The sequence below is a fragment of the Coffea arabica genome, chromosome 8e (genome assembly GCF_036785885.1).
Source record: "Coffea arabica cultivar ET-39 chromosome 8e, Coffea Arabica ET-39 HiFi, whole genome shotgun sequence".
NCBI lineage: Eukaryota > Viridiplantae > Streptophyta > Magnoliopsida > Gentianales > Rubiaceae > Coffea > Coffea arabica.
This window is the reverse complement of record NC_092324.1, coordinates 5,252,814-5,324,902: the sequence shown is the minus strand read 5'-3', so window position 1 is coordinate 5,324,902 and position 72,089 is coordinate 5,252,814. Positions and strand designations below refer to the sequence as shown.

At 33.8% G+C, this 72,089-nt stretch overlaps 4 protein-coding genes and 3 pseudogenes across 11 annotated transcripts in view; 3 read left to right on the top strand and 4 right to left on the bottom strand.

Moving 5' to 3' along the window:
• Positions 1-15,538: 15,538 nt before the first annotated feature.
• On the top strand, positions 15,539-17,243 carry LOC113703278 (isoflavone reductase homolog; annotated as a pseudogene).
• A 525-nt stretch (positions 17,244-17,768) lies between these two features.
• LOC113703268 (isoflavone reductase homolog) lies at positions 17,769-22,218 on the top strand (annotated as a pseudogene).
• A 7,067-nt stretch (positions 22,219-29,285) lies between these two features.
• Positions 29,286-32,390, bottom strand: LOC113703452 (myb family transcription factor PHL11). Its single transcript, XM_027224820.2, has 6 exons — positions 32,032-32,390; positions 30,646-30,722; positions 30,500-30,563; positions 30,135-30,204; positions 29,885-29,954; positions 29,286-29,779 (listed from the first exon to the last, which is right to left on the bottom strand). The coding sequence occupies exons 1-6, from the start codon at positions 32,237-32,239 to the stop codon at positions 29,414-29,416; spliced, it is 855 nt and encodes a 284-aa protein (XP_027080621.1). The 5' UTR covers positions 32,240-32,390; the 3' UTR covers positions 29,286-29,413.
• An 11,165-nt stretch (positions 32,391-43,555) lies between these two features.
• Positions 43,556-44,443, bottom strand: LOC113704435 (tRNA-splicing endonuclease subunit Sen2-2-like; annotated as a pseudogene).
• A 3,156-nt stretch (positions 44,444-47,599) lies between these two features.
• On the bottom strand, positions 47,600-53,850 carry LOC113702889 (uncharacterized). Of its 8 annotated transcripts, none has more exons than XM_027224045.2 (10): positions 53,453-53,849; positions 52,477-52,542; positions 51,489-51,669; positions 50,745-50,941; positions 50,513-50,563; positions 49,891-49,982; positions 49,758-49,783; positions 48,792-48,892; positions 48,392-48,496; positions 47,600-48,304 (listed from the first exon to the last, which is right to left on the bottom strand). In XM_027224045.2, exons 1-10 carry the CDS (start codon positions 53,756-53,758, stop codon positions 48,155-48,157), a joined length of 1,275 nt encoding a protein of 424 aa, XP_027079846.1. In that variant the 5' UTR covers positions 53,759-53,849; the 3' UTR covers positions 47,600-48,154. The 8 variants fall into 8 exon arrangements, with proteins under 8 accessions (XP_027079846.1, XP_027079848.1, XP_027079847.1 ...); XM_027224047.2 differs by having other exon boundaries at positions 48,792-48,889; XM_027224046.2 differs by having other exon boundaries at positions 49,761-49,783; positions 53,453-53,848.
• A 15,162-nt stretch (positions 53,851-69,012) lies between these two features.
• LOC140012625 (uncharacterized) lies at positions 69,013-69,719 on the top strand. The gene is made up of 2 exons (XM_072060898.1): positions 69,013-69,045; positions 69,150-69,719. Exons 1-2 carry the CDS (start codon positions 69,013-69,015, stop codon positions 69,717-69,719), a joined length of 603 nt encoding a protein of 200 aa, XP_071916999.1.
• Positions 69,720-71,784: 2,065 nt separating this feature from the next.
• Positions 71,785-72,089, bottom strand: part of LOC113704434 (putative DNA (cytosine-5)-methyltransferase CMT1) — a 14,717-nt gene continuing 14,412 nt past the window's right edge. The window contains exon 21 of the mRNA XM_027226338.2: positions 71,785-72,089. This exon is cut by the window's right edge and continues 128 nt beyond it. Coding sequence (XP_027082139.1) covers positions 72,049-72,089 — 41 coding nt within the window. The 3' untranslated portion in view covers positions 71,785-72,048.

The following is a 72,089-nucleotide window of genomic DNA, read 5'->3' as shown; positions in this document are numbered from 1 at the left end:
TTAAGAGAGCTGCAGAAATTCGAGAATTGGTACAGATTAACAACGAGCAGAGCAATGTCTATCAGAAGCTATACTATACAAAATGCCATCATTTCTCAGGCAACTATTTGCTGTTATTTTGATATATTCTCCACCAAGCAATCCAAAAGACCTTTGGGACAAATTTTACCACTCATTATCAGAAAACATAGCAAATCAGTCATTCCTATCAGAGGAACAAACAAGAGCAGAAGTCATTCATCTTATTGATGAATATTTACAAATAATGGGAAAGAGTATAGCAGATTTTGGCTTCTCACAATTAATTCTAACAATGCCTTTCACTGCTATCACAAACGAAATTGAAGCAGAATATACAATTTCCATTTCTCGAGAAAATTTAGTAGCTCCATCTATGCTCAAAGAGATGCATTTGATAGAATAATGGAAAAAGTCAATGCCAATCTTCCAGTTGCATTCTTCATTAATGGAACTGGTGGTACTAGAAAATCCTTTTTATATAAGGCTTTGCTTGCAACTGTTAGATCAAGGGAAGATATTGCCCGGGCAATAGCAACATCTGGAGCTATAGCATCAATACTTCCTGGAGGTCGAACTGCCTATTCTCGCTTTAAGATACCTCTTCAGCAAGAAATTAACAGTACTTGTAACATCTCCAAACAAAGTGCCATCAGTCAATTAGTTCAAGTTGCAATGCTAATAATTTGGGATGAAGCAGCAATGGCCAAAAAATCTGCCATTATATTTGCTCAACTCTGACTCCATCTTTGGTGGAAAAGTAATTGTGTTTGGTGGAGACTTTTAACAAACTTTGCCGATGGTCAGAAAAGGTCAACGAGAAGATTATATCTCTGCATCCCTTGTCAATTCTTACCTATGGCCTCATCTGGAAAAGAACAGACTAACTGAAAATATGAGAGCACAGTCGGATCTCTCATTTTCTGATTTTTTGCTGAAAATAGAAAATGGAACAGAGCCAACTATTCTAGATAACAAAATCAGACTTCAATCTTCAATGCTTATACCTTTTATTGATGATACAACCTCATTAGACCTTCTAATAAATGCTGCCTATCCATCCTTGTCTGACTTTTAACTAGCAGTTCTGTAATTACTAACAGAGCCATTTTGAGTACAACAAATGATACTATTCAAGAGGTCAATCAAATTTTGATTCAAAGATTCCCAGGCAAGAAATCAAATACATCAATTTTGATCAAGCTGATCATGGAGATTTCCTAAATTCCATTTAGCCTCTTGAATTGCCCCCACATAAACTAATTTTGAAACCAATGCCCAATTATACTTCTCAGAAATCTTAACCATGCACAAGGTTTATGCACTGGAACACATCTCATTTGTTTAAATTTTGATAAGAATGTAATACATGCTGAGATTTCAGTTGGTATTTATACAGGTAAACATGTTTTCATTCCTCACATTCTATTGCATAGTTCAAATGTGACGCTCCCACTTTTTCCAAGGGCGAACCCGATGGTATCGACGGGACACCTGCCTAACTCGCGCCAGAACTCAAAACACAAAGCAGATAAAATTATATAAACCAAAAGTGTACTATTCACAATATATTCAATCCCAAAAGAGTATTTACATCCTCAAAAGGAGTTATCCAGACTACTACATTATCTTATACTAATAACCAAAATAAAAAGTAGACCCAAAGAGGGGTCCTTATACAGGTCACTAAAGCAAGAAAAAACATCTTAGTTCTCTGGCTATTATAAACTAAGCCTAACTATACTAGTGATAGTGCCAAAAGTTCCCCGCGTTGACCCCTGCTAAGGAAAACAAAGGGAAAGGGGTAAGCTATATGCTTAGTAAGTAAACAGGGGTAAAAACATAAATTTCACAGTAATACGAACAATTACGTCACAAAGATGTCAAATCGAAAATATAAAAGTGACAACACAAGTTAAGGATACAGGTTGGCTCCAAAACCACGTCATGTGCCATGTGTGACCTCCTGTCGACATTCTGTCGACCACAAATAAGGGTCCGTAGAACTCCACTTACTCCCACCGTACACCTTATCACCCATACTGGTCAGTCACCTCACAAACTGGCTTGACCAAACGAAATTGAGCTTGTTTCACAAGCTCGGTTCACAAACTTGGTTCACATACTCGGTGAACCGGATTCACAAACTTGGTGACCTCAAACTAGGTTGGACTGACTTCGACCAAACTCCGGCCAGCTCGAATAGTCCGTCTAGGTCTTGAGATCGGGCCCACAACTTCATATTTCACAAATTTCACAAAAGTCACCCCGAGCTACAAGCTCAAGGGGTTCAGCACCAAAATAATTCATATATACACAGCTCATAAAGAAGCACAAGTATAAATTAGGGTTTAGATCGAGTGTGATCAAGTACACTCTCGCCTAAGTACCCTCTCATCCACACCAAAGCACATAAACAAGTTATACACAAAAACGGCCTGAATACTTACACACAGAACAAGGATAGCAAAAGTACGAAAATCGCAACGCGAATGATAACTAGTAGGCCCCACTGGCTCCGTCTAACTCACCACCGTCTGAAATAGAAGAGTGTACCACATTATTCCACAAACGGCTACTAGAATGTATAAATAAAACAAAATGGCAAAATTGGCACATGCATGCACGGAAACGGCTTGCGGAAACGGAAACGGAAACGGGCATAGTTGCTATTCCATTCTGTTTTGATCAGATTTCAGGCTACAGGTATCGGATCGAAGTGTATGAGGTACCGTTGTGAAACTAAGAAGAAGGGCTACAACTTTTATGAAGACACCTCAAGCCAGATCTCAATGGAACTAGGACAAAATTGCACAAAACAGTTCCAGCCGTTTCATTTCAGATTACCAAACAGGCCCTGCTTGAACGACCATAACTCATGACTCAGAGGTCGGAATCAAGAAATTACAAAGGCATTGGAAAGATTATTGATAAAGCTATAACTTTTGTGTTGTGACCAAAAACTGAATCGGTACAGACCATAGGGAAAAATGGGTCGAAAGTTTCTGTCAGAACTGTCCAACTTTAAAGGTAGTTTTGACACATGATCTTGTTTTGGGTATAACTAGAGCTACGGAACTCGGATTTGGACGCACTTTATACTTTTTTGAAGGGAAATCAAATATCTACAAGTCTTATGAAGACCTCAACACCCAGTTCACATGTTATCGAAGTGAACTGAGCACGGTCAGAAACGAAAGCAAGAGACATAACACAACTCGGAATTTAGAACAGATGCAAGGGTTTTGGCCATAACTCAGGCTACACAGATCCGTTTAACCTGAAATTTTGCAGGAACAATAAGGAATTAAGAAACTACAACTTTCATGTTTTGGGTAAACCTAGAATCAGTACGTAACATCAAGAAAAATGGAGCTCAAGTTCAGGTTCTAGGCTGCCCTGTTTGGGGGTTTGAACGGTTCCGCACATCGCAAACGCATGGTTCGTTTTCATGGTTCTCATGCAAGTTTTCTAACCAATTTCATACCAAATATACACACGTATACTAACTTCTAAATGGCCTACAAATGGGCCGAAACTTTCCCTCTAAGTCACCATAAAATTACCAAACACTAACCAAAACCCCTAACCTCACTTCATTTGCACCAACGAAATTATTCTAACAATCTACTAACCAAACTCTAACCAACTAAACTCTAGCCAAGCTAAACTAACCCAATGGAGTCTAGGGTTTCATGGTCCAAACCAGATTTGGCTAGGAAGCAACCATATAAAGGAAATAATCATACCAAAGATTCCATTTGCAAGCCAAATAAGTAACCAAATCAACTAAAGAAAGTATAAAGTAAAAGCCCTAATTCCTCATAGCCTTAACTGAAATTTCAGCAACATGATCATCAAAGTAAACCATGAAAGTACTCTAAAATCACCATATATTCACCATATAAACCATAAAAGAGCACAACCATAACAAAAGCATCACTTTTCATAGTTTCAAAGCTTAATCACCAAGAGGTAACTTTCAAATCAAATGATCTACCTTCAATCAAGCCTTGTTGATGATTAAACCACAACAATCAAGTAGCAAAGATGTTGTCTTAAACTCCAAGATCAAGATGGGAGCTAGAAGAAGTTGAACTTGGAAGAACTTTTCCTTTCTCTCTTGCTCTTGCTCTCGGCCCTCCCTCTCTCTCTCTCTTTGGTTTTATTTTGTTTTGCTTCTTATGATTATCTTGCACATCCTATGATATATAAGTTTAGTCAAAGCCTTAGAAGATATTTTCCAACACCACCAATCACATAAAAGCTCCCAATTTGCTCCTTAGCCCTTACACCTTTAATTTCTCTTTCTTACACTATTGCCCAAACATATATAGAAAGCTTTCAATTAACTCCATAGGACATAAACTTAATCTAGTCCAAACTAATTAATCTTACTTAATTTCTCTACTAATCACCCTACTAACTTAATCATCTACACTTAATCATACTTTCTCCATAATAAAAACAATTAAACAACAACCTTTATAACATTGGCAAAATTAGGGTTTTAAACCCAACTTAAACTTTCTAATCTATTGGAACACTAGAGGGTTTATTAGTCTGAGGTTTTCTAACTTTTTTAAACTTACTTTACCTATATAAAATAAATCGAATCCTATACTTACTTGTACCAAAACACACTCTAGAATACCAAACATGAATTACAACTCAAATTTGTGATTAATACAAAAACTAGGATTTTATAAATAATCCAATTTAGGGTTTCTAATAATTTAGTACAAAATAGAACACAATGCTATTAATGTCACATAATTTCTAAATTAAGAACTATCCGGGGTCTCACAACCTCCCCCTCTTAGAACAATTTCGTTCTCGAAATTAATACCTTTGTTTGCGAACAGAGAGGAATACGTCTCCATCTAAACTTCACATACCACTGGTACGTTTTCTACCTTCAACTGATCCACTGGAGCATTCATTACATCACTCAATGCCCCCCGTGCACCCTTGAGAGCTAACTCAATAAGGTCCACCTACAATTTTCGTTCTCCTATCATACCTCACCTCCCTCGTACACCACACTAACAATTACACTCTTATTGGTAATAGGGGTTGGTATTTCTAGATCATACGATAATTTTTTCTAGAAAGCGTACCGTCGATAACTGCCGCAGGGTCAGTCACTTCTTGATGACCCATTGAATATACTCCGGTCGGTGCTTTGGGTCGATTCCCCGCTACATTGGTCGGTTTAACTGTGGTCCTTTCTGTCGATGGCTTATATCCTTCTTTCTGCATCTTAGGGCATTGAGCAATCAGATGTTTCGTTCTGCCACATTTAAAATATTTTCGTACCGAACTATTTTTTCAACAATTCTCATCAGTGTGATTGCCCTCACAGAAACCACAGGTCGGCTTAGTTCCTGTTGTTGACCCTCTATGTTGGGCACTTCTCTGGAACCTTTGCCCTACCTGACATTTTTTCACATTATCTCGTGGACCACCCATTCCTCGGCCTATCTTAGAGGGTGGCTCGCTTCTCGAGTTTTGTCCGGTCGCAACGTTGCTTGAGTTAGGTTGCTTTCTTTTTTGGTCATGGAAGGCTTTTACCTGTCCCTTAGCAGTCTCAATTTTCTGAGCCTTTTCTAGTGCTTGGCTAAATGTGTTTAACTGAGCGGCTGCTAGTGCCTCCTGAATCTCCACATTTAAGTCTTGAACGAAACGACGGATTTATTTTTGCTCCGTTAGCACCAACTCCGGAGCAAAGTGGGAGAATTTTGTAAACTGGGTTTCATACTCTGCCACATTAGATGCCCCTTGACTCAGGCGGATAAAATCATCTTCCCATTTCTCTTGCACAATGGGCGGCAGATATTTTTCATTAAATTTTGGTGTAAAATTAACCCATGTCCAGGGGGTCTGTTCTCGCTCCCACTTGACTTTAATCACATTCCACCAAATTCGAGCAACCCCCTCAAACTGAAAAACAGCAAAAGATATCTATCGTTCCTCCGAATACCCAAGTACGGCAAATATATCCATCATACGGTCCATCCAACCCTCTGCTAGGTCAGGATTAAGTCCACCTATAAATTTTGGAGGTGCAAATTTTTGAAATCGTTTTAAGGCACGGTCCACCCCCTCATGATTGCCTGGATTATTTCCAGAGTTTCCTGTAGTATTCCCATGGCCCTGACCCTGTTGGTCAACCATACGTTCTAACAGGTCAGCCATCCGCTGGATAGCTGTAGCTACTTGATCTGGCTCATGTTCATTTTCCCTTACAGAGCTTCGTCCTTGCCCTCTATCTCTACCCCAACCACCGGAGTCCATTTAGATTCAAAGTCTATAAATCCCAATAAAATGTACACTTATTATTCAAAATGTGAACAAGGTAGAGAATACCAAATGAAAATGCACATATACAAGAGTCACACAAAAGATGAACCCAAAAAGATTGTTTTCAACTCTATACATATATGTACACAAAAGGTTATATACAGAAAGTGTACACAAAAGTCACATATATATTTACAAAGTCATACCAAAAGAGATACAAATCACCCGATCTCCAGTCGGTACAAAATTCAGTATACACATGAGCACTCCGACTCCAAAATCTAGTCAGTCAACCAAATAACAAAAGAAACTAGCCATGCCAGTTCTAACAAAAGTAATCCGCCAGATAGTCAAAAGAAAGTACAAATGCGACCCTAAACGCCTCCCCTAGGGGCCCAATCCCCAACAGAGCCCAAGGTGTCAACCTCATCCATCGGCTCTGGACCGATAGCTCGTGGCGATGCCTCTGCGGCCATATCCAATAGGACTTCACAGTCCAACATAATTCCCCGGACCCGCTCCCTCAGCTGCCCCTTCATGGCGAAGAGGTGCTGGTGTGTGTCATGGAGCTGTCGACGAAAAGCATCCGTCTGCTCCTCCTCATCCGTAAAGCCCTACTCCAGCTCCCGGATGCTCAAAGCCTGTCCGTGGGCCACCCCTCTGGCCTCCTCGAGCTGTCGAAGTAAACGATCGTTCGCCTTCCCCAGGCAAAGTCGCTCGTCGTCCACTGCCAGGACGATCTCATCAGGATAACCATATGTATGTCGGCACTCACATGGCCGATTCATTCGGCCAAAAGGTGAGTATAGAGTATATGGGCCCCCAGGCTTCCTCTGGTATCTAAGTACACGCCGGCGTAACACCTGGTTCACTGGAACCCCAGCACTCGGAGGTCTCGGTTCTGGTCTCACTCCACTAGGCTCCCCGGCCTCCATACCTACAAAACATTAAGTCTTCAGTTCACCGGCATTTCAGTTTAAATTATACCATTCATCTTAAATAGAAATATGTAATGCCTATCACGTATATCCCACTTGCCCAATTCCTCTAACCTAGGCTCTCTGATACCACCTGTGACGCCCCCATTTCTCCCAAGGGCGAACCCGAGGGTATCGGCCGGACGCCTGCCTAGCTCGCGCCAGGACTCAAAACACAAAGCAGATAAAACTATATAAACCAAAAGTGTACTATTCACAATATATTCAATTCCGAAAGAGTATTTAAATCCTCAAAAGGATTTATCCAAACTACTACATTATCTTATGCTAATAACCAAAATATAAAGTAGAACCAAAGAGGGGTCCTTATACAGGTCACTAAAGCAAGAAAAAATATCTTAGTTCTCCGGCTATTACATACCAAGCCTAACTATACTAGTGATAGTGCCAAAAGCTCCCCGTGTCGGCCCCTGCTAAGGAAAACAAAGGGAAAGGGGTAAGTTAGATGCTTAGTGAGTAAACAGGGGTAAAAACGTAAATTTCACAGTAATAAGAACAATTATATCACAAAGATGTCAAATCGAAAATATAAAAGTGACAACACAAGTTAAAGATACAGGTTGGCTCCAAAGCCACGTCATGTGCCATGTGTGACCTCCTGTCGACACTTCGTCGACCACAAACAAGGGTCCGTAGAACTCCACTTACTCCCACCGTACACCTTATCATCCACACTGGCCAGTCACATCACAAAATGGCTCGAGCAAACGAAATTGAGCTTGGTTCACAAGCTCGGTTCACAAACTTGGTTCACATACTCGGTGAACCGGATTCACAAACTTGGTGACCTCAGACTAGGTTGGACTGACTTCGACCAAGCCCCGGCCGACTCGAATAGTCCGTCTAGGTCTTGAGATCGGGCCCACAACTTCATCATATTTCACAAATTTCACAAAAGTCACCCCGAGCTACAAGCTCAAGGGGTTCAGCACCAAAATAATTCATATATACACAGATCATAAAGAAACACAAGTACAAATTAGGGTTTAGGTCGAGAGTGATCAAGTACACCCTCGCCTAAGTACCCTCTCATCTACACCAAAGCACATAAGCAAGTTATACACAAAAACGGCCTGAATACTTACACACAGAACAAGGATAGTAAAAGCACGAAAATCGCATCGCGAATGATAGCTAGTAGGCCCCACTGGCTCCGTCTAACTCACCACCGTCTGAAATAGAAGAGTGTACCACATTATTCCACAAACGGCTACTAGAATGCATAAATCAAACAAAACGGCAAAATTGGCACATGCATGCAGGAAACGGCTTGCGGAAACGGAAACAGAAACGGGCATAATTGTTGCCCCAGTCTGTTTTGATCAGATTTTAGGTTACAGGTATCAGATCGAAGTGTATGAGGTACCGTTGCGAAGCGAAGAAAAAGGGCTACAACTTTTATGAAGACACCTCAAGCCAGATCTCAATGGAACTAGGACAAAATTGCACAAAACAGTTCCAGCCGTTTCATTTCAGATTACCAAACAGGCCCTGCTTGAACGACCATAACTCATGACTCAGAGGTTGGAATCAAGAAATTCTAAAGGCATTGGAAATATTATTGATAAGGCTATAACTTTTGTGTTGTGACCAAAAACTGAATCAGTACAGAGCATAGGGAAAAATGGGTCCAAAGTTCCTGTCAGAACTGTCCAACTTCAAAGGCAGTTCTGACACCCGATCTTGTTTTGGGTATAACTAGAGCTACGGAACTCGGATTTGGACGCACTTTATATTGTTTTGAAGCTGAAACAAAGATCTACAAGTATTATGAAGATCTCAACACCCAGTTCACACGTTATCGAGGTGAACAGAGCACGGTCAGAAGCGAAAGCAAGAGACATAACACAACTCGGAATTTAGAACAGAAGCAAGGGTTTTGGCCATAACTCAGGCTACACAGATTCGTTTGACCTGAAATTTTGCAGGAACAACAAGGACTTAAGAAGCTACAACTTTCATGTTTTGGGTAAACCTAGAATCAGTACGTAACATCAAGAAAAATGGAGCTCAAGTTCAGGTTCTGGGCTGCCCTGTTTGGGGGTTTGAACGGTTCCGCACATCGCAAACGCATGGTTCGTTTTCATGGTTCTCATGCAAGTTTTCTAACCAATTTCATACCAAATATACACACGTATACTAACTTCTAAATGGCCTACAAATGGGCCAAAACTTTCCCTCTAAGTCACCATAAAATTACCAAACACTAACCAAAACCCCTAACCTCACTTCATTTGCACCAACGAAATTATTCTAACAATCTACTAACCAAACTCTAACCAACTAAACTCTAGCCAAGCTAAACTAACCCAATGGAGTCTAGGGTTTCATGGTCCAAACCAGATTTGGCTAGGAAGCAACCATATAAAGGAAATAATCATACCAAAGATTCCATTTGCAAGCCAAATAAGTAACCAAATCAACTAAAGAAAGTATAAAGTAAAAGCCCTAATTCCTCATAGCCTTAACTGAAATTTCAGCAACATGATCATCAAAGTAAACCATGAAAGTACTCTAAAATCACCATATATTCACCATATAAACCATAAAAGAGCACAACCATAACAAAAGCATCACTTTTCATGGTTTCAAAGCTTAATCACCAAGAGGTAACTTTCAAATCAAATGATCTACCTTCAATCAAGCCTTGTTGATGATTAAACCACAACAATCAAGTAGCAAAGATGTTGTCTTAAACTCCAAGATCAAGATGGGAGCTAGAAGAAGTTGAACTTGGAAGAACTTTTCCTTTCTCTCTTGCTCTTGCTCTCGGCCCTCCCTCTCTCTCTCTCTTTGGTTTTATTTTGTTTTGCTTCTTATGATTATCTTGCACATCCTATGATATATAAGCTTAGTCAAAGCCTTAGAAGATATTTTTCAACACCACCAATCACATAAAAGCTCCCAATTTGCTCCTTAGCCCTTACACCTTTAATTTCTCTTTCTTACACTATTACCCAAACATATATAGAAAGCTTTCAATTAACTCCATAGGACATAAACTTAATCTAGTCCAAACTAATTAATCTTACTTAATTTCTCTACTAATCACCCTACTAACTTAATCATCTACACTTAATCATACTTTCTCCATAATAAAAACAATTAAATAACAACCTTTATAACATTGGCAAAATTATGGTTTTAAACCTAACTTAAACTTTCTAATATATTGGAACACTAGAGGGTTTACTAGTCTGAGGTTTTCTAACTTTTTTAAACTTACTTAACCTATATAAAATTAAATCGAATCCTATACTTACTTGTACCAAAACACACTCTAGAATACCAAACATGAATTACAACTCAAATTTGTGAGTAATACAAAAACTAGGATTTTATAAATAATCCAATTTAGGGTTTCTAATAATTTAGTTCAAAATAGAACACAATGCTATTAATATCACATAATTTCGAAATTAAGGACTATCCCGGGGTCTCACATCAAATGATGAATCTTACCCATTGCCCTTCAAGGGAACTCAATTTCCAATTTCATTATGCTTTGCTATGACAATCAACAAGTCACAGGGACAAACACTTGATTTTGTTGGAATATACTTAAAGGAACCTGTCTTTTCACATAGACAATTATATGTTGCATTGTCAAGAGCAAAAACCTCAGCAAATGTACTGTCCATTCTACATATACCAATTATACTCAAAATATTGTTTATCATGAACTCCTAGCTGCTGCAGCTGATACTTGAGTAATAATTATATTCATAGTTACATTATAGAATTTTGTGTATACCTCTTATCTGCTTCTATAACTTAATCTTATAGTCAATATCTATAAACCTTTTTATCCTATACTGCAAATATGGATCATAGATGCATGTCCATTAGTGATCTAACAGAAAAATCTCAAGATTGGACGATCAAGATCACTGTGATTGAAAAATCAAATATATTTCCTGCAAAAGACCAAGGCTCTTTGTTCCAACGCTTTATGTTTGCAAATGAAAAAGTAAAACACTTGTACTATTTCTTACAAACTGCTTATATTTTTTACCATACACTTATGTTTACAAACTGCTTATGGTTTTTTACCATCTAACTGTTATACAGCATTTCTGATATCTATTATCTTTCCTTCTTCTTATTAACTATTTCATATATGTAACTCACTACTCTTTTTTTCAGAATGAAACAATTCAGGCAATTGCATTCAATAAGGATATGAGCCATGCAGATAGCAAACTTCAACTGTATCATGCATATTATATTGGCAATGCCAGTATATCGCTCATAATAGATGCAAGAAATCAAGTTGGATCCCTGCCATATCAGCTCATAGTAAAAAGGCCACCTTCATTAAAGTAGCAACCAATGCAAAAGAAATTTAATTTGAAGATCATTTCCCAATTACTTCATCATTTTGGTAGCTTGATAGATACAAAAACAGTGATGTTGACAGATTTAGTACTACTTCGCTTCCTCAATTTACAATTACATATAAATAGACCATATATTTTCGCATTAACTATCTTACACAAATTATACTGCACTTGCTCAACATTCCACTACGGATATCCTCTGCACTGTTATACAAGGATTCCCAGAAGCAGTCATACCAACTGCTAAAGCACCTCGAACAATTTAGAGATTTGTTGCTGTAAACCTAGAGTATGACTTCTATTTAAATTTTTCCCAATCTTATACTCATCTAACCAGATATCATATATTAAAAATGCATATATTTCTATAAATATCCATGTATATTTACGTTCATTAAGATTGTCATATATATTGTTCGTGCAAATCCAGACCGCTATTCGTCTATATTGAAGGAATTCAGTTGATGAACATGATTCATACATACCCAATCATACTGATTATCAGGCCAAAGATCACAGCATATCATGGTAAATCCTCTATAACACAAACAAACATATATTTTTCTTACCAAATGCTCGTATGTATACATCGACTCAATAGATTTTTTTTTTTTTTAACTTTTCACTTGCTTATTTACCTAGATTATTGAAGCAATTGATATCACTACAAGACCAAATACTACAATAATTCTTGATCCCCCACTTCAACAGGCAGCTACAATGAAAATCTGGTATGAATAATTGCAGCACCCTCTATAACTAACATTTATCTAACCATAAGAAAAATATCTATATGAGTCAATATTCTAACTCTCAACCTATATTACAGGATCAATGAGAACAGATCATATATCCACAAAGTCATCAATGAAAAATTATATGAAAAAGACAAACAACAACTAGTTGCGCCACTCCAAACTCAGATATGGCCAATCTCACAGATCATTTCTTCCACGCCGTAGGTACATCTCATTGCCAGTCAAGTTCCGCTTTAATGCCTCATCTACATTGTTCCTATAACTTCACAATATCCTTCATCCATCATTACATTTATTCCTCTCAGATTCATTACACCTCCAGTATATCAGGATTTCATATAATACATATTTGTATTCTCTTTTTACATTCTCAAATATTTTACTTGCCCTTTGGAAACTTATCCATTATGATTTTAAACTCTTACTACAACAGATCAAACATTTCTGGATCAAAGGAACTCCATTAATAGTCAATCTGAATCAACGCTTTTTCTCTCCTACTTGTCCTGCATGCAACAAGTCTACCGGTGCTTTGATGGATGTTGAATTTGATTATAACTTTTGTGACTCCAAGAACAAAATTTCAAGACCCAAGTAAGTATTCAATTTGATAGATCTACACAGCAATTACAATTTTTTTACCAAATAAAAATTTTAAACTTTCCTTTGCTAATATTTCACGATCACAGCAGAGGACAAGCATGTAGAAACATTGCTTGGATTCACTAGTTCAAAAATCTGTGAAAGATACCTCAAGGTACTGAATTCAACTTACCTTCATAAAAAGCCAATATATAATACATGCTTATTCACAACATTTTAACATTCATTATAAATATATATCACAGAAAGATCCAATTCCTATTCAGCACATCAATGAAGAATTACAGTATTAGACACTTCTTTGTGAAATCAGATCATATTGGCCACCTCAGAGACAATATATGCCACTCTACTTTTTAACAGCATTCATCCCACAAGAATCACCACGTGAAGCACTGTCTCATAAAGTCATTCAGAGCATGCCATCGACATTGCTAACAAGACCAGCATCTCCACTGAGTAATACGCCTCAAGAACTATTTTAGACACTAACAGCACTGAAGCGCCTGCCTCTTCAACCTCAACCACTAAGAAAACAACTCCACCCCATTCAAAGTTGCCAGAAATCTCATCATCCATCAAGCGCAATCTTGAGCCAGATTTCTCTCAAGCCACAAAGCATCAAAAACTAAACTAACAGTTTACATTGCGGTTGGATCTAACACGAAAAATTGCACTTTTTGTTTAACAACCAAGGCAGCTCTCTAGAATTTTGTTCTATAAAAATTGCAACTAACTTCTGTATTAAGCTACAATCTCTAATTAGGATGTATATATAAAAAACACATGCTTTTTGCTTTCCTATTCATAATCTATTTCCTACATAAACATCTTCTTCATAAATAAACATTCAGTTAACACTCTTACACTATATACAACAAATACCAATTTCACATTGCTCTACATTTACAAATACTATCTAATATTTACTTAATCTATATTTACTACTATAATATTCAACAAATAATAACCCTCTGTTTATCATTCCTTCTACTTTATTTTATATTCCTCATCACTCAACAACACCATAATATGGGTACCCAGCGATAGCCGCAGGGTCCAATGCCTAGTAAATAATAAGGTGCAGCCACTAATTCATGGGGAAGGGGGGGTTAAAGGGCATATATTTGTGTAGACCTGATTTTAGGTCCTACTAGTAGATTTTATTGCCATTAAGTAATCAAATAATCATTGTGATATTGGATGACATTGGCTGTTTAGGGTAGACCAATGTTGTATGATGTTAAACCTAATAATCAATGTTACTTGAAAAGTTGTATCTTGAAAGGAGGAGTTCAACAAGAAGTCAAACAAGCCCAATTAAGGTTTTTTCTTTAAACCGTCTATGTGAGTATGAATATAAGGAAAATGTCCACAAATAGCAAATGGTTGTTGTAAATTACAACATACAAGAGAAAAGGGAGGGTATAAAAAGGAGGAAGAAGTACGTACTACTTATTAGGAATGCACAGGACTGCAATGCCACTACAAGAAAAGGGGGATAGGAACGATTGCTACGGTGATCATCACTTAAACTTTAAAAGTCGTAATTGATCAAAAAAATAACAATATTTAGATTACATCATATATATCATTTTCAATGTTATGTGTGACATTCATAAAATTTTATTCTACATTTATATCGTGTTAAAATAATTTACTTTATGAATGAATGAACTTACATTCAGTTGAATTGAGTAAAACCATTCATAAACGGTTCACTTGTCAACTGTTTTCATGCTTGTGGAGCGTGTTTCAGTCAAGGCCATAACGAAGATGCTTTCCATCTATTTCCCATTTTATATAAAATTATAGGAGGTTGTGGCAATATTCTAAAAACTTAAGAGGGTTATCTAATATGATATAAAAGTATTGCGAAATTATTAGTAATTTACCCTTTATTAAATGATCACGTGAATGTGCTATCCCCTCAAGTAACGAAAAAGCCAACAAGCATCCCATGGCTGATTATTTCATCGTATGGATGTTCCACCCCTTGCCTGTTGGTCAAACAATAAATAATGGGATAATTTTAAATACCTCTCCTAAGATTTCTAATAAGTTTGCTCATCTTCTCTTGACTTTCAAAAATTTAACATACCTCCCCTATTTGGCATTTTTGTGCACCGTATCAGCCCAAAGCAGAAAAAGATACAATAAAACAACAATTCAAAGAGAGAAAGACTATAATTTTGTACCAAGAAAGCCCTTTTGTATCTAGCAACAATTTGTTTTAACAAATTTTTAATTGAATTGAAAGTTGGAGACCAAAAGCAAAAGTTTGAGATTTTTCAAGTTTCAGATTCTAATTTCATTTTAGGGAAAGAAATGATGTTATTGGTGCATTTTCAGAAACCATCCCTTTGGGTCTCAGATATCTATATAAAGTCTTTCGTTTCTTAAACTCCTCAAAGCCATCGCATGTAGGGTCTCAATTAATCTCCATATAAAGTCTTGCGGATCTTAAACTCCTCAAAGCCGGGGGGGGGGGGGGGGGGGAAGGAAGAAAAAACTAGAGGAAATGGCAAAGAGTAAGATTCTTGTAGTTGGGGGCACAGGCTACATAGGTAAGTGGATTGTTAAGGCCAGCTTAGCTCAGGGGCATACAACCTATGTCCTCCAACGCCGAGAAATTGGCCTGGACATTGACAAAGTGCAGATGTTATTGTCCTTTAAGGAGAAAGGAGTCCACCTCGTGGAGGCTTCATTTTCTGACCATCAAAGCCTTGTGGATGCTGTAAAGTTTGTGGATGTGTTTGTCTGCGCTATGTCTGGATCGTTTTACCGAAGTCATAACATTTTGTTGCAGCTTAAGCTTGTTGAGGCTATCAAAGGAGCTAGTAATATCAAGGTACGACCAATCTAAACACTGAATTCTTGAAAGTTAAATACTACTATTTTTAACTACTATTGTATTGTAATCCCACTAAACTACTTGTTTATTTTCTTTCCTTGTCCCTAAAAATTTTAGACACGTCCATCCCGTATTTTGTAGAAGAAATTTCTAAACTCTCAACATAATAGGAAATTAATTAAAACTTTTGCATGTCTCTCCAAATCACAGTATGTTGATGATAACTATTAATATAAAAGGAAAATTTCCCTCCGTCCCATTAATACTTGTCATCCTTAGTTAAGGACAAAATTTTGCATAGTATATTGAGATTTGGTACTCAAGAATTATTCTTAGAATTTGATATTCTAAGGAAGAAAATAAATCCAAAATATGTTAAAAAATTAAGCTCTAAAAGTCATCCTGTTAACCAGAGGTAAGAGTAGTAATTTAGAATTCTTTATAGCCAGATTTTGATAGTTTTACTCCTACAGTAATATGTCCATCAGAATAGTAATGCTTTACTTTATTCTCTTATTTTTGCCGCGTTTCTTGCCATCACAGTTCGGCATGGATCCTGCTAGAATGGGAGACGCCCTTGAACCAGGAAGGGTAACATTTGATGAGGAGATGCTTGCAAGAAAGACAATTGAAGAAGCTAAAATCCCTTTTACCTATATCTGTGGTAGCTATTTCGCTGGTTACTTTGTGGACAACTTATCTCATATCATATGGGTACACTAGTTCCTCCAAGAGAAAAAGTCAACGTGTATGTGAATGGCAACATCAAAGGTGCCTACCAAATTTTACTCTGTTGTGAAATTTCTGTGTCTCTATGATTAATCATGGAATTCTTTGAAATTATAATCCACATGAAATCCTCATAAGTTTGGTTGTTGAATTTTGTGAAAAACCGGCGTTGCAGTGGCTTATACGGCTGAAGATGACATAGCTATTTACATGATAAAGACGGTAGATGATCCAAGAACACTGATCTTTATCTCCGAGCACCCGATAATATTCTCACTCCAAAGCAATTGATTGGAAAGTGGGAAAAGCTTATAGGAAGAGAACTAGAAAAATGTAGCATTTCTCCACAAGACTTGCTAGCTTCTGTGAAAGGGTGAAAATGAGCTCCTCGTTTAAGTTTTTCTTTTGACTTCTTTCTTGGTTACATTTCAAGTTTTCTTTGATTAATTTTCAAGTTTTGGATTTGTGTTATAGAGGCATGGATTATGCTGCCCAAGTTGTAGTTTGCCACGTCTATCACCTGTTCACTGAGGGCTGTTTGACAAAGTTTGAAGCTGGAAAAGATGGGCAAGAAGCTTCAGAGCTTTAACCAGAAGTTGCATACACCAGCATGGATTCATACTTGAAACGTTATGTTTAGATATGTTATTCCAAAATTTGTCTCTTGGGGTATGAAGTAGAATTCAATAAAACTCTGTGCTTCAAAAAGAGGATTCTGTCATAATCTTTGATGTATTTGGAACCATGCAGAAGATCATTACATTATGGGCCAGTCTAACGAATGCCTACTAGGCACTTGTTAAGACATAATTTAAATGTTAAATTTTTTGAAAGATAAAATTAAGTAGAAAAGTATATAAATGTAAGGAAAGATAATAATTATTAGTATATGATTATACATGATAGGTTAGATAGAATTTAGACGCGTCAACAAGTATGCATTGAGCATTCGTCAACAAGTATGCATTGAGCATTCGTCAACAAGTATGCATTGAGCATTCGTCAAACCGATGTAATTTATTAACACGTCATCTGGAGGTGTTAACTAATGTAATTTGTTACATTACATCAGCTGACAAGCACATGAGACTATGTACGTAAGACTCTTAAGTTTGTATAAACTCCTCGAAGCCAAAACTAGCTAGAGCCCAGAAGTGGAGAACCAATGGCTAAGAGTAGGATTCTTGTGGTGGGGGGCACAGGGTAGGTAGGCAAGGGGATAGTTAAGGCCAGCTTAGCTCAGGGACATGCAACCTATGTCCTCCAACGACCAGAGGTTGCCTGGGACATTGACAAAATTCAGATGTTATTGTCATTTAAGAAGCAAGGAGCCCAGCTCGTGGAGGCTTCTTTTTGTGACCATCAAAGCCTTGTGGATGCTGTAAAGCTTGACGAATCGTCAGCTCCATGTCTGGGTCGTTTCACAGAACTCATCTTATTTTAATGCAGCTTAAGCTTGTCGAGGCCATCAAAGAAGATGTCAACGAACTCATTAATTTGTTTGATTGTCGACCAGAAAAAAAAAAAAAAAAAAAGCACTCATTATTTGACATTTTTTTCCTTTCTTTTTCATTTGGCTTGTTAATCGGTTGGACAGTTGCAAACTTTTATGCTATTGTTAAGATGAATATCGAGAAAAAACCAAGTAAAGCATCTGAGAGTTTACAAATATCAGCATTATCATACAATCGATTTATGTAATTAGCAATCAATAATTATAAGTTGTCTATTCTCTGTCAATAAGGTATTGATTTAATGATTAAGATTGAAATCCCTTGAATTTAAATGTCTTGGATTTAAATCTTCATTCCTTTTACTTGCTTCCTAAATCTCACTCTTCCTCTACTAAAAATTGAAAAAAAAATTCTTTTTAGAAAAATGACTATGAATTCCACGTGCACATTAATTTCTTAGAGCTTGCTTTCTGTATATTGAAAGCAAAAACAGTATTTGGTATGCTACGCGCTCTTTGAGTTGTTCTATTCACTTTTGAATTTGTGTTCTAGTTTAATTTTTTAAATTGAAAACCTAAATTAAGAAATAGTTCTTCATGTGCTCTTGAAAACAAATTTTTGGAATCATTTAAAGCCACAAGAACAAGCCCTTAACTTAGTTTATAATTAATTGGGCAATTAGGTGAAGCACATGCACATAATTACTCTTCAAAATACAAGCATATGTTTAATGTGCATGACCTGACCTATCAAACTCATCCAAATTTTGCAAGCGTTTCTTGCCACCTGAGTACGGAGTGGATCCTAAGCATATGGGGGACGGCCTCTGAACCTGGAAAAGTAACATTTGATGAGAAGATGATTGTTAGGAGGGCAATTGAAGAAGCTGAAATCCCTCATACCTATGTTTGTGGTTGTGGCTTTGCTGGTTATTTTGTTGGCAACTTGTCTCAATTTGGTCCCCTACTTCCTCCTAAGAAAAAGGTGCAAATATTTGGGGATGGAAACATAAAAGGTTGAGTTTTTCTTTTTTTTTTCTTTTTAATGTTTGTCAATAATTGGATGTGACCATATTCTGTGACCATTTTTAATAAAGGCTAAATTTTCAAACTGCATATGTTTTTTGTGGGTTGTAAGTATATATCTTGATTCACACTTTTAGACTAACTAGTAATAGTTCACGTATTTTGTACGTGATTATATTAATCTAAATATAATATCTCTTAGATACTTTTTTGTGTGAAATTTGATTGTTTACCTGATAATAGAATATTTTATATTTTCAATTTTTTATCCAATTATTGTTATAAAGACTATCTAAATACAAACCCTTTGATCTATTAATTTTTTTAATTTATTTTGAGCTTTCTTTCTTTTGAATTTATTTTGAGCTTTTTTGGTAAATTATGGATTTAGCTTTGACAAACAATTCTTAATACGGTTATGTTTCCCCAAAGTTGTTGTATACTCACAATATTTTGCCATTAAATCATAATATTATTTTTTTAATGTTGTGCAAAAGATGTTATTAAATAGGAAATACATGTATACATATCAAGTGTGAACCTAGTAAACAGAATTCATAATTATCAACAAAATAAAGACTTAAACAATAAAAACAATTTATGGAGGAGTATTAAGTAAATAAATTGGCTTGTTAGATTTTAATATTCTAATTATTTTCAAAACAATAAAAACAATTTATGGAGGAGTATTAAGTAAATAAATTGGCTGGTTAGATTTTGTTATTCTAATTATTTTCACCACACTCACACCTTTCTCTACCTCTTGGAAAGCTCGTTTACCAACTAGAATCTAGATGTGCCTTTTCTAACTTAAAAATAAAATGCATGGTTAAGTTTTTGATGAAATCAATAAATTTTAACAAATGAAAAAAATTTGTATCAACATTTTGAATGTTATTTTCCATAACATTTTAAATGTTATTTTTTCCTTGCTAAGACAAACAAAATGCAATTGCACAATTAGAATGAATTAATTATTTTTAGAAAAATATATCAACTTTGCTATTATCCAACTTCACATGAACATTTAATTGTTCTAATTTATATTTTTGCAATTATACTTTTCAATTTTGTGTGAATTTGAATTGAGTAATGTGAGATGCATTTTTGAATTTGGATTATTTACATTTTTTTCTAAGTGTTGTTGAGGTTAGGAAAGAATAAAAATGATTCATATTGCTTAATTGTCTTAGGTTGGCTATTTAGTTGTCAATTGACATTCAATTGATCGAAATAGTTGGTTTCTTTTATTTTTGCTTTTCTTTCAGTATTTCTTCATACTGATAAAAGCACATAATTATACATTTGTCTCGTGATATTCATATCAAGACTCTCCAAATGAATGTAGACTCTCTTCTTCTTATATAATACTCTTTATTCTAAGAGCATCTTTTTTGGATAATAATTTTTTTTACAATCTTAAAATTATGGGTAATTTAATTGGTCACACTATTTCGAGTGAGTAATTGCTTTGGGTAAAAAAGTTTGACGCGTATAAGAATTGGATGTGTAGTGTATGGATCATTAAATAGTTTTAATAGAGAGTTTTTCATTTTAATTACCACATTATTGAGATTTAATAATTTGGAATATTTCATATTTTTAATTAATGCCATGATTAAAATGCAATAACTCTAATTGAAAGATAGGGGATAATATGGGCACAACATAAACTAAGATCAGAAATTGATTACAATTTACAATGCCAAATCTCATCATACTTTTAATATAGTAATAGTAATAGATTTGTTTGAAGCTCAAGGTTGCAATTCCTTTCATGGATGAAGATGATATAGCAACTTATACTATTAAGAAAGTGGATGATCCCCGATCATTGAACAAGACAGTGTATCTTCGAGCACCAGAAAATATGCTTTCTCACATGGAGTCGATTGAAAAGTGGGAAATCGTTTAGGTAGGAAGCTGGAGAAATTCAGCATCGCAGCAGAAGACTTCCCAGCTCACCTGAAAGGTAAGTTAATGGAGTCACAATATGTGAGAGACCATGTTTTACATGTTGTTTCAGTTCCGGAAAGATTTTAGATCATGTTACACGGTGAAAATGGTAGGGAGAAGGTGATCCTGCACATTTTACCACATTTTACCTTTAGCAAAACGTATGTGACTTTTCTAGGACTTTATTAAATATCGCATCAAAAGAGTCAGATTAGTTCGAATTCAGACCATTCTATCCTAAAAAAAGGGCCAAACCTCAGTAACGCTAGATCAAGATGAATTTCGGCCTAACTACATATCCCAACCTAAAAATGAGTTGAGCCTAAATTTCATACATATATATATATATGTGTATGTATATGTATATATGTGTTGAATTCTATAAAGAAAAGAAAAGAAAAGGACAAAAAGAAGTGAGTTTGGGCTGCTAAACCCAAAGTAACATGTATGAGCCCTGTTTCGACTAAGCCGGATTGGTACAATTTTATTCTTTTTTTTTTTTTGTCAAAATGGTACAATTTTGTTCATTTGAGCTGATATAACGCCATTTTACAACATTTAACATGCTTGAACCTACATTTCAAACTCATTACGTTTACCAAGCAAATAAATATGTAAATTCCCAAAAAAAAAAAAAGGTTGGGTGTTTATGTATAGCATACATTTGCAGCTCTCGTAGGATCTTAATTACAAGTTTACTCGAGATGAATCTTAGAAGTCTATATTTTGGTGTAATCAAGTCGAAAAATGGTGTACCAAAAATCTAAATATAGTATAACTGAGTTGAAAATTAGTGTAACAAAATATAAAATTATCAATTTAGCATCAAATAGAGCAAAATAGAACTTGTGAGGCCTCGGATCCCTAGCCTACCACTCTTTTCCAAATAACAAGATGGAGTTTGCAGCCATGCAGCCTGATTTCAAGTTCTTATAACTGACTAGTAACATTTCAATATCTTTGGTCTACAGATATGGACTATGCTCTCCAAGTTGGATTAACACATTGCTAGCAGGTTTTCTACGAGGTATCGATCTTTGGTAAACTTTGAAATAGTGGAAAATGGTGAAGAGGTACGGAAGCTGTATCCAGAAGTTTTTTTTTTCTTTTTTTTTTTTTTGAGGAATATCCAGAAGTACAATACACCCGCATGGAAGCTTACCCCAAACGTTATATCTAGACAAATTTCTGTTGGGAAAACCTTTTGGTTTGCAAATTTGTGTGCAAAATAAACTTCCATGTTAGTGCTCATCCATCGGTTTTTAATGTTGATAGGTTGTAACTTGTTAGGTATTGATTTTGTAATTTGATCCGTGGTTTTGTGGATAACTTTATATAATATTATTGAGTTGCAATATAATCCCATGATTGTGGTTAGTTGTAATCTTATAAAAAAATAATTGTATGTTCTTTGGAACTAATCTACGTGAAAACACAAGTTAAATTCTTCAGTTGGTTTGTGCAGAGAAACTACACTTGCTTTAAAAAAGTATAATCTTCAGTTTAATAAATTTTTAAGTGTCTCCAAAGAAAGTTAAGGAATCAATTGATATTAAGGTAAGTTTAAGGGAGTTAAATATGGTGAACAAAAAAAATAAGTAATGTTTCTTGTCAAAAGTCAAAATGGTTAATTTTTTTTTTTTTTTCTCAAAACGGCAACATTTCATTCATGAAACTAAAACAGATTACAATTGTTGGAGCAACTGCCCCTATTATCCGCCTGAACCAACTCAAGCAACCATGCTGGGAAGTCTGACTTCCATTCAGCAGTTTCTTTCAGATTTATAGCAAACTTTGCTAAAGAATGACTAACAGAGTTGCTTTCCCTTCTAGTGAAGGAAAAGCAACATTCATAAAAACTAAGCTTCAGACTGTTTATATCTGAGAGCACAGCAGCAATTTCTACATCATCCCCCCCCCCCCCATTTGTAACTCTATCAATAACATTCTTGCAATCAGACTCAAATTCTACCCTCCGCCACCCTTGTTGTTTAGCCACCAGCATTGCTGATCTTAAAGCCAGTGCTTCCTCCATCTTTGGAGTTGAACAGCTCATGCCTGGTACTGCCCAAGCTCCAACCAATTCCTTCTGCCACGTCCTTGCCACCAATCCCCAACCTGCTCTCTCCTTGTTTTGATGCACTGCTGCATCAGAATTGATCTTCACCCATGCCTTCTTTGGTTCTTTCCAAGTACTCAGCTCTTCCCTCCCTAACTTTGCAGTTCTGCTTGAGTTTCCTTCCACCATTTGCCCCTCCTGATACTCCCTCCATTCCCCAATAGCTTTCTGAACCACAGCCAAAGGATCCCTGCCTTTTGCTTCAAACTGTCTCGCATTCCTTGACTTCCAAATCTGCCACAGCAAGTTTATTGTCACAGCAATCCGTTCCCTTCCCTGCTCCCTACTCACTGCATCCCTCAGCTCCTCCCACCAATGCCAGAATTTATCCCTGTAACTCTCCAGACCCTCCCAACTTACAGGAGCCACTTCCCAGATAGCCTTGGCATGACTGCAAAAGAAAAACAAGTGTTCAATAGTCTCTGAGTATTCCCCACAGCAATTGCACAGATGATCCCCTTTAGCACACCTTGCCTTTACCACTGCATTCACTGGCAGGATGCTTTGTAGACATTTCCAGATGAAATGCTTCAACTTCTGTTTCAACTTCAACCCCCACAGAAAACTCCAACCCTGAGCTGAGCTTTCCCTTCTGCAACTGGATTCAGCATTCCTCCTGACATCAGTCACCCTCTTTTTATTGCATCTTGCCAACTGATATCCTGACTTAACAGTATACTCCCCCGTGTTAGACTTACTCCAATATATCCTGTCTTTCATGTTACATACACTCAGGGGTATCCTCAATATTTCCTTTCCCTCACTCTCACCAAAAACCTGTCTAATTAAATCCCTATTCCACTTGCCATCATGTATCAGATCACTGACCCTTTGGACATTCACTCCCTCAGCTCTTATAGTTCTTACTTTCCCACCTTCAGTACCTGGTAGCCATCTATCCTTCCAGATGTCAATTGTTTTTCCATCCCCTACCCGTTTCCTTACCCCAGCCTCCAACAATTCCCTGGCCCTCAATAGGCTTTTCCAGTACCAAGAATCTGTACCATGGCCCTCCATTGTCCAGATTGAAGTTCCTCTAAAGTATCTTGCCCTCATGACCTTACTCATCAGCAGGTTTGGCCTGGTTAATATCCTCCAGAGTTGCTTTGCCAGTAATGCCAAGTTAAACTCATGCAGCTCCCTAAAGCCTAAGCCCCCTTCAGCCTTCCCCTCAGCCAATTTTCCCCAGCTCATCCAGTGGATTCTCTGCTCCCCATCCCTTTGACCCCACCAAAACTTAGCCATCTCTGAGCTAATCCTCCTGCATAAGTCCTTTGGTATTAGACAGCATGACATCACATAAATAGGCAATGCCATCAGGACTGACTTGAGCAACACCTCTCTACCAGCCTGGCTCAACAATTTTTCTTTCCACCCCTTTAACCTATCTACAATTTTCTGTCTGACAAAGTCAAACGTTTGTCTTTTGGATCTCCCAATAACCAAAGGCAGCCCCAAATACCTGCTTTGTTCAACCTGCTGCATCCCTTCTAGTTCCCTCATTACTCCCTCCTTATGTCTACCTATCACATTCCTGCTAAAAAATAAAGATGATTTCTTCACATTTATCAGCTGTCCAGAAGCTTTCCTGTATATCTCCAGTATATTCCTCAGCTGCCCTGCCTCCAGAACAGATGCTCTACAGAAAATCAGAGAGTCATCTGCAAAAAAGAGGTGAGACAACCTAGGAGCCTCCTGTGCAAGCTTTATTCCAGCCAGCTTACCCTGCAACACTGCTTGGTTCAATAATGAAGAAAAGCCTTCAGCACATAACAGGAATAAATAGGGTGACAAAGGATCACCCTGCCTCAGCCCCCTTGTAGGCCTGATAAAACCTCTTTTTTGTCCATTGAAGTTTATAGCATATGTGACACTAGTAACACACTGCATTACCCACTGAATCCACTTGGGACAGAATCCCATTTTCTTCATAACATTTGCCAAGAAACTCCACTCTACTCTATCATAGGCCTTAGACATATCCAGCTTGATAGCCATATAACCATCCCTCCCAGTTCTTTTATTCTTAAGAAAATGAATACACTCATGAGCTATAAGCACATTATCTACAATCTGCCTTCCAGGGACAAAGGCAGACTGAGATTGACTAATGCAGTAACGCAGAACATGTTTAAATCTATTTGTAATCACCTTTGAAATAATCTTGTAAAGAACATTACACAGGCTTATAGGTCTCAGGTCTGCAATAGTGCTAGGTGAGGCAACTTTGGGGATAAGACTAATAAGGGTCTCATTAATAGATTTGAGAATGAAACCAGAAACAAAGAAGCTGTTAACAGCATGAATAATGTCAGATTTTAGAATTGACCAAAACTTTTGAAAGAAGATTGGTGACATACCATCTGGTCCAGGAGACTTATTAGGGTGCATCGAAAACACTGCTTGACTGATCTCTTGCTCTGTAACCTTCCTAGTAAGCTCCCTGTTCATCTCCCCTGTGATGGTCTGTGGAATCCCCTCTAAAATCTCAGATAACTCCCCAGGTTCCTCTGTTGTGTAAATTTGCTGGAAATAATCTATTATCTCCTGGCATGTTTCCTCCTCATCCCTGCACCAATCTCCCCTCTTATTTTTGAGCATACTAATTCTATTCATCCTCCTCCTTCCTGCCACCTGAGCATGAAAATAGTTAGTATTTTTGTCCCCTTCCTGCAACCACTTCACCCTAGCCTTTTGGCTCCAGTATATCTCCTCCAACTTATAAGCCTCAGCCAATTTCCTTTTCAAACTAGCTAATTTGATTCTGTAACCCTCTCCTTTAATTTCCTTTACCTCTTTTAACTCTTGCTTCACCTTATTAATCAAGCTCTTTGAGTTCCAGCAGCACTGCTTACTCCAACTCAACAAATCCATTCTGACCTTTTTGATTTTTAATTGAGCCACATACATTCTTGATCCCCTTTGTTGCCTTTCCCAAGCACCCCCAACAACCTCCTCAATATCTTTATGTTGCAACCACCTTCTGTCAAACATGAACCTCTTCTTCCATTTCCTCCTTTCTGGCTTAGTATACAACATCAGAATGCAGTGGTCAGAAGCCTCAGTTTCAATGTGTTTACAATTAGCCTTTTCAAAACTTCTTGTCCACCCTTTACTTCCCAGAATCCTGTCAATCCTTTCCTTTACCTCCCCCTCACTGTTCCAGTTGTTGCACCAAGTCCAAGGAACACCTTCGAATCCAATATCAACCAATTCATTATCATTAATAAAGGAGTTAAAATCTTTAAAGCTCACATCAGCTCTCTGTCTACCTCCCCATTTTTCATCATTCGATTTGATGTCATTCAAATCCCCCATAATTGCCCAGGACTCCCCCCAAATGCACCTCCTTCTAGCCAACACCTCCCACTGTCCTTTCCTAACTCTAGCATCTGCACTTGCATAAGTACAGATACACCACCACTCAGCACCTAGCTCACTGTCATCTATTAACAGCTCTATAGTAAAGCTGGTAAACAACACCTTCTTCACCTTCAGCTCCTTATTCCATAGAACTGCCAACCCCCCAGCCAATCCTACTGGATCAACAACAAAGACATTGTCGAACTTTATCCATTGCTTAACACTGTTGAGAAAGCTTTTTTTCTTTTTTGTTTCTGACAGGAAAACCAGAGATGGAGAGTGGAGTCTCACGACCTCCCTCAACTGGGGAACTGTCAAGGGGCTCCCCACACCTCGACAGTTCCACACCAGAGCCCTCATTTATCACTTGGAGCCCCTAATAGGGTGGGCTCCATCCCCTCAGCTAGTTCCATCTCCTCCCAGTTTCCTCCATCAATTTTAACTTTCTTCATATGTTCCATCCCATCCTGATCCTCCTCTCCTATCCACTCCAAATTCCCCATCTTCCTTTTCCCCCTCTCAATCCCCCCCTCTACCTCACTGATTTCCCCCAAAGGCCTTCTCTTACTCACCTCCAGAACCAACCTTTTCCAAGTCTTGTTTGCCTTAAACCTTCCTTTCTCTCTTCCCTCCTGCTTTTCCCTCTTCTTTTTTCCCTCCACTGACCCCTTGACCCCTATATTCTCCTTGCCTACCCCCAGCACCCCATTCGCAGTCCTCACCCCATCAATCCACATGAGGTCAGCCACCTCTTCCACACCCCTCTCCCCCTGCCCCTCCTCATGCTTCATTGTTTGGTTCCCCTCCCCTCTTGCACTCCCTAAACCCCCTATATCCCTTTTTCCCAGCTCACCATCACCCCCATTCCCTTGCTGCCCATCCAAGACCACACCCACCCCCCTTCCAACTCCCCCTTCCTTCCCACCCTTCTGCTTACCCAGAAGCTCCTCTTCCCCCACCTGCCCCTTCCTGATCCCCTCTCCCTCACTTGAGACTTTCCTCCCTTCTCCCTCATGGAATGCTGCTGTGTAAGTTAACAGCAACTTTTTGTCCTTATCAGTATACTCACCCATCGTCTGTGCCTGAGGTTCCTCCCTGTCATCCCTTCTATTTCCACTCCCAAATCTGTTTCTCCTATTGGGACTTCTAGGATAGCTAGCTCTCAACCAATTCCCAAACTGAGGTTCCTCCCCCTTATCCAGTCCTTTCCTCCCACAATTCCTCTCATTATGACCAACTATACCACAGCAGAAACAGAAATCAGGACATTTTTCATATTTAAATTCTATCCACTTCACTACTCCATTACTTTTAACCATAATTCCCCTTGGCAAAGGAGCAGTAAGATCTATCTCAGCAAGGATTTTTAGATGCTTACCTTCTTTCCCTCCACCCTGAGGAATAATCACATCCTCTACCCTTGCAAAAATGCCTCCAATCTTCCTACCAACCTCCTTAGTGATCCAATGAATTGGAACATTCCAGAGCTGAATCCATATCAACGTTTTGCTCAACACCTCTCCATCCTCCTCCAAACCAGCTCTCCACTTCAGTAGAATCAGAGGTTGACCGTCATAGATCCACGGCCTCTTATTCAGAACCATATCCATCTCCTTTTCCTTCTCAAATAGAAACTGGAACAAGTTGCGTCCAATCTCCACCACTCTCAGATTCCTCACCTGCGACCACATAACCCCCACAAAACTTCTAATTCCTCCAATATTAGCAACTTTATCCCCCCATACTTTCCCTATCAAGCTCAATTTACACTCCCTGACTCCTTGCGCCACCTCCTCATCCTCCAAACTGACTCCCTCCCTCTCTTCCTCTGATAATTTGAATTTTCTTAAAACCTCCTCTATGCCGTCCATTACACCTTCCACAGACCAAAACACAGATGATTTCAGAAGCTACCAGTCCAGCACAAAACCAGAGCCAATCCGAGTCCTTCGATGCCTCCTTTTAAGCTCCCCGCACCAGCTGATACTGTCACGGACAGAGAAGACAGACTGGATTAGAAAAAGAAGAAGACAAAAAGAAACAGAGGATCGTTAGCCAAAAACGGATCGATTGGATGTGGCTGATCAACAACCAATCGCAAAAGATCAAGCTAGGACGAAAATATCTAACACAAAACAGAAAATCTACTAAAGAATCAGTAGCAATGGAAGAGGTCGGTAAGTTTCCGTGAATAGGAAGTTTTTAAATTTGGCGCCTAAACCTAGCTAACAATGAACTTTCCTAAACAAAAAACCACCCACTGCGGGGGACTTTCTCTCTCTAGGACAGAGAGAACTTTTCTCTCATAACGAGAGACTTTTGCCTCTTCTCAATCTCTCTCTGTTAAAATGGTTAATTAATCAGTCAAAATTATTGAGGTAAATAAAAGACTCTCTAAAACGTTTGAATTGATTTTCCTGTACTACTACTAGACATACTAGTGATTATTTTCTCCTTCTAGACATATGATTCACAAAGCATCATGCAAAACAATTAATGCACTAGAGAAGCCAAGCATTCTCTCTGTACAGGCAGCTAATAGATTTTGAATGATACTTGGACATCTTGAAGCAAGCTCATAGGCATTTTGAAACCGAAAGAAGGATTAATCAGAAAGTCTGGATGAAGTAATCAGAGCTGAAGATTCTTGAAAGCATGTACTGAACTTCCAGCCTTCCACCAATTTTTTATTCACAAAGATTCACCTGAATTCAAACGATTATATCTCTCCACTTAAACAAGTTCACTACTACCGATGCCTTGAGTTGAAAACAATGAGGCATTGAAGAATAAGTTAATCCAACTGTAGAGTGTTATATGCACACAGTATGAAAACGAACTGAAAGGCTGTCTCCATTTTTACTTCTATTAAGTGGTTTGGCTCCAGAAGAGCTCAACTGGTGCCAATAAAGTCATAGCTACTTCTGGTATTTAAGTCAAAATTTATGGAAGCTCCTTCTAGCCTAAGTTTGACATCATTTGTTTCTCCATGATTCAACCCCAAGTAATTCTGCTCAGACATTTTTCTGTTCATGTCGTTTAGCATGCGTTTATCCATAATCTCGGCATTTCTTTCTTCTGCATTTACATTCTCAATGAAGCTTGACAGGGCCAGATTGAATTCAGAGAGTTGAGCTTTTGTTGCTTCTAGATTGCCGGGATTATTAACGTCGAGCGAAAGGCTCTTTTGAGCTTTGTCTAGAATTGCCTGTAGGTACTTCCCTTGGGCCTCTATTCTCATCTGTAATTTCTTTTGCACCTGTAGGACAAAGAATCAGTCAGACCAGCAGAATTTTTTAACAACAATGAAAAAAGTCTTTTACGGGTGAAGTTGACAGTAAAGGTCAAGTAATTTAATACAAACCTCAAGCTGGTCTTGTAATCTTTTCTGCACTTCAATCTGACATTTTAGTGCCTCTGAGATTTGGATTTCCCTGTTTGGTGCATCATCATTGGTCAGTTTGTATAACAGCTGGATGATGATGCTAGGCTCAAGTCATAAGATTTAAATGTTGATGGACTGATTGATGCATAAACTACTCAAAACTTACAAAGGCTTGGTATCTGTTCTAAATAAGCAAACACTTTGTTGAAATTATTGTTGTAGCACCTACCTTTTTTCTGTGTTCACTCTTGAGGAAATGGAGCCTGAAGCATGAGAGCTGTATTGTCCAAAAGTATCGCCTAAAAGACAGGAAACAGATTGAAATTCAGAAGCCAAGAATAAAACCCAAATAAAAATGTGTATATAAAAGTTTCAGGTATAAACGTGCCTACCTATTTACAACTAAAACAATTTCGTAAGATGAATTTGTAACTTGACAGACATAATATGGGGTCAGCCTCTTCAATATCTTGCATACCTCATAGAGATAAACCCACCCGTGATATCTTCATATATTCACAGAATGCTAGCTTTTCTTATTATTATCTGCTACTTTTGATTTCTTAATGGATCACTGAACAGGCAGGAACTTACCGCTGTTCTCTTTGCTTTGTTCAGCTGGAATCTGCTTCTTGGCCTGCTGTCCAAGCCTGTACTTCTACAAGTGAAAAGATCAAGAAGCATCACCTTTGGATCCAGTATCAGACAGATCATACAAGAGTGCAGAAATGAAGCAATACCTGTAAATGACTCTTGAGATGGTACAATGTCAATCCCTTTAAGCCCATTACCCTTAAAACTGACTTGGGAGTTGCTTCTGCAAATTGAGATCCACTTTGAGGATTGAGTTTACTATGAGGTGTGCCAAGATTTTAAGTGTCTTACTGAACGTATTATGTTATTCATCATGTATGCACTCCTTGTAACTCCCAACTTCCCCACCCAAAAGATCCAAGAAAACAGAGAAACAGAATAGAAGAATTACTAGCAGAACCAAAAATTAGAGCTCCTACTTTCAATTCTAATATGACAAGCTGACGGCACATTTAGGGGAAGAACAACACAACATGAACTTTGCTACAGCTATCAACAGACAAATCAATCGTATAAAAGAGTTTTTTTTTTTTAAAAAAAAAAAAAAAGAAAGCCCATACCTAGGATTGATTCTGGTCAAGGGGGTATTAAGGGCTAGGTGCACAAAATTTGGAAATGTTGGGGAAAAAATTGAGTAAGTTTATGATCTCCAGCATATTAGCTAGGGCATTTTAAGTCAATGGTCAGACACACAGAGAAGGAAATGCCAAGTCCATTGAAAAACAATAGAAGCAGGGGAGCCAAGATTTCCTAAACTCAAGGGTCATTTTCTGGAGATTTCCTAAACTGGAGATTATATTTTATTCACTGTATCAGGAAATTGATAAACTTTCTCCCACCAGATGAGGAGACGATGCTGCATGGTTGATTAGACTGTCATTCCAATATGCAGTGGTGCACTTATTAAGCTGGGAAAACACGAATCCACACAGAAACTGGCTAGACACCATTCTTCCAAATTGACGGGGAAAACATTAATCCACAAACAATCCGGGAAGGGATCTGATCAATATGCTTTAAAAGTAGATACCATTCTTCCATCAGGGCTCACAAACTGGGAAAGGATCTGAGTGTTATACATGGATGTTTCTAATACTCAGCTCATTAACTTGAAATTTCTAGGTTTCATATGCAAAATTTATACCAAACGTTGACTGTGAAAAACTGTAAGGCCCCAAAATAAACCAGAAACTGACTAGCAAAATTGCAAAATATAGCTGCCATCTTTAATTTTCTCAAGTACTGAGCTTAAATAACTAATGCTTTCCCTGTGTAAAAAATTTCCCTCAAGAGAACCAACATCACTGCTTAATCTATAGGAAATGATTTGACTATAAAAATTCAAACAGCACAAAACAATAAAAAGTTGGCACAATTAGTCTTCAAAACGTATAAATGAATGACCTTAAAACAGTAATTTTTAGCTAGAAGGTACAGCTGCCCCATGTTACTCAGCTCAGCCAATCAATCATGACAAAGAAAAGGGGCGCAAAGCAATAGAAATGAAAACAGTAATGATGACAAAAACTCACTATCAGGGCCACCAAGCTTTGTAACAGCATCAACAAAACGTTCATGAAGATCAGCAGTCCATCTCAGCCTTGGCTTTGGATCTCTAGTCATCACCACCCCACCAAGGCCGCCACCACCGCCACCACCACCACCACCTCCATTCCTTTCAAAAGGATAGCAATTCCCTCCAACTCCACCACCACCTACTCCACCATACATTCTCTCCATCACCGCCACTTTTTCACTTGCAACCACCTTGCACCACTCCCACCACCTCCACCATCCAAAACTTGAAAAGACCTTGATTATATTCTTTATCTACAAGCAACCCTTTTTATCTAGATCATTTTTTCCAAAGTCTCGTGCACTTTATTCTTTGTCAAAGCAAAAGAGAACAAAGTAACTGGAGAACGAATGGATGAATGGATGAACTTCAGAAACTAAAAAGCAAAATGCAAGGAAAAGAAAATGGACTTGTGTATAGAAGAAGTCACTGTAGCTTTATCCGTATAAAGCTATGAACTTGAAAATTTGATGGGCTCTATGGAGAATTTAGGAAAAGAAAATTCCTAAGACGAAAGATTCAAGTGATCAGAAGATAAGAGAGAATGCTTGCAGCTTTCCTAAGACTCAAACGATAACAGTTGTACTTTTGGCAATGATTTCAACTCTGCTTTCCGTTCATTAAAAGAGAATATAAATTTAGTATCAAACGAACATATTTATGTGTCTAATAATGAATGTTGTATGTTTTAAATTATTACTTTTTGGCCCCTTGAATTATACATTTTGTAATATTACCCCGCTTCAACTAAAAATTACATGAACTCCCTCTAGACTTATTTTTCATTTTCATTTTTTTTGCCGAGTGCAAGTTGAAATAATAAATTATGAGCACAAGTTGGAATACTAGATCATAAATGGTATTAAAAGAAATTCAAATTATATTTTGAGAGAAAGTTGATTCACCTCTTAATAAAACTCAAACTATTCGAGTTTCAAACAATACTAATTTTTTAAGAGATATATCAAATTGATGTGTATTTAATTTATATAAAGAAATTCAAAAAGTAAGATGGTCCTTAATGTTACTTTTCCATCCATTTTGCCCATGCCTAATTCCATGTATTGTTCCTAAAATTCTATATGGCTCATATCAGATTTAAATTAATATAGCTAAAGAGGGTTGCTTAAATATTTAATTTCTTTGGGGGGGGAAATGAGATGATAAACTGATTTGAGGGTGCAAATTGTATTTTACCTTGATGTTGTAGGTGGATTTATAAAGTTAGGAGCAAAAGTGAGGAAAAATCGGCGACGAATCTGAAGGAGCATGATGCCCGAAAAGACAGGTCCTATAATTGTGTGAAGTAAGGAGTACACATGCTTGATGTAACAGCCGTTAGATTAACTTTGAATGGTGTATATAGTCAAACTAACTTGAATCTTCGGGGTTTAGAATATGGTGTTTTGATTCGGCTGTGCACTAAAATGTAGGAGACAAAAATGTGGTTACACGTAGATGCCACGTGGAATATTCGCCGGCAAATAAGCTGAAACGAATATTCGTGCATTCACGTGCCACGTCGTCCGAATAGACCCCAGCCCTTGGCATTTTACTGTCATTGGACATTTGTTGTGACATACGTAATATTTATTTTTAACTAGGGGTATAGATGAGTCTAAAAATATTGAATATTACAGTGTTTAAATTTGTTTAATTATTTTATCAAATTTGAAATTTTGTTCAAGTTTTATTTGTTTGTCTATCTTGCCAAACTCAAGAGTTTCTACCACACCGAATTCGAGTATAGCTCGAGTAACTTGAGTTTTTTATTTATAAATTTGGTGTTTGGATTGTAATTTTTTATCAAAAAATTTTTATATTTTTTGTGAATATATTTTCTAATTATCATTTTATCTCATATACATCAAATTATTAAGATATATTTTTCTACAAAAATTTTGAAAATTAGCAATCCAAACGGGTTAATTTTATACTAATCAAGCAAAGATTGAAGTGAACTTTAACATTTATCAAATGCAAAATGCTGTTTAAATTTAGTTTCATTAGTCGGCAAACTAAGCAAGAACAAGTTCTCACTGAGCTAAACTCAATTCAAGTATCAAATAATTTGATTCGTCTTTCACACTTATTTTCAATTAACCTAAAATTTTTTTGGATATAGATTTTTTTAAAATACTAGTTGACTTGTATTATGAACACATTTTTTTAACTAAATTTTTATATTTTTAATTACTTTTTTATGTCACACAAAAGTACTATATTATTCCAAATAATCTCATATCCAAACACACCTATATTTTTCAACTTCATGGAGTTTAAAATAATCCAATCCTATCTACCAATTTTTATCTCATTTTCTTGATGATATGAGCTCTTTCAAGAACAATTTACAAATGTGTATATCTTCTAAATTCATAACACAAAACTCTGTTTTTTTTTTACTTATTCAAAAGTGTAATAGGTAAATTGACTGCCGTAATGTTTACGCCAACATAAGCCACAAGAATATGTAGCTTCTAATCGAACTTACCACCTGTTTAGTTGCTATCAAGGAATAGCAATGACAATAATTATGAAAGACCACCTCAATGATAATGGATTTGTGAAGATTCTTTTGATGAAATTTTATGATTGGTAGTCACCATAATGGCAGTGACTTTTTTGAATAGGAAAAAAAGAAAATTATTATTCTTTTCTTCCTTTCTATTTATCTCCAGCAGATTTCACTGCTGGTTTCCAGCTCCCGGCTCCGACCACCGCCCTCTGTTTTTGTTTGCTTCCTTCCCCTTGATTTTTTGCATGTTGCCGACCTATTTCCCCATCTCTTTTTATTTACTTTCCATTTCTTTCTTCCTCTGTCTTTCTTTCTTTTTTTCCTTTATTTTTTGTGGCCGTCTTTGCTACTGTTACCACCATACCGCCACCTCTTGCTTTCACCACGATCCCGTCTTATAGACCAATCCTACAAATTTTAACTTCAAAATTGTCAATTAAAAGTTAAAAAAAAAAATCTCATCACACCAAAACTTTGAGAGAACAAGGAGAGAAATTACATGGGCTGGAAAGGGAGAAAAAAAAAGGGAGGAGAAAGATTAGGATGAGACAAAAGGGGCAGGTGGGAGAGGTAGAGTAAATATGGGAGAACTTGGAGATAAGAAGCACCGATCTTCTTTCTATACTTTCATTATCTTTTAGCTGGTTTTTGTTTATTTTTTTTATCTTGATGGGTAATCAGAGTAAAAGTGCCCAATTTAGTGGGTAATGGATTTTGGGTAATACTTTCTTTAAATATAATTCCATGGCCTGCTTAGTTTAATTCTAAGGCACCAATGGAGTGAATGAAAGGGAAAGTAAGGAAAGGAGAGAGAGTAGGAAAAATCTAAATCCATCCATCTTGTTTAGATTATGGAAGGAAAGGAAACGGACTATCATGTGTAAGTTATATCCAACAATATAAAAGGAACAGTTGGTGCTTTTTTGTCAAGCGATTATCCTGCAATTGTTATTAGATGTCTAGATTATTCTCCTCAATTGCTTGTTTTGTTTGTTTGTAGCTGGTATAGTTTTGGTGCATTCACCGGACATGTTGATCGAATTGGTAATTGGTGGTGTAAAGATTGAAACCTATGGAAGTTGGTTTTTGTGGTTAATTTTTGCTTTTGAAGTGTTCTGTAAATGCAAAATTAACTAGGAAAGAATAAATTATTGTTGGCTTTAGTGACTTTAAAAATGGCCTTTATTACTGTGACATGAAATAAAATTGTTAAATGTTCTGTAAATGCATAATTATTGAGGAAACAATTAATAAATTATTGTTGGTTTGACATGAATATAAAATTATTAAGTGACAGGTGCCGAACCTGTACAATAATAAATACCTACTCGAGAAAAATACAGATTTTGTATATAGCGGTGAGTAGGGTCGAATCCACAGGGATTGGGGATAATTTGTTTCTTCTAGAGTCCAAAGTATGGGGAGTTTTGGATTAAATGCTAACTAAATAAATTAACTGCAGAAAATAATTAATTAAAAGAAATGATTGGGGAAACTCTACCCAAGGGTACACATCAGAAATGGTTCATGCACTGATCATTGATGCAGAAATAGTTCCAACATTTAGCAATAGATTAGTTATAGTTGTCATGCAGGCGATAAACAACCAACCCTTCCTTAATTTCTCGATAGTTAAGGTACGACCGTTAGCTATTTCTCTAACCCAAAAATAACCCTAGGTACGACCGTAGGATTTAATTTCTAGATTGCATTAATAATTAGAAAGGCCCAATCCTAACCAACAAACACGCTACGAGGGTTTGTTTAAATTAGATCATATGTTCCCCTGACATAAACCCAATTACGCCAATTGCTACTGAGGTAGAGATAACGAACAATTACGGATTCAATTACCCCTATTTAGCAAAAATAGCCTATATGAATAATTCATTATTGCGCACTAATCAATCATACACAAGGCCATAACAATTAAAATCAAGGAACATATAAATACCAATAAATGAAGAAAATAATTAAAACAGATTCGATCTCACAGTAATTGTCGAACCAAATCGTCAGTTGTCCCCTTGACTAGAAAAGCTTAACCACGCCTCATGAGAAAATCTCCCCGTTGGGGAATATTGTCGAATACCTGGCGTGTGTCAGAGGCCAGTCCAAACAAAGAAAACTAGAACTAAACTAAAAAACTAAAACTAAAGCCCTAGATATCCTTTGCTTCTGTACGTTGTCCCCTTTTAAAGCAACAAAAGAAAGATGACTAAAAGCTATCTAGGTGATCCCCACACATGTGGACAAAGCCTCCCAAGTACTTCTTGTTCCAAGTCTCTCTATGTTGCTTTCTTTGAAGCCCAAATGACCAAATGCCTTTCACTAGCTTGTGGTCCCCCACCAATTCAAGGGCCCAAGGATTGAAGCCTTTAGAAGTCTCCATATTTTTCACAAAGTCCCTCCTTTTTCGTAGTTTTCTGCTTCATTCCTGAAATTGATTCCAAATACCAAATATGAGTAAATATCAGCAATTAACACAATATTTGTCAGGGATAGAAGGGAAAATTAATAATAAAAATACTAACAAATTATACCCTATCATTAAGTGTTCTGTAAATGCACAATTATTGAAGAAACAATTAATAAACTATTGTTGGCTTTAGTAACTTTAAAAAATGGGTTTTATTACTGTGACATGTGGTGATTAATTTTTAGTAATGTCAAGTTCTATGATTTAAGTGCTTGATTGACTTGCGGGATCCCTTCTTTTTTGTGTCAACAATGATTAATACTCTTTTGGGAATGATTCAATTTACAATTTTTTAATTATCCTGATCCAAATGCAAAATAACCTCATGCAATTTTCTAATTTAGCCTTATGCATTCTATATAAGCACTATCATACATTCTATATATTATTGTCCTCATGCATTCTATATATTTCATAATTGTTAACCTTTAACCAAAATGATAATTCCCTAATGATCCGCATGAATTAGATAATAACAAAGATGTATGCTAATAAATCCATACAACCAAAAACAGTTAACATGGGAAATATTAACCCCCCGTACATCGCACAGGCCGTCTCGCTAGTTTTTATCTATAATTTAAAAGTCTAATTTATAAACACATAATAGGGTTTTTTGAAAATTTTAGATTTTCATTAATTTTGATGTCATTTTCCCTCAATTTTTGCCCATTTAAACGGAAAGTAGGCTAACAATAAACAAGTAAACCTTATTCCTTTCTTTCCCTCCTTACAATCCAATCCAAACATCAAAAGTCTTATCCCGTTGTTTCCTTTCCTTTCCTCCCATTCCCTCGAAACAAATTCTGTCTAAAGTCTTTTTTCTTTTCCTTTCTTCTTTCCCCCATTTGCAGCTTGCAGTGTCCCTTGTATCAACCAAATCAGATTTGCAGCTTAGACTACATATATAGACCATAAAAAAACGTATTCCAAATCATGAAACAGACTACATATATAGGCCATATAAATAAGTATTCCAAGGAACAAATCATTACTTTGGGAAAGTCTCAATGTCACTCTCCAATTTTACTTTTATCAAAATCCATTTTTCAGTCAAGCAACTCCAATTCTCACCCCTTTAATATCTGCCATCTCACATATTTAATTTTGAACTGCAAAACAACAAGAGACGAGAGTTACTCACATAGGGAAAAGTCTGAAGTAACGATTGTTATGGTAACGAAACTGTTTTTACCTGATATAACAGGTAAAAATACTTTTAGCGACCATTTGATTACCTGTTATACCGGTCATCTCAATAAAATAGTACCTAAAATTTTGGTTAGTAAGTTTTACATAAAAAATAGTAGGTTAACTCAATAAATTAGTAACTTTTATGTCTCAAAAAGTAAATTTAAATAAATATGGAACTTACTTTTTTTTTTAAGTAAATTACTACTCTATATCTGAAACTTAGTTTTTAGAGAGCAAGTTTAGTTCAAGTAATAATAAGTTTTTATAGATTAATAGTAAATATTGTTGATAGAATAGTAAATTTGGTTAATCATCAAAACTTACTAGTTTGTGGTATAAATTTACTATTTTACTTGGGAAAATGATCGGTTTCATCCTTCACATATCACAAAAATATTCTTTTCATCCCTCACTTTTAAAATGAAGCAATTTCGTCCTTGACATTTAAAAACTAAAATTATAACATCCCTAAACCCAAATTTCAATCTGAATCAAACCACCAATCAACCTGATTACAAATTTTGGGATGTAATTGGTAGATCACTTGGCTAACTCAAATTGATATTCATGTAAAATTTAATGAACCTAAAAAGAAAAAATAAAAAATTATAACATAAAAAGAAAGATTAATCTTTTCTACATTATCATTGTATACACTGATGGTTTTATGTACCGCCATATCATTTTAATTTTAATTTAAACACCAAATTTTATATTTATGATACACATCTAAATTCGCAAGCGGATATACTAACGGTGCATGAAAAGATTTGTCAAAAGAAAACTCTACTATTCCAAGACAAAGAATGGCCTTTTATGTTATAATTTTTATTTTTTTGGTTTAATAAATGTCATGTGAATATGATGAAGTTGACCGAATGATCTATCAATTCTATTTTCGAAATTTATTACTGGGTTATTGGATGGTTTGATTCAGATTGAAAATTAGGTTCAGGGATGTAATAGCTTTAATTTTTAAATGTCAGGGACGAATTTGCTTCATTTTAAAAGTGAGGGACGAAATGAATATTTTTACGAAATGTGAGGAATAAAACAGGTCATTTTCCCATTTTACTTAAAGAAACTTATATGAAACAAGTATTAGGGAATTTATTTGAAATAATGCTAAGATTTTTTTTTTAATAATTGAAGCTTAGTATTATAGTTAGTAATTACTCGTAATGTAAATGTATGATACACAATTGTACGTATCATTTATAAATGTTATATATTTTAAGCATTTTAAATATACTATGAATTTTTTTTTTTTTCATATGACCTTATAAAATATGTAAGAATAATTTGTCATATTATAAATTTTGAATTTGTGAAAGGTTAGAAAGTTTGGATGACAGTAACAACAAATCTTTCGAGTTATATATAGAATTGCACTTATTTGTACATCACCATATTTTCTATAGATGAATTTTATATAAACTGTTAAAATTATGAATTCACAAACGACTAAATCTGACTACTTTATGGCATATATTAGTCTAAATGACTAAAAATTTACTGTAATCATGTGCACGTTGATTGTTGAATTGAAATTTCCTTTATTACTAGCACAATTTCTTCTAATCAAAGCAAAATAAAATCAAATAGCTTTTCCTTTTGTATGCAGTAGTTATGCTTAATAGAAAATTATTAAACCATGTTTACAATACATAATTTCTCCTAAAATTAGTAACATTTTCCATGACCTCTAACCTTGTCAATAATACTAACCACCGACATGTAGATAATCTTAAAAGCAAAAGCCATCAATATGACAAAAAAAGAATGTTTTTCGGCTGAACGAAAAAAATTGGGATTCTATATAGAATCGAAGAAATTCATCATGAACGAGAATGAATTGCAAAGTTATCACATTTCTAATTTCATGTGCATCCAAAATTTCACGCAGCATTAGTTTAGAAGAACTTTCCTTTTTCACACTAAGGAACCAATCCTAGTCTCTACGTCTCTTTTATTTTTTCTTTAACCATTAAATGGGGTCAAAGTTGTTAGCAGTAAAATACTAAATAAATTTAATTCCATTTCAAACTCTAGTTAATTGTATACTAATATTTTACACCACAATCAATTGAGCACCAATTTTTCTTTTTTTTAAGTAGCTATTATTTATTTTATTACTTAGGTTAAATATTTACATATAAAATAATAGCAATAAAATGCCAATCCTCGGATCAATGGAACTTCAATTATTGTTAATAAAACTAATTTTGCATTGATAAAAATTAGTCTACAGAATGAAAAGTCAATGGCAACAATTGCTAAAATATAGCAATTTTTAATTATGGGAAAATAAACAACTAAGTTCCCAAAATATTTCACTTTTATTGTTTAAAAAATCTCAACTTGTTGACTAAATTCAAAATAATTCTATTGTCAAAAATATTTTTTCTCAAATTAACTTTCATGATTAGATGTGAGATACAAATATGGTAAAATATCCCTCATACGTATGTCATGGATATTTTAGACTTTTAGTAAAAATAAAAAATTTGTTGTTAAAATAACATTGTATCATAGTGTACTAATTATTTTAGGACCATTTTATACGTGAACTAAATTTAATTTAAATTATACAATAGATTATATATGCATGTGATTTTCATTTATAATTATTGGATCCTATTCTTATGAACAATCTCCAAAGGAAAAAAATCCAGATCATACTGATTTTCTTATATTAATTGTTATACTAATTTTGTCATTTTTATTATTATATTATTTCTCATTTTGTTTAGACTTTTACTCTTATTATTTCTTGTGTCTCAGATGTAAATTTATTAAGACTTTATCATCTTATTATATTCATAGGTGTTAAATTATAAAAATTTTGATATATAAGCAAGTAATATTCTATATATAACTAGGAAGATTTGTTGTTATTGTTATCCAAACTTTCAAACTTTTCAAAAATTGAAAATGATTAAAAACTTATATACGATAAAATTTTATTACATATTTTACAAGATTATGTGAAAAGTCAAACTATTTTTCATAGTATTTTAAAATATATAAATAATTTTTTTAAATTATACCTATAATCATGTATTATGCAGGTATATTATGAGTACTTACTAACTAAGGTACTAAGAATTAATCATTAATAAAACATCTTATCATTATTTCAAATAAATTTCCTAATACTAGTTTGAAATATGTTTTAAAGTAAAATAGTACATGTGTCCCATAATCAATAAGTTTTGATTATTAATCAATTTTACCATGTTATCAGTAAGAATTACTATTTATGTATAAAAACTTACTATTACTTGAATTAAACTTACTCTCTAAAAAGTAAGTTTGGGATATAAAATAGTAATTTATTTATTTAAAAAGTAAGTTTGATATTTATTCCAATTTACCTTTTGAGTATAAAAGTTACCAATTTATTACTGTTAACTTACTATTTTAGATGGGAAACTTAATTTCTTATTTTTAAGTGTTATCTTATTTAGGTGGATAGGTCTATCAAATAATCAAATGATCGCTAAAAGTAAATCAAAAATAAATCGAAAATGGTCATATAAGTGTTACCTATTTATGTCTCAAAAAGTAAATCGAAATAAAAATGAAAGTTACTTTTTTTAAAAAATAAATTACTACTCAATATTCGAAACTTACTTTTTGCAGAGTAAGTTTAGTTCAAATAATAGTAAGTTTTTATAGATTAATAGTAAATCTTGTTGATAGAATAGTAAATTTGGTTAATCATCAAAACTTATTAGTTTGTGGCATAAATTTACTATTTTACTTAAAGAAACTTATATGAAACAAGTATTAGGAAGTAGCTAAGATTTTTTTATTAATGATTGAAACTTAATATTATAGTTAGTAATTGTTGGTAACGTAAATGTATAATACATGATTGTATGTATCATTCATAAATGTTTTGTGTTTTAAGCATTTTAATAAATGTATGTATCATTTATAAATGTTATGTGTTTTAATAAATTTATTTTCTAGGTCACAAGTGTAAAAGATAAAGTTGTACTAATGTAGCATAATCTTTGAAAATTATAGTAAATTTACCTATATATTAAGTTTCGTGAGTTTCAAATATATTTTGTATCATTTACAATAGGGATTTATATGCACATTTTTATCAAAATTATTTTTAATTGGCAAATAGTATGTAATAGATAAATGGTCTATAAACTGCTAAAATTGTCAATTTATAAATGAGTAAATCTTACTACTTTATGGCATATATCAGTTTGATCAACTAAAAAATATTACCTTAATTAAGTGTACGTTGGTTGTTGATTTGAAAGTTGCACCTTTGTCACTATTTCGTTATTACTATCACAAGTTTTTCTAATCAAAGTAAAACAAAATCAAATATCTATTCCTTTTTATATGCAGTATTTATGTTTAGTAAAAAATTAATAAACCATGATTACATTTCATAATTTCTAATGAAATTAGTAACATTTTCTAAATAAATTGGAATAGTTTGTAAAATATGTTATTTTGTTACCAATATAATCAAAAGAAATTTGCACTCTTAAAAAGCAAATGGAAAGAAAGGACGATGGCATAAGTATAAATGTGGGCAACTATATACGTATCACACCATGAGTTTAGGTTTGATTTGTTCAAAACATCGGTAATTTATTCGTTACTAGATATAAAATGCATATTATTTTTCTACATATGGAAAATACAATTTCATATATACTAACCATTAATAGAATATGTAGTTTGAACACGATCAATTGAGCTCATATTTCATTTGTTTAGTTATCATTTATTTTGTTACTTATTAATTTCATGAAGTCATCTGAAGTGGAACAAATGAGTTCAATCATGGTATAGTTTTGTAATTTAATACGAGTTTTTTGTAGTGACTAATTTTAAATGTCATTGTAACAGTTGTCTTCACTAGCATGGTTAACTCACTAATTCTATTATGGTGTCATGAATTTTCAGTTTCAATCCAACGCTGAACGTTTTAACATTGCAATGGAATTGGTCCTACACCCTAAGAATTTGTGGGGATTTCTTCTACAAGATCATTTGCAGAGAAGATGAACAATAAAAGTATTCATAGTTGGGAAAAATTATAATTTATCTTTGCTATTTCTAGCTGAATTCAGGCCTAAGAAAATGTATCCTCATTTGGCCGAAAAGGGTATCCCCAAGTTGTAGTTCAGTAATAAGCCATTACCTACGCTACATATGAGACTGAAAGACTGAAAACATACTTTTTTTTTTCAGTTATTTTTGGAGAATCAAGGACCAAGTAAATGATAACCTTCAGGATTAATAAATGAGTAGCTCGAAAACCAGAGGGTATTGAAGTTTGATTTTGCATTTCCATTTTAAACTGGAAAGGCTGAAGACTTTTTTTTTTTAACAGGAACATGCAACGTTGATATCAATTACATTTTGAGCTTAAACAATCCATAGGAACTTGAATCTTTCTAAATTGTACAGAAGGGACAATCCCTTGTAAAACCATCAAAGCCTGCATTAAAAATCATCAAAATATTCCATGGTCTGATTTGTCATTAATCCTTGTTGACAACTGCTGCTGCAAATTCTCGGTGTCAAGATTCCCCAGTTGCAATTGTTTGGTTCTCACGGCATTGTTGTGGACTCCACCTAGTGATTGTCCTTTCTTCAACAATGCAACTTTCTAAACATGATGGCAATGTTACATTCTCTCCACATTTATCAATATTAACAAGCAACAATGTCTTTGCAACACTGCCACAAAGTCAAGGTGCAATGATAATCAGACCAAACCATCAAACGCCCATTTGTTTCTCCATTGTTATCAGACAAAACAATCACAGCATACTCTGAATGCACCAAAGATGGATGATGCCGGTAGGCGACAAAGTCCACACCATACTGTGATCCTGATCTAACCACCCAATTCTTCATCCGAAGATGAGAATAAGCTTTGAATAAATTCGTAAAATTTTCCTTTTTGGACATCATGTACATCCACAACTCTTCACTATCAATTTCACAATTATTTTCGTTGATGATTTTGATGCATTTTGGGACATAGAAGAGGTAAAAAGCTTCCTCCAGACCTAATTGGAACCACTGCTTATCCTTCTCAGCTGTGACTACCAGGCGGCCAAAACAAGCTCGATTAAGTAGATCAGTTTGTTTGGCATCTGCTTGGAAGAGTACGCTCTGAGATGTTTGGCATCAATGTTTGTGTTGGTGTATGTTTTCTGAGATTTTTACTTAAATTCGTTGTAGTACATATGAATATTGCAACTTTAGGCTCCTACGCAATCCATACTCAAGCTGATCATACCTAAAGATTGCAATCCTACGCAACCCATACCCAAAGATTACTGAAAGTTATCTCAAATTGCATCCCTCTTTCATATGTAAAAGTTTAAAATTAATAAACCATGGATTTAAATGATTTATTTAATAGTTTTATCATCTGATTTTTCTTTTAGTCTTGAAGAAATAGAAATTACCGAACAAATTTGTGCAGTCAACTTGTCCTCTTAAATTATGCATAAGATCGAACTTTTGTATGTCTAATGAAACAATAAAGCATTCAGTTGAATGGATTCGGTGGATTTGGAAGTTAAAAGGCTTGTTGCTCCGTGCTTTTAACCCCGTACAGGCATCAATCATATCATACAAATTTCTTTTTGACATTTCACCAAACAGCTTATATGCATTCCAGAATTAACTGCTTTTCCCATAAATGCTGACACCCTACTACTATGTTTCACATACAGGGTCTAAGTCATTTCCCATACATTTTTCAAGTTGACAATCAAATCAAACGAAAGATAAACAAATTAAAGCAATATAATGAAGCTATTTTCAAGAAACATGATAGTCTAACCTTTTGGCTGTTATTTTTTATCTGCTCTCTTGCTTGATACCACCACCCAGCCTTAATAAAATTCTCAACCCTTTTGTTGGGTCTGCATATGCCCGATCGACCAGGATCCAGGAAGTAGAGATGGAAAATGTGGACTGAACAGAAAAATTTTGCAAGGAAAAAATTTCTATTCCATCATGTCCTAAGGTGAGAACATAAAAAGAAGGCAACCAACTTTGGAGAGGCAAACCTGTTTCAGAAATGGTGATTTTTTACTTAAATATGGAAATTTTTTACTTTTAGTATTAGTAAGTTTAATTTAAACAAAAGTAAATTTTATCAAATAATAAGTAAATTAAATTATTCAAAGTGTAAATTTATATTTCTGACTAAAACTTATCTTTCAGACATATACTTACTAGTTTTAATTAAAAACTTACTAAAGTTAATATTAATTAGTTTAATATAATATTTAAAAAGTCGCTAAAAAACTTGATCTGTCACTAAAGGTAATAGAAACCTATAATAGTAGGTTTCTCTAATATTGTTACCATAACTATAGGCACTGTAGCATTGTCCCTCAACATAGTAATAACAATTTTTATCGTCCCACATATTCAATTCTAAGTGCAGAAGGAAATTAATTATCTTCACCCCACTTAGCAAAAGAATCTCAACAAAATTAAATAAGGTGAAGAGAATAACTTGATAACTGGCTCAAAACGTTTTCTTTTTTTTAAGAACCATTAGGTGAACTATACGTCTTGGCTACTAAGCCTATTATAAACTTTTCAGTTTTCACATCAGGTTAAGTAAGCACATCTTATCCTTGTTACATTATGCCAAAAGCTTCATACAATGAATAATGCCTGGAGCAATTAAAAATTGCACTAGATTTCCAACTGAACATGCAAGGATGGAATCTTGGAATCAACTTCGTTTTTATCTCTTTCGATGAAATAGAAGCTAGCTTGATAAAGAAAGAAACAAATGGTCCATTCCAAATTTTTATAGGCCATTGACTCCAATTCTTTAACAGATAGAAACCAAAAGAAGCAAAAAATATACAAAGCAATAAACAAAGAAACGAAGAATATGATATGTGACACGTTTCGAAGTGTCCTTAAACGATGGATGGTAAGGATGTGACTGCAGAATATTCTTTCCCGCGCACGCACACTCTCCTTCAAGGAAAATGTTGAAAAAGTTTTGTTCTTCTGGCTTTCTCACCCTCTTTTCTTTTATTTATATTCTTCGATTCGAAGCTTTTCTTTTCTTTTCTTTTTCTTTTTTTTTTTCCAAAGTCTGTCTTAGATTTCATCACTTTTGTTGCAACTGCAGAATATGCGTTTGGGAGTTATCTGTCAGCAGGAGAAATTTTTATTTTGTGTCCCCATCAAATGATCCCCATATTCTTCTTGTTTTCGTGTCGATGTAAGCAAGGCCAAATTAATATATATATATATATATATTATTTATTTATTTATTCTGGTGTGGTTGTTACGTTTATTGGAAAAAGCAACTCCAAAGATTTGGGACCAAAAGCGGTTAGCGGTGACCATTGAATAAGTTACTTCGGCTTGCGTTGGATTAAAAGCACAGAATGTATTTGCACCATCACCATTTTCAAATAAAGTATTTTCTATAGTAGCACCATGAATAGTGCATAGCAAAGCAACGCCAATACACCGGCAACTCCCATCATATGAAATGAGTTCAATGTCCAACTATGAAACCCTTGAAAAAAGAGGATGAATCGAAATACAGCTGCTACACCAAAACTAGGCGCAAAGAACCAACCGGCCTGACCTAGTTTCTCGATTGCGAAATGTATCCAAGCCTTGGGGTAGTAAAAAAAAATGGGATGCTGTATTTCCAAGATGGAATCTCATATTCGAATGAACCTCGTAATCGTAAGAAAATGGGTTTTTTAGTTATGGACCTAGGAAAAAAAAATTGAGATAGGATCATATAGGATCTCCCCCCCCCCCCTCTTCAAAATCGGACGTGAAAATTTCCTTTCATCCGGCTCAAGTAGGTACACCAAATAAAGAAAATAAAGAAAGGGGTCGTTCTAGAAAACCCCCCAATAAAAAAATCTACTCCTTACTCAAGTTCCTTATATAGATACAAAGATGGTCAAGTTCCTTATATAGATACAAAGATGGTAAGACCAAAAAAAGGATATGTTCTATGTTCAAAACATTGTCATGGTGCAGAAATATTTGTCATTCGATTGACAAAAAATAGTGGGAAAAACATGTAAGAATGAGTTGTAGGTTAGAACCATGGCATGTAATATTCTTTTGAGTTGAAAACTGTTCTGATTAAGAATGAATTAGGTGAAGCAAACAGAAAGGAAATGATTGGAAGGGGATGACACTAGAAGCTGTATAAAGAGACAAGGAGGAGCACAGTAATGCTCATTTTATGTCCTTACAACCATTGAATCCATCTAAAAGATAAGCATGAAGTGAAACAGAAAGCAGAAGAAAAATTGGTACAAAATATTCAAAAGGAAGCAAAAGTTGCAAAGTCAAAAAGTGGTGGCAAACAAGTAAGCCCAATGTTGGTAGTTGAGAAGGTCGTTAGCATGTACCAAATCAGAATCTTAGGTAGGTAATCCTATACTTATCATCTAAACAGAATTCAAACTCATTCCCCCTTTATACCTCGTACCTGCTAATTGAAGAGTTACACTATCAGCTACGACAATGTGCCTTCAATATGTCGCTTACTTTACAAAGATACAAGGTCTTCACTGCAAATTAATAAAGAAGTGAAAAAAAAAGTAGGCAAAACAGAGAAAAATGCCTATAGTTAGATAAAACCCTTTTTCCTAGGGACAATAATCACACACTACATGTCAATAGAAGGTGAATTGCCGACCGAGTATATGCTTATGCATCCTATAAAATGACCTTACTATAGGCTGTAGCAAAGCTTATTCTGCTCAAGTCTTGTACGCGAACACGCAAGGTCCTGTGTGCAACGTCCCCCTGTCCAACCTTGGCTCATTTGTTTCTTCTTCCATGAATTGTCCAGAGATCCAATGCGTTGCTAGTCTATTCAGATTCTGACACTAAACAGCCCTTGAATCCTTTCCTTAGGGCAGTTTCATCCAAGTTTCTTCCGATAAATACAAGCTTGTTAACCCTTTTCTCCCCTGGTCCCCATGTCTTTCCGGGGCAGCCATCCAATGTAGAATGTACTCCCTGGGATAATTTGGTAAGACAAAGAAACGAATCAATAAAGCTTCATGTCAAAGGAATAAAACATTCTAATATCATTAAAATTTTAACCTGGAAAACATAACGCTCTTCCGAACCGGTCACAGAAAGAACTCCTTTCATCCTGTACAAGTCATCTTCTTTTTCTTCAAGTAATCTTTCAAGCCAGTCATCAACCTAGACAAAGAACAGACACATTAAGAAAAGTTCCAAGATTTAGCATTTAGGTGCAATAAAGATACACTCAGCTGCCTCAAAATGAATCATGTTTGAAATACTACACTGGATGGATATGGCATTCAATTCTGCACAAAAGTGGAACCGCATGATCTATGCCAAAGGAACAAGAAGAGACATTGCTAAAAAACAGGACGTACAAACCCTACACTCCTGTGCAGGTTCAATTTTTTAAACACAAAATAAAATAACATGTTTAACATGATTACAAATGCTGATTAAAAAAACAAATTACCTCATCTAGGTCTAAGGTTCCCTCAGAAACGATACTAACACTAGAGACAGCAGAATCATGTACATGGTCATGATGATGTCCATGTCCCTTGTGATGCTCTGCTGGAACCGGAAATAAAAAATTATTCAGACGAACTAATAGTTTCTAGATATCAGATCAACTACCCAAAACATTTAACATTTCAATTTTCACTTCTATAAGCCACCATTGAAAGCAGCCACTGCTGAAATGTCAAGATGAGCATATTCCAATCCCAACTGAAATAACCCTCATGATCTACGCTATCTGAACCAGCGACATAAAGCAGAAGCAAATTCAAGTTTTACCAAAATGTGTTTGGCACTAAAGGAATATAAATTACTGAAAGATCTCATCAGTAAAGGCCTTTTGTCGCATACAATCATTAACACATTGTTCTTTGTAGAATTCAATTTTAGGCAAATATATGAATTAAAAAAATAATTCGAAGCACTTAAAGAGACTGACAAAACTTCCATGCATACACATTACAGAGACATGTGTAGAGGGTGAAGGGAACAGGAGGCAGAGAGGAGTTTATAACAGAAAAGAATATACAGCTATTGTCACTAAGATTCACTGTGAATCCAACCTCATATAATCTAGTAATACAAAAGGGAATAAGAAACAAACAGGAAAAAAAATAAAAATCTGTAAAGAAAGGCCACAAATCACTTATGGTAAGTGCAGATCAAAGCAAGTTTAAGGAATAAATCTAAAACAAAAAAAAATTGATAGCCTTGTCTATAAAGTATTGCACAAGTGGATCATGCATCATAAATGCAAAACAACCAACTTTCCTTCATCTTACTGTCTTTTTAAATTTTGCATTGGTATCAGAGTCACCTAATGATCAAGATAACTTAACTAAGACATAAGTTCAATATCACCAATAAAAACTCGTTAAAATACGATGTTCAGTTCCATGTTCATGGGCACAATGAGAACCACCTGATTCAACTTCGGAGTCAATCCTGCAAAAGCAAAATATGTCCTCACATCAGAAAGCACAATGCACTTGTGCAAATGTATTTACTTCTTTTGCAATTACTCATAACAATATCTTGCAAGATAAAATCACCTGTCAAGATCATAACCTCCTACTCCTAAAACAAAGTCCATATCCACCACTCCAAATTTAGCTTTCTTTATTTGAGCCATCCCGTTGATGTGCTGGACAAAGGAGTAAGCTGATAAAAGACAAGCTACTAAAAGAGTGGACAAGATCCGGTCAAAGCTATCAACCAATCAGAACAAAATGCTACTGTCTTGACTCTGGATACCAAAAACTTTGTTGTAACTAATCAACAGGAGGATGAGAGTTGCTTTTACACTTAAACTAATTGAAAAAATATTTGTCAGTAATAAATAAGTATAAAGCTTCTAAGGACACCATATTTACAAAACAAAAAGAAACATAGATTTTCTTCAAATGGAAAGAAAGAAAGAAAAAAAAAAGTCTTGGGGGAAAGAAGAACATGATATCAATAAGGCTATTCTGATTTATCTTTAGCATCCAAGAAATCCTGTCCCATTACAAATAATATCAATTCTATACATGAAAATCAGAAACTGATCCACCCCAAAAAAAAAAGTCAGAGAAAAGAATAATGCACATGGAATAGCTTATGCAAATCAACAATTGAGAGAAATTTTCTATGAAATTTTCACCTGGACAATAAAGATTGTATACAAGACTCTACCTTAATTCTTTTCATCAAGACCTCCAGGTCAGCCCCCGTTACCAAATCTATCTGTCAAAATTATTAGAAGAAGAAATTAAGCAGTACATAATTGCACTTACTAAGACTCTGGAAGAACTTATTACAAGTAGGGAGAGATTCTAATCTTTGTTCTTTCTTTTTATTAATAAAAGAAAACGCTGCATATGATAAAGCATCAATTACAGGAATGGAAGGAGAAAAAAAGTTTTACCTTATTCAAGATAATACGATCCGCATAAGCAACTTGTTCCACAGCTTCATTAACCACGAATCTTGGTTTTACCTCATCCAGATGTTGAATGACATGCTTGGAGTCAACTAGAGTAACTACTCCATCAAGTTTCACATAACGTGAAACCAACTCATCAGTACAAAATGTTTCAATGACAGGACCAGGTTTTGCAAGACCTGTAAAAAAAAATTAAGACTAAGAAATTAAAACGATCAAAGGCGAGTTTCAGAGGCTGGCAAGCAACTCTAACATTAATAGGGATAAAAATGCATAAAATATTCACTCAAGTAGGATTCTTAACCCCCCCCCCTTTACACAAATTATCAATAAAAATAACAGAGACTAACATGTAATAGACATTCTGTGAAAAGGTAACTGAAACCCAAGTTCAAATTACCACAAGAAACTACCAGTGAAAGACACAATGTTATAGGTAGAACAATCACATAGCTTTTCTGCATCAAAAAAAAATTAGAAAAAGTAAAAAGAAAAACATTAAGCTGTTTATCTCCATCTTTTTATTCCAAACAATGCAGAGCAGCCCGAGAAACACTTTTTGTGGCATATGAGTAATTGTAATTATTCAACATCATATGTGGCATGTATTTAGCATCATGTTTGGAATGTATATCTCATCACATATAGTTCCTCCATACATGTGTTATCTTATTACGAGCATTAAGGCAATCAATTTTCTTTGCAACATTTAAGATATTGACTTACCTGTTGTTTCTATAACAATATGATCAAATTTGTCTCGCTTCGTCTTAACCAACTCCAGAAGCATTTTAACAAGATCTCCTCTAACAGTACAACATAGACAACCATTATTAACCATGATAATGTCCTCATTTGAGGAGGAATGGCTAGCAACTAACGAACCATCAATGTCCACCTCACCAAACTGCAACAGCAACATTAAACATATAAGGGAAAAAAATTAAGACTGGTAAAAGTTATGTTTGCAAACTCTTCAAAGTAACATTAAAATATGATCAGACTACTTGTAACCTTTCACAAAAGAATATTCATATGCTGTCAAATACTCATATTCATGACTAAATGATAATAACCTAGGCCATACTTAGATAACGAAGATTAACAACAGAGCCGTCTACTAGTAAACATGCAGTACTCAAACGAGATGCTAAGCTCTAAACTGGTCATAGTATTGGATACAGGTATTTAGAAAATTTGAGTCATATTTTTAAATTAATGCAGAACACACTAGAAATGAGCTCACGTTGCAGACATGAAAAGTAGAGAAAAACATACAAATGTCTCTAAATAGTAGTTAACAAGCTATCTGTCGCAGCCTTGGCATATCCAAATCCCAATGTTAGATTAATCCCTCAAAAAACATAAATGAAAGTTGCAGAATTGCATCTCATGTTGAAGTAAGCTGCCTTTTAGAATTGCCCCAAAAGATATGCAGCCCCACTTGAAATAAACAGAAACGATGAACCCACTGCCAGACAGATATATTTTGCGTCTCAATCCTAAGCTACATATATATTTTTACTAGGCACTTGCTCAAGGGTTGAGCTTCAGTTTATTCAGTTATTCAAGAGAGAATTAGGGGTAAATAGTTCAAGTACTCGTTTTCCGTATGCATTCTTGGTAACACTTCCTCTGAATCATTGCAACGTCTAGAAGAATGAGAACAGGAAAAAGAAAAAACAAGAAAAAAAGAAAAGGAAGGATATCATACCTCATTTTCTATCACAGCAATTCTCTTACCATGATTAGATGTCAATATATGATTTAACAGAGTAGTCTGCCACAACAACATAACCGGGAAAAATCCAAAAAAAAAAAAAATTCAGCAGGATGCAGTGAAAAAGCTAAAGAATAAGATCATACTGAATACAGAATGCAAGTCAGAAACACATTGCATTTAAGTTTCTTAGGACATAGAAATTGAAACTCGCACCAAATTTGGATAAAATCATTTCACCCTATGTCAGAATATTGAACAGGTCAATAAAACCATAGAACTAGACAAATACAAAGAACCACAAACTTTTCAAATGCTATGAAAGAAAAACTCAGGAAAACAAAGCAAAACGCAACTTATTATATAAACATCTTCCACCACTTTTGATAACATGAAATCCATAGTTACATTTGAATACTGACACAAAGATAACACTTTTACACCTTTAAACTCATGAAAAACAGTCGATTAGTCGATTCTCTCATTTTCCAGCCAACTACTGATGCCTAGAATATATAATAAACCAAGACACAGGAGCAAATACATTTATCTGTCCTAAATGCGTTACTACATCTCTTAGGAAAATCAAAGACCAATTTTGTCCAAACTCATTCCTTTGCCTAGTGAAAACCCATAATTTCATGCTCATTTTCTCGTTCCATCAGCATCCAAGAAAATCCAGTAACAGCAAAGGAAAACTTAAGCCCAAAACTCCAAAGCATTCCTCAATATTGAAAACCAAAACAACCATTTATACATATCAAAGAATTAATCATTAATAGTGCAAAAAGTTTCACACTTTTTTCATTTAAAAAGGAAATTTTCAGTAATGAAGGTCAGAAACAGAGGGGGCAGGGTACATTGAGAATCCTGCAAGCCAAGCAAAAAAAACCCTTTTTCGATACATAAAAGTTTCCTTGCACACCATTCCATATTTCTTGGCTTCGGAAAATCTTTTCTTCTTCCTTACCTTGCCGGAGCCAAGAAAGCCAGTGATGACGGTGGCCGGAACCCGGTTATCGAGGTTTAATGCAGTGGCAACGGAAGAATCAGTGTCCTGAATTACATAATCAGATGCAGACGAAAAGCTTCTAAAACCGGAATTGGAATAAGAATGGAATTCCCTGGAAAATAAGGACTGGAGACTTCTAAGCAGGGAATAATATGGAGGACTAGTGCTATGGTGAACAGAGGAGTGAGAGAAACGACATGAGGAAAGAATTTGAGTGAGGGTTTTGGGTGTCGTTTTGGAGAGCAGGTATCTGAGAGTAGCCATTGACTGATTACAGTTGAAATAAAGCACAGGGCAAGGCTTAAGCCCTAGAAGATGGAGTTGAGGTTTATGGAGGGTTTTTTTGTTCTGAGTTTAGGATTTTTATTTATAGGGTTGCCAAAATCACTTATTTAGTACTTCAACTTGTAAATAGATTTAGTACATTAATTTTTATTGTAGATTATTTTGTCTTAATACTAATATTTTTAGTAAATTTTGGGCATTTTAATTTAGATAAATGGAACCTTTTTTGAATTTTGGGCACTAATAGAGGGGAGAAATTTGGTAATTAAGCATATCCCTTATCCTAAATTTAACATTCTTATTATTATTTATTGAATAACTGGATCATTTTTATAGCATAATTAATAGTACCACACCCAATTATTGATCAAAGGTATTAAGATTATGTCTAAATTGTTTCATATTTCAATAATGAAAAAAAAAATCTACATATAGAAACGTAAAAAGAGCAATGCATAGCATATTTGAATTAATATAGGTGCACAATTTATACTAGCTGTAAAAACAAGTTTAGATGCCTAGATTAATTGTCTAATATGTCGAAAGTTGAAGTTGGTTTTTCTTTTTTTTTTCCCCCTTAAATTGTGTAATATGTTAGTAATGAAAGCAAAGCAACACATATAGATCAAAATATTATATGGAAGGCATATTATTTTTTTGTTCATGAATAAAATACAGGTAATATGCCTATACTAAAATTAATTCTGTTGCCAATAGTTAAAATGGCACCTTGTAAATTTATCTAGTAAAAAAGTTTTCTATCCTTGACACAACATGAAATGATTGCATGTCTATAATTTTTTCTTGTGAACATTTGGTTGATTATGTCCACATAATCTTATGATTGATGAAAAATCATACTTAAATGCTTGAATCTATTGCCCAATATATCAATAGTGGATGAAATATTGTGCATCACTATTACATTTCACAATCAATTTTTTATCTTGCCAACAACTTTTTTGTCTTATATATATCATATCACAAAAATTGTTACAATAATTATTCCAAATAATATTTTAAACAATCTTCTATCCAAGCACATATGCATAGAAAATGGAATAAAAATATATAATGTATTCATTTTCAGTTAGTCGTATGCAAATATATCATTTGTAGATGAAAAATCATATGTGCATAAAAACATGAATAAAAATATGTTATGTACTATTTCCGTTAGTGTTATACAAATCTATAATGCATACATATTTACATTTCTACTATAAATATATGCTTCGTGTGTATGTACATATTGGTCCAATAAATTAGTGATTAAATAGTTTAGTCCAACGAATTAGTGAATCAATAGGGATGATGGTTATTTAAAGTTGAGATTTGAGACATGAGAATGGTTTTCAAAGTTATCTCAACTGCTGCCATAGAAGATTTGATTTGGTTAGATCTTGGCTAAAGGACTAAATAAGCTAAAACTTTGGTAGTATAACACTAAATTCCAAAATAAAAGTTTAGGGACTAAATCGCTTGTAATAATAAAGTTAAATCACTAAGGGTCCGTTTGTTTCGGGTGAAAATGTTTTCCAGGAAAATATTTTCCTAATTTCCCGTGTTTGGTTGCACAAAAGTTACTGAAAACATTTTCCTATGTAAAATATTTTCACTCATCTTATGGAAAACAACTTCCCTTCCAAACTTATTGAAGTTGTTTTCCGAAATGCATGCATCCCGCCTGTAGTATGTTCCAAACTTACTGAAAACATCTTGTAGTATGTTCTTTTTTTTTTTTAGTGTAAACAGGAGGATTCGAACCCAAGACCTCTTCCTTACACTCCCTCCCCCGTACCACCCAACTCAACCCAACCCTCCCCCTAGTATATTCAAAATAAAAAAAAAAAACCTCATCCTGCTCATCTTATGCTAGAAATTAATTATGTATAATAGGAACATTCTTTTCTAAAGAAACTTTCAGCAGTGAGAGTGCAAGATATATGTCACAATAAGCATTGCATGTGATTGATATTTGACACTAAATGACCAGCAATTTGTTTATTGCTTAAGGAGATATTTTTTATTCATATATACATTTCTCCAAGATTTTTTAAAGTTAAACAATGAGATAAATTTTCTTATTTTGCATGGGAAGAAGTATGTAGTTATAATGTGTAGAAAGTAAAGATAGAGATAAAAGTGAAAATATTTCAAAAGTTAAACAAACACTAGAAAAATGAAGTAAGAAAATATTTTCAATAAGCTAACCAAACACCTGAAAATGATGAAAGGGAAATGATTTTCATGGAAAATTACTTCCACGGAAAATATTTTCCCAAGGAAAACATTTTACTTTCAACCAAACAGACCCTAAATGAGTGATTTTTCAATATTGGATTAAAAGATTTCCCATATGTTGAGAGTGGGTTAGATAAACAATTTGCTAGATTTTGGTGTTCCTTGTGAAACTAAGTGCAAAGTTTGCCTCTGAAGAAATATTAGAAATTCAACAACAAATGTAAATATAGCATAATTACTCGGCAACATAATTCAAGATTTCATTGAAGAATGAAACCTAAATATATATAAATGTTGCCTAAATTAAGTTAAAAATGGCAACATCCTTATACAATGTCGAGTCCAATTATCTAGTAGGAGAATTGTTCAAAATGCCCCTCACATTTCATTAAATGAATTTTTTCATTTTTCACTTTTAAAATGATAACTTTAAGTCCCTTACAAATCAAGTTACCAAATTTGGTCCCTACTTAGATTTTTAACCATGTTTTATCCTAAATCCATCACATAACTCATACATGATCATTTTCTAAGAGCAAAAAAGTTAGATCTTATTTGTAGTTGTACAAAGGACTTGATCCATATTCATTTTTACACCAAAAAAAATAGGATCCGGCCCAAATTATATTCATTTATTTCCCAAAAAAAGTGAAATCGAATTTAATCTGTATTCATTTTTGTCACTAAATTAAAAATGGATTTGACTTTTTTGTAAATAAAAAATATACACGAAAGTCATGTGGTGATTTGAAATAAAAAAATGGTCGAAAACTTATATTAGAGCTAAATTTTACTAACTTGTACATATAAGGGACGTAAACTTAATATTTTTAAGGGAAGAAAGATGGGTTGGATAGTTTGAGAAAGAGAGTGTAAGTGAGAGGTATAGAGGTCGAACACTTTTACTTACACTATAAAAAATGAGTAAATCTTTCCTACACTGACGGTGTATACACTATCATCGTTAGATTCATGACATATGTGCAAAAGTTGAATTTCAAATTCAAATTTTGCATAGTTGTCAATAATCCAACGATGATAGTGTATACACCGTCAGTGTACGAAAGATTAATCCATAAAAAATTAACATTTTAAAAGTAAATGATCAGAAAAATTATTTGACAAAATGTGAGGTAAAAGTAAAGGACCAAAAAATTCATTTGACAACATGTGATGAATGTTTATAACGGTTTTCCCTTATCTAGTTACAAAAAAGCATCTTTCATGTATCTTCAATTACCGAACAAATAATGTATAAATAAAAATTGAATGTTTAGGGTGGAAAACTAATCATGCAAAAGGAATTGTAATCAGAATTGTCTTAAAAATCTTTCATGTATTCTCAATTACACGACAAATAATGATTAGTTAGTTAGGTTAACTAACTAATCATGCTAAATGGATTGTACTCGAAATTGCCTTAAAAATGCTGCAATATACGATATATGAGACATAGAAGTAATATACATATCAAAATTGTCAATTTTTCAAAAATAACAATTTCATCATTCAAAGGTTGGACGAAGAAGAAATTGGAAGGTCGGTTGAAGAGTGTCTCAATACCATAGAGTGTTTCATCCTAAGTGCATATCCTGATGTTTTTCCAACAGGAATAGCTACAGCATTTCCAACTTGACAATACCTGAAATAACACAAAAGTTGCATTAAATCCTAGTGAGATTTATAGTACAATGAGGTTGAAACAAATATAACAACTATTCATTACTTGAAACATGCTGATTTGTTGGCAATTCGAACGAGTCACAAAAATTCTATAATCAACCAAATAATCTTTCACTTTAGGAACAACAAAAGAAAAAATAAAAAATTGTTGACAACAACAAATTCTCTATTTCTCCATTTATTTTGTCTTTGTTACCGCCCTACAACCAAAATTAGTCACCGTATTTCTTTTTCATGGATGCATGAGAAATAAAAAAAAAATTTATTGGGTGGGGGGATTTTTTAATTTGAACTTGTATATATAGGGTTGGCAAAATTGTTTATTTAGTCCTGCAACTTATAGACTAAAATAGATTTAGTACCTTCAGTTTTGTTTTAACAAAATTTGTCTTAATATTGATATTTTTAGTAAATTTCAAACATTTTAATCTAGACAAATAGAACATTTTTTTAGTTTTGGGCACTAATAGCGGAGGGGGTTTATTGAAAACTGAATACATCTCTTATCTTAAATTTAACATACGTATTAATTATTGAATAATTGATTAATTTTTAAAGCATAATTAATAGTGTCATAGCCAATTATTGATCTAAGGTATTAAAAGTATGTATAAATTATTTGATGTTTCAATGATGAAAACAATTTATATGTAGAAACATAAAAAAGAACAATGCATAGCTTATTTAAATTGATATAGGTGCATAATCTAAATTAGTGGTAAAACATGTTTGGATGCCTTATTCTATTGTGTAATATGTTGAATGTTTATGTTGCTTTTTTTCCTTAAATTTGTTCAATATGCCAATACTGAAAAAAAAAAAGGCAACATATGAAGATCAAAATACTATATGGAAGGCATATCATTTCTTTTTCTATGAATAAAATATAAGTAATATCGCGATATTGAAATTGATTATGTTGCCAATGGTTAAAATGGCACTTTGTAAATTTATCTACTAAAAAGGTCTTCTATCTACAACATGAATTGATGGCATGTCTATAATTTTTTCTTGTCTTGTAAACACTTGGTTGATTATGTCTGCGTTTTTTTATGACTGATGAACAAACATATTTTAAATGCTTGAATCAATTGTTCAATATTTCAATACTGAATGAAAAATCATGTATCAGAATTACAAATTTCAATAAACTTTTTATCTTTCTAACAAATTTTTTTTATCTCATATACATTATATCATATAAATTGTTATAGTAATTATTTCAAATAATATTTCAAATAATCTCTTATCTGGACACCTATGTATAAAAAAAGGAATAAAAATTTGTAATGTGTCCATTTTCGGTTAGCCTTATGCAAACATATTAGTTGTAGATGAAAAATCATATATGTACAAAAACAAGAATAAGAATATATTATGTATTATTTTTTGTTAGTCTTGTACAAATCTATAATGCGTAACAATGTACATCTTTACTATTGATATATGCCTTACGTATACGTGTACATGTATTGGTCCAACAAAATTGGAGAATAAGTAATTTAAACCAACAAATTGGTGAGTCAATAGTGGTTATGGTTATTTAAAGTTGATATTTGAGAAGTGTGGAGGGTTTTCAAAGTTACCTCTTTATTAGTGTCATAGAAGATTTGATTTGGTTAGACCTTGGATAAATGGACTAAATAGGCTAATATTGTAGCAGTGTAACAATAAAATTCCATCATAAAAGTTTAGGGACTGAATCTCTTATAGTAATAAAGTTGAACAACTAAACAAGTGATTTTCTATTATTGGATCAAAAGATTGTTCATATGTTGAGTTTGGGTTAGGCACGCAATTTGCTACTTTTTAGTGTTCTCTGTGAAACTAAGCGCAAAGTTTGCCCCTCAAATAATATTAAAAATTCAACAACAAATCCAAATGTAGCCTCATTACTAGGGTACACAATTCAAAATTTCATTGAAGAATAAGACTTAAATAGGCATAAATATTGCCTAACTTGTGTTAAAAAAAGACAATATTCTTAAACAATGTTGAGTCCAATTATCTAGTTACAAAGAAACATCTTTTATGTATCCACAATTATAGAACAAATAATGTCTAAATAACAAATTGAATGTTTAGGGTAAAAACCTAATCATGCTAAATGAATTAGAATTGGAATTGCCTTAAAAATGCTGTAATCTACCACACATGAGATAAACAATTAATATAAAAATCAAAATTATTAATTTCTTCATTCAATGGTTTAAGGAAGGATAAATTGGGAAGTAGTGTCAAGAGACATTCATCACCACAAAAATTTTGAAAGGCCATCCCAAATGCATATCTTAGTGCTTTTCCAACATAAATAGCTACAGCATTTTCAACTTGATAATATTTGAAATAGACCAAAAGATGACCGGGCAACTAGCTGCAAGATTGTAGGGGAGCTGGTAGCAGGACTGCAGGGAAGAGTAAAAATTAGTGAGAGATGACCAGTGGTGCGTGCTTTTGTAAGAAGAGAAAAAAAGCAAAACATAAGAAAAGTAAAGTGTTTAAAAAGAAGATGATTTGTGTACAGTACATTAGGTTCCCAGTGGAAAAGGGTAGAAAAGGAAAGTTGTTGGATTGGTTATGTTGCTATAGGTGTTAGGACTGATATTGGTCTAGTGGTGGCTGGCAACAAGACTGCAGGAGAGAGTGGAAATTAGTGGGAGATGACCGGTGCTGCGTATTTTTGTTGGTGTATAAATGTGTGTCTTTTTTCTCGATATACATGTAAGTAATTATAAGCATCCGACTTGGGTTATAAAACTCCAGCACTTGTGCATATCTTAGTGCTTTTCCAACATAAATAGTTACAATATTTCCAACTTGACAATATCTAAAATAGTAAAAAGATGCATTTAATCCTGGTGGACTTTGCAATATAACAAGTTTGAAACAAATATAACAATTATCTATTATTTGAAATAAACTAATTTGTTTACAATTCAAACTATATGATGAGTCACTAAAATTATATAATCAATCAAATAATCTCCTACTTTAGAAATAACAAAAGAACAGATGGATAGTTGTTGATAGCAACAAACTTTCCATTTTTTTAATCGTAATTAAGTAAATATAGGTTTGAAGTCAAAGAATTCTGGCCTAACTTTTTTCAATAAAGAAATAAAAAATCATAGTTATAGATCAAAGGACATTGGAACTAAGTATATCCCTTGTCATAAATTCAACATTCTTATTAATTATTGAATAATGTGTTCATTTTTAAAGCATAATTAATAGGGCCACACCCAATTATTGATGTATGGCATTAAGATTATGTATAAATTGCTTGACATTTCGATGATGAAAAAAATTCATATGTAGAAACACAAAAAAAAGTAACGCATAGTAAATATGAATTAGTATGGGTGCACAATCTATACTAGTGGTAAAAATATGTTTGGATGCTTGAATCAGTTGTGCAATATGTCGATATTTAAGTTGCCTTTTTTTAAGGTTGTGTAATATGTCAATAGTGAAAGCAAATCAACATATGAAGATCAAAATACTATGTGAATGGCATATTATTTCTTTGTTCATGAATAGAATACAAGCAATATGCCTATACTAAAACTGATTCTATTGCCAATAGTTAAAATGGTAATTTATAATTTTATTTATTAAGAAAGTATTCTATCCTTGTGAACACTAGGTTGATTATGTTTATATACTCTTATGACTAATGAATAAACATTCTTTAAGTAGTTAAATCAATTAGTGTATAATATATCAATAATGGATGAAATAGCATGCATCACAATTATAATTTTCAATCAACTTTTTATCTTTTTAATAATTTTTTTATCTCATATACATCACAACACAAAAATTGTTAAAGGAATTATTTCAAATAATATTTCAAATAACCTCCTATCCAAACATGTATGTAAAAAAAATGAATAAAAATATGTTATGTATTCATTTTCAGTTTGCCTTATGCAAATATATAGTTGTGGATGAAAAATCATAATTGAAATATATTATGCACTATTTTTGTTATTCTTATATAAATCTATAATGTATACCAATGTAAAACTCTACTATTAATACATGCCTTATGTACAAGTGTACATGTACTGATGAATTAATAGTTATGATGGTTATTTAAAGTTGAGACTTGAGATGTGTGGAGGATTTTCAAAATACCTCTTACTGGTGTCATAGAAGATTTGATTTCGCTAGATCTTTGACTAGAAGAACAAAATAAACTAAAACTATAACAATATAACACTAAATTCTAAAATAAAAGTTTAGGTCTTGTAATAAAAAAGTTGAATGGCTAAATAAGCGATTTTCTATTATTAGATCAAAAAGTTTCCCATGTGTTGAGGTTGGATTAGGGAAAAAATTTACTAGTTTTTTGAATTCCTTGTGAAATTAATTGCAAAGCTTGCCCTTCAGGCAATATTAGAAATTCAATAGCACATGTAAATGTAGTTTCAGTATTCAGTAACATTGATTCAAAATTTTTATTGGAAAATAAGACCGAAATAGGTATAAATATTGTCTAACTTGTGCTGAAAAAAACAACATTCTTAAACAATGTTGAATCCAATACATGAAATATCTTTCATTTATTCTCAATTATAGAATATAATGTCAAATAATAATTGAATGTCTAGGGTGAAAACTAATCATGCTAAATGAATTGGAATCGGAATTACCTTAAAAATACTATAATATACCAAATATAAGACAGAAGTAATATAAATATCAAGTTTGCCAATTTTTCAAGACAACAATTTCATCATTCAATTTTTTCAAAACAACAATTTCATCATTCAATGATCGGAGGAAGGAGAAATTGGAAGATAAGGTCAAAAGCGGTTCATTGCCATAGAGATTTTGAAAGGTCATTTCAAATGCATATTCTAGTGTTTTTTCACCATAAATAGCTACAACATTCCCAACTTGATTGCACTTAAAATAATACAAAGGGTGCATTAATTTTAATGAGGTTTGCAGTTTAATGAACTTGAAGCAATTGTAACAACTATTCATTACTTGAGACAGGTTAATTTGTTTATAATTCTAAACATATAATGAATTACTAAATTTTTATAATCAACCAAATAATCTCCCATTTTAGGAATAACAAAAGAAAAAATGGACAGTTGCTGATAACAACAACTCTCCATCCTTCTAATTATAATTGAGTAACCGAGGAGTTTGAACTCAGAAAGTTCTAACAGAACTTCTTTCATATTTATTTTGTCTTGCTTATTGCCTTACAACTAAAATTAGTAATTGTATTTCTTTTTATGAATGCATGAGATATAAAAGTTCTTTCTGCTGAGAAGGAGGGTTTGAAATTTAGGGGAAATTTTGAGTTTGAATATATATATATATATATATATATATATATATATATATATATATATATATATTTGATAAAATCGATTATTTAATTCTTTAACTTATAGACTAAAATAAAAATATATTTATTATCTTAATTTTTGTTTTAGTAAATTTTGTCATAATATTGATATTTCTAGTGGATTCCAGACATTTTAATCTAGACAAATAAGACCATTTTTTTTTTAGTTTTAGTCATTAATTGCTGAGGGGATATTGAAAACTAAGTACATCCCTTTTTTTAAGTTTAACATTCTTATTAACTATTGAATAATTGGTTCATTTTTAAAGAATAATTAATAGGGCCATACCAATTATTGATCCAAGGTATTAAGATTATGTATAAATTGTCTGATATATCAATGATAAAAATCCATATATAAAAATATAAAAAGAATAACGCATAGCATATTTGAATTAATATGTATTCACAAGCTATACTGGCGATAAAACTGTATTTTGATGCCTGGATCAATTATGCAATATATCGAATACAGAAGTTACTTTTTGTTTCCTTAAATTATTTAACATGTCAATAGTGAAAGCAAAACAATATATGAAGATTAATTAGAGTACTATGTGCAAGGCATATAATTTCTTTGTCCATGAATAAAATATAGGTAATATGCCTATACTGAAATTGATTTTGTTGCCAATAATTTAAATGGTACTTTGCAAATTTATGTCTTCTATACTTGACACAATATGAAATGATAAAATGTCTATAATTTTTTCTTTTGCTGTAAATACTTGATTGATTATATCTGCATACTCTTATGACCGATGAACAAACACACTTTAAATGCTTGAATGAATTGCCCAATATATTAGTAGTGGATGAAAAACCATGCATTAGAATTACAATTATCAATCTACTTTTATCTTTCTAATAACTTTTTTTTTATCTCATATACATCATACCACAAAAACTACTACAATAATTATTCCAAATAATATTTAAATAATCTCCTTTCCAAATACGTTTGCATAAAAAAGGGAATAGAAATATGTTATGTATTAATTTTCGATTTGCCTTATGCAAATATATTAATTGTGGATGAAAAATCATATATGCAGAAAAATAGGAATAAAAATATGCTATGTACTATTTTCGTTAATTTTATACAAATCTATAATGCATATCAATAAATATCTCTATTATTTATATATGTCTCATGTGCATGTGTGTACATATTGATCCAACAAATTGGTTAATAAATTGTTTGCTCCAATAAATTGATAAATCAATAGAGATAATAGTTATTTAAAGTTGAGATTTAAGAGGTGCGGAGGATTTTCAAAGTTACTTCTTTACTGGTGTCATAGAAGATTTAATTTGACTAAATAGGATAAACCTATAAGTAGTATAACACTAAATTACTAAATAAAAATTTAGATACTAAATCTCTTGTAGTAAGTAACATAGTTGAATAACAAAATAAGTGATTTTTCAATATTGGACCTAAAGATTTCCCATATGTCAAGGTTGGATCAGGCAGATAATTTGGTAGCTTGTGGTGTTTCCTATGAAACTAAGTGCAAAGTTTGCCTAATATTAGAAAATTTAACAATAGATGTAAATGTAGTCTCATCACTCGGCAACACAGTTCAAGATTACATAATATTGAGTCCAATTATCTAGTTACAAAGAAGCATCTTTCATGTATCCTCAATTACAAAACAAGGAATTGGAATCGGAATTGCCTTAAAAATATTGTTATATATCATATATGAGAAAAAGAAGTAATATACATATCAAGAGTGTCAATTTCTCAAAATAACAATTTCGTCCTTCAAAGGTTAGAGGAAGGAGAAATTGGGAGGTAGGGTCAAGAGTGGTTCGTCACCATAGAGATTTTGAAAGGCCATCCCAGGTGCATATCGTAGTGCTTTTTAAATAGAAATAGTCACATCATTTTCAACTTGACAGTATCTAAAATAGCACAAAATTTGCACTAAATTCTAGTGGACTTTGCAATATGATGAACCTGAAGCAAATATAGCAATCATCCATTACTTGAGACAGGCTAATTTGTTCACAACTCGAACTATGGAATGAGTCACTAGAATTCTAAAATCAACTAAATAATCCCTCACTTTAGAAACAACAAAAGAAAAAATAAATAGTTGTTAATAATAACAAACTCTCCATTTTTCTAATCGTAATTGAGCAACGATAAGTTTGAAATCAAAGAGTTTTGACAATAATTCTTTCCAATAAAGAAATAAAAATTTGTAAATATCATTTATTTTGTTTATTGTGTCTTGTTTGCTATCCTACAATTAAAAGTTGTCATTGTATTTTTTTTTCATAAATGCATGAGATATAGTAGTTCTTTCTCTTGGAGAAAAGGGTGTTTGGAATTTGAGGAGATTTTTGAGTTTAAATTTATATATATATATATATATATATATATATATATATATATATATGATTGGTAAAATTACTTATTTAGTCCTTCAACTCGTAGACAAAAATAGATTTCGTACCTTAATTTTTGTTTTAGCCTATTTTGTCTAAATACTAATATTTTTAGTGGATTTCAGACATTTTAATCTACAAAATAATTTTTTTTTAATTTTAGGCACTAATAGTCATCGAGGAGTGGAGGATTTTGGTAATTAAGCACATCCCTTATCTCAAATTCAACGTTCTTATTAATTATTGAATAATTAGTTCATTTTTAAAGCATAACTAATAGAACCACGTGCAATTATTGATCTAAGGTATTATGATAATGTATAAATTATTTGATATTTCAATGATGAAAAAAATCCATATGTAGAAACATAAAAAGAACAATGCATATTTGAATTAATATGGGTGCATAATCCATAGTAGTGGTAAATTCAAATTTGGATCCCTAAATCAATTATGTAATATGTCATTTCCTTGTTCATGAATAAAATATAGGTAATATATCTATACTGAAATTGATTATGTTGTCAATAGCTAAAATAGTACTTTGCAAATTTATTTGCTGAGAAAGTCTTCTATCTGTGACACTACATGAAATGATGACATGCCTATAGTTTTTTCTTATCTTTTTTATTTCATACATGTTATATAACAAAAATTGTTATAGTAATTATTTCAAATATTCTCCTATCCAAACACCTATGCACGGAAAAGGGAATAAAATTATGTTATATATTCACTTTCGGTTATCATTATGCAAATATATCAATTGGGGATAAAAAATCATGGCCTTGTTTGGATTGTTGTTTTTTTAAAAAAATTTATATTACATTTTTCAATCACCTTTTTATCTTATATACATCCAATCTCTACAATACATTTTTTTAAAGAACTCTAGAAAATAGTAGTCTAAATGGGCTTAATTGTCAATATGCCCCATACCTAATAGTTGTTTGGTATTGACATTGTTAGCAAGTTAATAGCTCACAACAATGCAATCAATTGAAAAGATCAGATTGCATATTATCAATAATCAATACTAACAAAATCTACGAGTTATAATACTTACATTGACAGCTATGCTCATCATTGAAGCACTGTTTATCACAAATTTCAGGTGATTAGACTTACTTGATGCACATAATTTAGGGTTAGTACGCATAATTTAAACTTGATTACGATACAGAGTGAACAAAATCTAGGGGCACCGTATCTTATAGGGGTGGCAATTCCTGACACGACCCGAAAACACGACACGAATCTAATACGAAATTAATGGGTTTGGGTTGAGGTTTCGAGAGTTCGGGTCAGAATCGGGTCGAACCCGATGAACCCGAAAAGAAAACAGGTCAATTTCGGGTCAACCCGTGGTGACATGATATGACCCGATGTGACCCGTTTATGAATTAAAACTAATTTAATAAACATAAAAATTATTTTATCTAACTAAACTAAATCATTTTTTTTCCAAAGGCATTAATTACTTAATTCTAAATGAATTTATTTAACTTGTGTGAAGTTAAAATTATTATATTTGGACAAATAATATATTTTGTTATTTTTTACTTTTATGCTGTTTTAATTTATTTTATATTTGGTTTGGGATAAAACACTTTTATGGTGTTTAATTTATTTTAGATTTGGTTTGAAATTATTTATTTAAATTTTTATTACTTGATGATGTAATTAATTTTGTGAAAAATTGATTTTATTAGAAATTATAGTGATAAATTAATAAATTAAAATTAAGTTTCGGGTCATTTCGGGTCGACCCGCCAACCCGTCAACCAGAAATTTTCGGGTTCGTGTCAGGCACCCTGACCCGTTTCGGGTTGGCGGGTCGGGTTCGGGTCAGCAGGTTCTTTGTTATACTTAAGCATCAACCCGACCCCGATCCAATTGCCACCCCTAGTATCTTATAAATTTAATGTGAAAGATAATGATGAATGTCTTCATTTCTCACTCTGGCAAAATAGAAAGAAATATACGAAACCAATCTTTATTCTTGCCAAGAAAATATGACCTTCCATTACAATAAATAATGCAAACATCAAACTATGATATTGCATTTTCTATTACTATTGGTAGCTCTTAATCCCCTCGTAAGTTGAAATGAAGTAGGATCAAGTTTGTGAATTATAGGGAGGATTCACTATCCCATTAAGGAATCTAATGAGTCAAAGCTTAGTAGAATTTGACCTTTAAGCATGCAATTTTCTTCCTGTGTGTTTGGATAGTAGATTATTTGGGATAATTTTTTAAAAAAATATGCTGCAACACTTTTTTAATGTGATTTATATGAGATTAAAAGGTAATTGGAAAATGTGTTAATAATGCAAGCAAATAACATTTGACAAATAAATCACTATCCAAACAAATATGCACAAAAAACAAGAATGAAAATATGTTATTCACTATTTTCATTAGCCATATAAAAATATGTTATGCACTATTTTCGTTAGCCATATACAAATCTAGAACATATACCTATACACACATCTACTATTGATATATGCCTCATATGCACATGTATGTGTATTGGTCCAACATATTAGTGAATAAATAACTTGGTCTAATGAATTGGTGAATTAATAGTGATAATGTTTATTTAAAATTGAAACTTGAGAATTTGGCTAGAAGGTTTAGATAGGCTAAAACTAAAGCAATATAACACTAAATTGTAAAATAAAAGTTTAGGGCCTAATCATTTGGTTTATGGAATGACATAGGATTGAATTATCCTTGTCATCCCATATTTGGTTGTATTTTATATATGAGATTATACATCCCAACTAGCCAAATCAATTTCCTATCAGAGACAAATTAGAGCAAATACTATGCAAATTCCTTTGGACAGGCTCTGATGTTGGCCCTGCTCGAGCAAAAGTTAGTTGGAAAAAAGTCACAATTCCGAAACAGGAAGGAGGACTTGGGATACAAAAACTCGCTGAATGCAATACAACCAACCTTATGAAGCATCTATGGCGTATTGCATCCTCTAAAAAGACACTATGGGTCCTCTGGTTTAAGGAAAGATGCCTCAAAAAAGACTCTATCTGGACTATGAAAACTCATCACTCATGCTCGTGGGCTACTTGTAGCATACTTAAGATCAGGGGTGAAGCTTCAAAGTTGATCACTCATCTTATCGGCAATGGTAGTTCTACTCATCTCTGGCTTGAACCATGGCATCCTCGAGGTGTCATTTGGAATTCCTTCACTTGGGCTACTCCGTTGATTACTTTGGATTGCAAGTTCGACAAAGTTTCAAACATTATCCACGGAGAGCAATGGAGACCACCAGATTTTGGCAGGAATTACACTCTATTCCAAGATTGAAGAACCAGCAAGACAGAATCATTTGGAGACCCTCACCGTCTAGGAACTTCACTACCAAATCTACTTGGAATGCTATCCGGACACAACAGGAAAGAGTTCATTGGTATAATCTGATCTGGTTTAAAGGTTTAGTACCAAGATATTCTGTCATTGCTTGGCTAGCATTAAGAGAAGCACTCCAAAGACAAGTTGTGTGAATATGGTGTTACAAATGATGGGAGCTGTTGCTTATGTGAGTTGCATATTGAAACTGTTCACCACCTATTCTTTCACTGCTCTTATAGTAAGGTTGTGTGGAAGATTCTCCTTAATCTTCTTGGGCTGACTTTCAATCAGACTCAAAATTGGTCACAAACTCTCAATTGGCTTTGTTCACATATTAGAGGGGCAGAGCTAAGGGGTCTCTTACGTAAGCTATCTTTTTGTGCTGCTGTCTATTTTATATGGCAAGAAAGGAACAACCACTTGTTTTGCCAGGAAAGCAGATCACCAACAGCATTAGCCCAGACTATTATAGATCAACTACAAAAGAAGATTGGGAGAAACTGTGAAATTAAGGACAACAGATCCTTAGCCACAAAATGGAGACTTCAAGCTGCTTTCTTTCATCCAACTATATTCTGGTGCAAATGGGAAGCTCCCAAACCTGGAATTAAATGCTTGAATTGTGATGGATCAGTCCAGGGAGACATAGGGGGTGAAGGGTTCATCCTTAGAGATGAGAATGGTGACATCTTAGCAGCTGGGGCTATTGGAGTAAGCGCAGACTCAATATTAATCCATGAGTTGGAAGCCATCAAGGAAGCATTGGTGTTTGCTAAACTCAAAGGATGGAAACGTATAGAGGTTCGCATTGATTCAAAGCTCGCTGCAGATATCTTAAATAGCAAAATTGACTGTCCTTAGAGGGCTCTAGTTGCATATTCTGATATAAAGGATTTAATTTCATACTTCAAGGAGTTGACTATATATTTTGTATATCACCAATGTAATCAAACTGCTGACTTTATGGCTAGTTATCTCAATAGGATGGATAAAGTTATTTTTGAATCAAATTTCCCCCTGATCTTCTTAGAATTGTAGATGAAGATAAGAGGGGAAAATTAACGGTTAGAGTGTAAATTCTTATTTTGTTATATAAAACTCGCCAATTCTAAAAAAAAAATTTCCTATTTATGGGGTAAAATAATTCAATTGGGGAAGTAGTATTAGTTATTTCGAAATGACTAAGAGATAGGATGATAAAATTTTAGACTGATTTATTCTTACAAATAATACAAATTTATATTCTAATAACTATATAACCCTACTCTCACATGATAATAAAACATGATGGACTAATTTGCCCCTATTGATTAATTTTGAAGTTTTTTTTGACTAATTTGCCCCTATTATCAACATAACAAAAGTTGAACTTATTACTCTTGTGAATGCTACAAATTCATACTCATTATTATATAACCATGCTCTCACATAACAATATGATAGGAAATGGACTAAGTTGCCCCTACTAATTATACTAAATTTTTTTGACTAATTTGCCCCTATTCATTATTTTAATTTTTTTGACTAATCTGACTCTACTAACATCGTAATAAAAGGACCAAACTGCCCTTGGACTGAATTGTTCTTACTAACCATATTTTCTCAATCAAATTCTGCATAAATACATAACTCTATCAATTGAGCTTTGTGAATGAGGATTTCAATAAGTTCAAACTTATTCAAAAAAAAAATCTTCTAAATTGGCTTGAGTTCAATTCATTTAAAACTCTTAAATGGGTTAGGTTTTATTTCATTTAATCCTAATTTAGCCAAAACTCGACCTATTATTTAATTGGATTTCAAATTTAGGTTCAAAAACTCGGTCAAAACTTATTTTTACGGGCTTGAATGGGTTGAGTTTGAGTGAATGTAAAATTTTATATATCAATAGTCTTGATTTACTTTATAATTCTAATGTTTCAAGCTACTCTATTCTAATAAAAGTTATAAGTTATTGAATTATTTTATTAAAGCGATGCTACAAATTAAGGGACGCTTTGGTCATTGAAATAGTAATAATACCTCATCCAATCTCTAACCAAACATTAGATAGGACTAATTTTCAACATATCCTATCCAATTCAGATCCAACCAAATTCTAGATAATGTGAAACTAGATAACATGAATTATTAATTTAAGGATAACTCAACTCGAGATTAATAGTCCAAGGATGAGTCATCCCATATCATCCCGTCTATGAAGCAAACGAATATTAATCCAAAGATGAGTCATTCCATTTCATCCATTCTGTGAACCAAACGAACCTAAATCTCTTGTAGTAATAAAGTTGAACGACTAAATAAGTGATTTACCATTATTTGATCCAAAGATTTCCCATAACTTGAGATCGGGTTAGGCAAATATTTGCTAGTTTGTTGTGTTTCTTATGAAATTAAGTGTAAAGTATGCCCCCTAATTAGGGGTGTAAACGAGTCAAGTTTAATCAAATAGTTTGCGAACTTACTCGATCAAAACTCGAGTTCGAACTCGTATTAACTGAATCGAGCTCGACGAGTTCGAGCAACTCAAACTACTTAACGAGTCGAGCTCGAGCTTAATATATGAAGCTTGAAAGCTCGTCCAGCTTAATCGATCTCAATCGAGCTTCATATATGTTTTTTTTTTTATTTTTCATCTATTAGTATGAAATGTCTATTTGTCCCTTGATTAAAATTATATAAAATTTATATTTATATTTTTTAAGCTCGATTAGACTCAATTGGGCTCGATAAGCATGAGCTCGAGTTCGACCTCAAGTAATGCAAAATAAAATCGAGCTCAAGTTTGATCTTAACTTTCAAGAGCTCGATGAGCTCGAGGTCAAGTTCGAATCCAAGTATTTTAACTCGAGTCGAGCTCAAGTAATATTAGAAATTCAACAACAAATGTAAATATAGCCTCGTTACTTAGCAACACAATTCAAGATTTCATTAAAGAATGAGGCCAAAATAGGTATAAATATTGCCTAACTTGTGCTACAAAAAGTAACATCCTTACACAATATTGAGTCTAATTATTTAGTTACAAAGAAGCATCTTCATGTATCTTCAATTACAGAACAAATAATGTTTAAACAACAATTGAATGTCTAGGGTGAAAAACTAATCATGCTAAAGGAATTGGAATTGCCTTAAAAATGTTGTAATATGCCACATATGAGACATAGAAGTAATATACATATCAAGAGTGTCAATTTCTCAAAACAACAATTTCATCCTTTAAAGGTTGGA

Coding starts and splice junctions, on each gene's coding strand:
- LOC113703452 (XM_027224820.2), bottom strand. CDS start 32,239: ATGGAGAGAATGTATGGTGGAGTAGGTGGTGGTGGAGTTGGAGGGAAT. Junction 30,564..30,645: donor ATCTCAAGAGTCATTTACAG/GTATTGCTTCAT, acceptor TTTCACTTGTAG/AAGTACAGGCTTGGACAGCA. Junction 29,955..30,134: donor AGAGTGAACACAGAAAAAAG/GTAGGTGCTACA, acceptor TGCACCAAACAG/GGAAATCCAAATCTCAGAGG.
- LOC113702889 (XM_027224045.2), bottom strand. CDS start 53,758: ATGGCTACTCTCAGATACCTGCTCTCCAAAACGACACCCAAAACCCTC. Junction 48,893..49,757: donor CTCCGAAGTTGAATCAGGTG/GTTCTCATTGTG, acceptor TTCCGGTTCCAG/CAGAGCATCACAAGGGACAT. Junction 48,305..48,391: donor AAGAGCGTTATGTTTTCCAG/GTTAAAATTTTA, acceptor AAATTATCCCAG/GGAGTACATTCTACATTGGA.
- LOC140012625 (XM_072060898.1), top strand. CDS start 69,013: ATGGTGTTACAAATGATGGGAGCTGTTGCTTAT. Junction 69,046..69,149: donor TGATGGGAGCTGTTGCTTAT/GTGAGTTGCATA, acceptor ACTTTCAATCAG/ACTCAAAATTGGTCACAAAC.